Genomic DNA, 72,089 nt, shown 5'->3' with positions numbered 1-72,089 from the left:
TTTGTTATTTAATATCATTCTAAGTTAAAATTTTTAAGTACAATTTTTAAATTATTAGCATAAAAATTTCCATTTATCTTTATATTAGGCAATGACACTTTTAAATGCAAATATAAAAGCCTTTATTCAATATAGAATCATTGAAATTATACAATTTGTATTTCATAGCTCATACACACATATGTATTTCACTCTTACCAGGAGTGAAAATGTTGCAAGAAACTAACTCAAAAATTATTGCACTTCTTGATTTAAACACATTTTCCCAACACTTTTTACTTTCAGCTTTTATTGATGGGTAGAGAGGAAAGACTAAGTAGAAAGGAACTGTGGGCTGTCCTATCTTTCCCTTCTTATCTATCTCATTCGTTTCAGTGTAAGTGATCAGTTAATACAGGAAAGTATGAGTAAGGAAGGATATAAAAGGGTTCCACGGTCCTTTGTGTTTCTTAGAATGCTATTGCCTTCTTTCTGGTTCAAACAAACAAACAAAAAGGATGGCCTGTCAGATTCCCTTCCCTTATTTAGTTGTAGACACAACACACTTAGCTCATGTTCACTCTGAGCCTTACTAAACTTCCACATAATTGTGAGTTCAGTGGAATTTTGTGCTTATATGGTATAGCAAACTGGGGTATCAAGAAATGGTGGGCTGAGCAGTACACATATGATGTATTATTGAATTGTATACTTGAAACCTATATAATTTTATTAACCAATGTCGCTCCAATAAATTTGATTAAAAGAGAAAGAAAAAAATGGTGGGCCCCTACATCGAATGTATTTTTTCTGCTCATGAGCATGCTCCATTGTTTCAAAGGACTTCATTTACAAAATGCAAATTCAAAGATAAAATCGAAAAATTCTAAAAGGCAACAACACAGCATTAAACTAAGTATGAGGTCCTGTGTGTCATAGAGGTGTGAAGCCAGCCTTACGTGGGAGGAGATGGAGTTGGAGAGATAAGCAAGAACAAGACCATGCAATTCATGTTGTGCAGTCTAGATTTTATTTGGTGTCTAGAATTTTTTCATAGCTTTCCACACCCTCAACTCCTTTTTCTCCTGTATGGAAACCTACAGATACCTTAAATTTAATATTCTTTGTTTTAAATCTATGCCATTATGCCAATATAAGTCATTCCTTTCAACTAAAGAACACTTGAACTTAAGTAAAAAACCATCGAACTCCACATTTTCCTTTATCTCAATATTTATTTCTAGAATTATTACCAAAAAAATAATAAAATAACAACAATAACATATTACAAATTGAAGAATCAATAATGAATGCCAAATATTTTATGTGATAGTTTATAGTGAAAAACATTTAGGAGCAGACATGAACCTTCAAGAACTCTTAAAAAAAAAGAACTCTTTCGCAGTTGAATTTTGCTATTTTGCAGGACTGTTGGCTGTGGGGTAAAACCTTCTTAATCTGTTTTCTGACACCCATTAATTCATTTCCTCACTTCTATGATTGAAGTACATCACGCACTGATCATTGATTTGTAAGGTTGGGTTTAAATGTCCATGAACTTTAAAAAGAAACCCTTAACACTTCATTTTGTTCTAGACTTATCTCACTTATCAGTGTAGTCCCCAGTGTCACTTGCTGCCTGTGTCCAGTTGCATCAGAACTAAGTAAAAGAGAGAAGGAGGGGGCAGAAGAAAGAAAACAAAGTAAATTTGTAGATAGAGGGCACTTATACTGGCAGTATTCTCTTGTAGATTATAATTAAGTGAAGTACCTAAAAATCTCCTTAATAGTATCTTTGCTTGTTTTGTATTTTATTCTTATATATACTGCATGCATCACTGAGCCACATTGTAATTCTGCTCTGCTCTTCTCTCTTTCTGCACTTCAGGAAGGTGGTTGTCATTAAGGGCTTGTGAGATACCTGTGCAGTGTTGACTGGGTAGCATGGAACCCTTCATTCTGACAGCTTTTGACAATGATATGAATGCCTAGGCTTGGATACTGGAATCAGCTGAGAATAGTAACAAAAGGTTGGACATTGACTTTTTCTTCAGGTGTTCCTGTCTTTAAAAAGAAAAGGATCCTCCCTTTTCCCAAAAAGTAATGTTCAATATTTCCGATAGAATATTTATTTTTAAAACTTGCATTGTCATCACATTTATTCTTTGGTGCAGACCTATAAATACTATTTAAACTATATTTTTTTGTTGTTCCAAGAACAAATATTACTAAGTCAACATAACAAAAAGATACATTTTTTTCTTAATAACCTAAGAAAAGTACCAGTAATATATTAGGAGAGTTGTATTAAAATGTGAGATTATCCAATTATTCTTTAATTCATCAAACATTTTCCTGAGTGTCTAATGTATATAGGGACTGTACTAGGTACTAAAGTCTATATATACATATCTGTACAATCTATAGTACTATTGATATAAACAAAAAAATTATGGTGATATTGTCTTTGCATAAGGTTAAATAAACAGAATTCTTCGAAGTCATCTTCCCAGCACACTTCTGCCATTGACTTTATCCTGCCTTATTTGGCATATTTTTCTCCTCTGGGCCAGAGCCCCAGATTTATACTAGGCCCTTTCTTCTCTCCCTTCTCCTTCCCATTTCCTCCAAGGTAGACAAGTTCTTTAAATTGTCCTAAACCATAGCCTTCTTTTACTCAGCAGCAGTAAGCCTTCTCGCTTTGCTCTCTGCAGCCTAAAGAAAACATTTCTGTACCAAAAATTTCAGAAGCTCAGTGCTGAGCTTTCATATGCTAAATAGGAGAAAAAAGGAATTTGGAAAGTCTTCTTTCAAGGCAGTACCCTGGTTTATAAAGCTATTGTTTTAGTGCATAATCTCATTTTGCTTTTGTTCTTTCTATTCCAATACCTTTTGTAACATATCTAATATCTACACATATGTGCTCCCAGGCAAATGGATGCATAACTGACTGCAATAAAGCTTCTATTTAGAAAAAGCAGAAGACAAATAATCGTTTCTAATTTTCAAATGCTCTACCTTCTTTTAATGATACTCAGTTTCATAGGAATTCATCTAATGTCTCCTCAACTTATTTTTGCTATTTATTTCTTCATCTTCTTCCAACTCTACCTTCTGCCAAAACTGCCAACAAAAAAAAACCCAAAGCTAAATATTATACTTCCTTTAAAATTATGCACACACCTGATACTTCCATAAAATGGTAGTATTAAAGCAATATAAAGAGAGATGATGGAATAACTAAAATTAAAATATGGGTTCCCAAATTACTACCATTTATTTTATTAGTAGTCCTAGTGTTGATATTTATAACAAATGAAGTGTATTAAATAACCAACACTATCCAGGCTCTGTTCAATTAAGCCAAATTGATCACAAACATTATCATAAGTGCCTAAATGTACCACCTCAGGACTAATCTGAAAACGTCAATCTCCTTTTTGTAAGCTAGTCCATTAGTATACTAAAGAACACTACAGTTGCTAATTTTTTTTTTACTTTTGCTTTGGCTTCTCTGTCTTAATTACATTATTGGTTTTTATTGTCTGTGATTATTTTTGGTATTTCCTTTCTGTAACAGAGCAACAGTCTATTAACATGTATACCATCATATGCTTATTTAATAAAATAGAATATTTCAGTAATTGGCATTTGAAGTAAGAAGGGTTTAAGTCTGGCGTGACTTATCAATGTTGTTAAAGAATAAAGAATAGAGAGCAAGACATTTCAAAGGAAAAATTCAAGCCTACTTGATGACTAACTTGTTATGTTTATATACGTACAAATAAAATGTACATCAGAAATTTTGCTTATATTTTGAACCATGATGAATAGAGAAGTTGCAAGAAATGGGAATAAGTATTAGTTATTTTGTTTCAAGCCTCTAAGCAAATTTAGGGTTAGGTGCATGGGTCGTAATTTAAAGACTGATAAATGAGCATACCTGCTGTTACTGCCCAAAATCCAAGGTGACCTTTAAGTAATAAAATGTACCAGCATTGCTAGTGAGATTGCTCTCTTTACTTTGTTTTACTCCCAAACTAATCTGTTCCTTGTATCTCAAGAAAAAATGATAACCACCTCTTCATTTATCTTCTAGAAAGAAAAAGTTTGTGGACTCTATGAAATGAAATGTCCTATGTTGATTTCAATGCTATTAAGACCTAAGGTATTTTTAACCTCAGAAATGAACAGAATTTGAGGTAAATCTTAAAGTGAAAATGTAAAGAGACTATTATAGGACAAGAAATGAGCTTAAAACACATAAATAAATTTTAAAATTCTAGATTTTTAAAATATTACTCAGTAGACATATGCACCTTTGTTGACTGCCTTTAGAAGGGAGGAAGGAGATTATCAATTCAGAAGATTTAAAACTCTTCTCTAACTAACACTGGCCTCTACTAACCTTGTGACCTTGTTACTTAAGGGCAATTTAACATATCATTAGAAATGTAACCAACATGTCACTTAAATAGGTTCTGTTTAGCCGGAGGATAACAGATTATTTCTCCTCCTGTGTATGCTTTCCAATAGCCACGAGCTTTCTATAATTTCTCTTAGGACGTCATCATTATTTTTAAGTGTCTATATTTCTAATAAGAGGATGTCATTTCCAGATGTGATAGCTATGTGTTTTTGGAAATGTTGAGTATAACGAAAGCAAGATATATAAATAGAACCATCTCGTGGACAACTTAAGAAAAGGACTGACGCTATGATGGCCAGGAGAGAGCTGGAGATCAGCTAACGAAGGGGATTAACTATTCATAGGACTGGAAAGCAAGTTCTTGGAATAAAAGGACAGCTTCTACCTTCTGTTCTTTCTCTTTTTACAGGCCTAACCAAGAATGATACAAGTAGTCCCTAAAATACAAAAGTGCCAATATCTTATTACTTTGCTTGGTCAAGGGTTCATTATTACAAAGGGGGATCCTGTTGAAGCTCTTCTTTAGGCTTCCAAAATCCTAATTGTCTCATCTCTACAGTTGATTCCTCAGTAATACTAGAGTGAGGAGACAGACAGGCATGTGTATTATGGGCTAACACTTTTATTGTTTCGATTGTTTAGTTAGGATTTAGAAAGTATGTATTTGCACTGATTAATTTCTCATATCTTTAAAAATAAAGTCATCTCATGCTAGGATTCTACTTTATGTATATTTGCAACCAAGCTGCACTTTCCTGCCACCATTAATTATTGCTACATATATATTTAATATATATATATAGCAGAAAAATGTAAACAGAGAAAAGCAAAAAGTTGATGCACAATTATACTTCCAAAATATTTTTATGCCCATTATCTAATGTTATCCCCATATTATGCTTATGAATAAGACAAGATAAGGATTATTGTCCACTTAGCTGTTGTAGAAAATAAAAGGGTAAAGTGAGTTGCCTTTAGTTCATTGCAGATCCAAGGCTACCCCTGGGTCCTGTCTAATTCCCAGGCCAGACTGCTTTCTATGTCATACTGTGGGTAATGGGGAGTGGGAAGGGAGCAGGTATTCCCCAGAATTGAAGCCAAGCACAGAAAAGCAAACATACTTGCATGGCCAGTCCGAAGCTCCTCAAAGACAGCCAGGCCTCTGTACAGATTCTCTCCAGCTACATCTTCAGTGACACATTTCTCAGTAGTATCGAAAGCTGCTTGGGAGCACTTCAGTAGGTGACCATGGGGGCTGACAGCTCTGGCTTAGTGAGTCTTGGCCCTAATTAGACATAAACCTCTGAGTTTAGGAAAGGTGTACAGAAAGAGTATTTAGTCCTTCCTCCTCCCTTCTTTACATTTTAAGAGGGTTTATTATGTTGTAGGCCTGCTAATGAGTCAGGAGTGTATTGAGATTAGCATGATTCATTCATTTATCAGATGAAAGATATGCTACTTTCGTCTCCCCTTTGTATTATAATCAAGGGCTGATGTCTCCATGTTTGTGTATAAATATATCCACCCTCCATTTGTCTTCTGTCCAGAGACATTCTAGGTAAATCTGCTTTAGTAAATGGATTTGTAAAATATTTCTTAATTCTTACATGGTTGATTATCCATGTAAAAGATTTTCCAAATAACAGACAGCTAATTGCAAATGATAATGCATGATGCTATTCAATGTTTATATGAATAACAGACGTTAAATAGACTGTTTCCCTGCCAGTTAAATACCTGTCTTTAAAACCTATATTTAAAGTTAAGATATTAATACCATATGGTTTAGGAAGGAATAGCCTTCTGTGGTCTTGAAATTTATTAAAAGCATTATTATTTATATGTAAAGTAAATTTATGAATGAAAAACATTTACATTAAATATTCTCAGTGGCAAATAATGTGAAAGCAAAAGGCTGTATTTAGAACAGTAGGAAATAAAGACAAATAGAATAGATAAAGGAAACTATTTCATGAAAATGGGCCAAGGGCATGTGGAATACATTAACAAAAATAAGATAGGTAACATATACCACATGTTCATGAACCGATATGTTCAACAGGTTCTTAACAGAGCTTTTGGACAAAGAAGAACTAGAGAACAGCATGGACTTTGCAGAGTTGTACAGAGGACAGATATGACAAATACGGAATCTGAAAATCACATTTCCAAAGAATGGAAAAATATCATAGATAACTTTTTTGCTTATTATTTTTTAAATAGTGTAGATAAAGTAACAACACATTATCTTTTAAGAAAAACATTTCACATTGAATCTTTTATTTACAAAATAATTTATTCACTTTTATTCACTATTCTGTCAACCCCACTCTTGACAAAAACACGAACATACTTATACATATACATGCATGTGGTTTGGCCCTAATGCCTCTGAGACTTTCGCTGTCTTTGTGGATAATCACTAATGGTAACATCAGCTGATTGTAGTCTTACACCCAGTTGTACTTGTGAGCAAGTTTTAAATTGACAGCCCATAGAACACTCTCTACAAAAGTAAAATCAATAAAAAGTCAGAGGCCTCTGATGACTACATTGTCCAAGAAAAGGGCATTTAAAAAAGGGAATGCCTAAAACCAATTAGCTTCGAAGCCAAAATGTGACCATAGATTAGGAATTGTTTTAATGACTAGAGAATCACCATATTAATATTATCATATTGAATTTTTATTGTCACATAAAGAAATAAAAAATCTTGCTTAACTATCCCATTATAATTCAAGGAAATACAATGTAAAAGTATATATTTAGAAAGACTATTGCTCCTCTTGTAACTCATTATAGAAAATGCTGATACATTTTCCAAGAAATATTGAGTTTTGATGAGTATTCTTCCTGATACTAAGCTTATATCTATCAAATTGCCAAGAGTACTGTTAAATGATAATATCCACTCTAAGAGAGAGAATGGAGAAATAAGGACTCATATTGTTGGTAGAATATTTGTGAAGTTCTTTTTTTAAAAAAAAAAAGTTATTAAAAACTATTGCCTTATTAAATACATGTTTCATTCAGCAATTATATTTCTAGAATTTATCTTAAGCAGTAATGATAGCGGTGCTTACAATGAAAGTAAAAGAAAGAAAGAAAGAAAGAAAGAAAGAAAGAAAGAAAGAAAGAAAGAAAGAAAGAAAGAAAGAAAGAAAGAAAGAAAGAAAGAAAGAAAGAATATAAAGAGAGGGAGGGAGGGAGGGAGGAAGGAAGGAAGGAAGGAAGGAAGGAAGGAAGGAAGGAAGGAAGAAAAGAGAATGAGAGAGGGAAGGAAGAGAGGAAGGAAGGAAGGAAGGAAGAAAAGAAAGAAAAGGAAGGAAGAAAAAGGGAAAAAGTGAGGGACTGAGGGAGGAAGGAAGGAAAAGATTGAAAGAAGGTGGGAAAGTGGGAAGACAGAAAGGAAGGGAAAGAAGAAAGAGAAAAAAAAATTAAAAGCCTACACATCACAAATTAGGAAATTAATTACTTTTGAATTAAGAAAAAACAATGAAAGGTATTTGATGTAAGAATTAATCTTTTACTGATCTAGTAAGTCCCATTGTTACACCAGGCATTTGGATATCTGCCAACTGGTCACTGTTCTGATTTCTGGAGGCTTTGAACAGTGCTTCCCAGCCAACATTACTACACACTTTCTCTATCAAATCTCATTACTCAGTGCCGTTATCTATTCCAGCAGAGTTCTATTTTAGCCCAATTCTCACTGTCAAAATCACAGTGACCAACTCCATTTTCACTCCATTGACAGTCAGGCCTGGAGCGCACACCTACTAGCTCTTCAACATTCGTCTGTTTTCTTCTCACTGTCCCATTGTACACATCTCTTATGAAGTTTCTAGATCTGGTTTAGGAAAAAGAACATCCCAGAGGTATTTATTTATCTTAAAACACAAGAATAATGACAAGGACAATAGTCTTGAAGATTTCGAGAGGAGTGAACTGGGGAGACAAAGAGACAAGATGAATGGTTTAGAGCATAAGGATAGATATTACATATGAAAACCTCAGTCCCAAGCCAACTGTGGGATTCTGTTTAACAGTCCAACCAAACCTCCAGAGTGATATCAAGTATTCTAGACTGCCTTCTGGCTTGTTGTGACACTTTCCACACCAGTAACTAATCTGCCAAGACCTTGGTAAAAGACACATGTAATCTATCAAACTCTTTATAGCAACCAAGATTTAATTTAGGAATAAAGCCCCTCAATATGGAAGAATATATCAGTGTATACTTATTATATCATAGCAAAAGTAGTTTGCCATCAAAAAATTCTACCCTCATGCCCGTTTATTATTTTTGAAGACTGGGTTGGTTGGGTTGCCATCATTTGGTTATCATTTAAGAGATCGAATTTCTGCATCTCAGAAACCAGTCTTTAGGCATTGTACATTATTACAGTTACTACAGGGCAGAACAAGAATGCACACACTTACTACACCTAAGAATTTACACCATAGAATGTGTTTTAGCAATACATATTTAATTGTACAAAGTATTTTATAAATTATTTTGTGTAGAACAAAACTTTTTTAAACATGGGCATATTTTATTATCTAACTTTAACTACCAAATAAAGTCAAGTTTACAAAAAGTCAGATTAGGCAGCTACTTGTATGGAATAACTTAAGGATATCTTAAAGAGCATTGATGAAAATATGGTACCTTCACTATCAGCCTGCTACCATGCCTGAATTTACTATGATAGCAGCATACAAGGGTGCTAGGAAGAAGTAGGCATTTTACAATCCGGAAATGTTAATCTGTGGGCTGCCTAGCACTTTAGGATGAATTACTTAAACTCAATATGACCCACTGTGATTTAGCAGAAAATGTACCAAGAGTAGCATAAGACAGAAAAGTATTGACTGAGAGATAGATAGATAACAACAGGAGATAAGAAATGTCCAGCAGACAGAGTGGCATTCAACACTATTACTACAAAAGGGACTCTAGAAACCAGTATTTGACCGCAGGGCACTAGGACCCTAAATGGTACTGTGAAAGTTATGTTATCAGGCTGATGATATCAGGAGAGAATGAGCACCCGCTCTCTCTAAGAGAAACTATTTTACCCAAATCTAGTAATGGTTTGAAGTGGCACTTAGGTAGGATTTTACACTGGCAGTCTCATCAAATTACGTTCTCTAGTATTCCAATGTTGAAGGAAAGTCAAAATTAAAATAAGATATTACTCTGTGTGTGTGTGTGTGTGTGTGTGTGTGTGTGTGTGTGTACGCACATGCATGTGTGCCTTATATACCAAAATTTGGAGTGATGAGAGGTGAACCATTTATCATAAATCTGCTTAAGGTTAGATATTACAAGGGGATTTATTTTCCCACCATTTATTTATTTATTTATTTATTTAGCATTTTCTTCATTTTATTTTCACAAATTTATCACAGGGTCAGTAGAGAAAGCTTCTCAGCAATTAATATGAGAATTCAGCAGTTAGTCCTTTGTCTTTGAACAGAAAAATGCAGACATGCTCCTCCCAAATAATTCCTAATTGTTCCATGCAAAGTCTTAACAGATGGACATCCTGGATTTACTGATTCCCCCCACCCAAGTTATTTGTCTGTTAAATGTGCAATTCCTCAGAATTGTTTGTATGACATTTAGTTCAAAGACTAAATGGTCAAGCTCCAAAAAGGTGTGTGATTATTAAAGCAAAGGGGAGTCAAACCTTCCCAAAATGACTGTGCACTGTCAAAACAAGACATTTTAATTTAAATAATAAATAAGCTCCACGGTTACCTTTTGCTCTATTCCGTGCTGAACATCAGCACCTGATCTGGTTGCCGGCAACATTTACTTGTACAGTATAAGATTGTACTTGATTTATTAAAGTAATGAATTAGTTTTATTATAGGTGATTAAATGTATTTTACTTTTTAAAGCACGAGAACTAGAAAAGAAGAGCATCGTTACAATCTGAAAATAACTAGAAAGATAAGTTCATTAACTTGCCTACACTTGCGCATCATAAAAACCTTGTTAAAAATTACTCCCTAGCCTGCTGTATTAGCTTCTTTATGAGGTAATTTCTTCATACAGTAATAAGATTTTTCTTTTACTCTCCAGTGCATATTAAACCCACTAATCTTCTTTTATAAACTATAGTTTCAGCCACTTTCTCAATTTACTCACTTTAAAGATACACTCCTATTAATATTAAAGGTAGCAAATGCAGATATGAACTTTGCAAAACATGCTTTTGGATTTATGGCACAATCTTTTAACAATGTACTGAAATAGCACAAAAGGGAAAAAGTCATAAATGTTGGGTATGTCTCATGACAAACCAAACAATCTTAGTCTCCATAGAATTAATTTCCCACCCCATTCATTATGTGAATGAACTGAAGACAGAGTTTCTGCTGATAGCATATAAAAAGCAGAATGGAAAGTCTCCATTCATTGAAAGAAATAAACTACAATTTTGTACAGGAACAATACAGATATCAATGATCTCACAAATACAGATTATTGATGTCCTGGGGAAAGGACAGCTGGTAGTAGCCATTTCTACTTTGGGGTCAGTCCTTGATCTAGAAGGATCAAAGTTTTGATTCTGTATCCAAAATCAAGTAAGTCATAACAGGAGACTGAAAATTAAGTTTTTCAAATGTCATATTCCAGTTCTTTTGGTTATAATCCTTGTTTCTATAATTCTTCTAGAACATCCAAGATTTTACGTTTATTATTTAACAATAACATAAGAAATTAAGTTATTACTGGACTTCAACAATCCTCAACTGGGAATGCAACTTGGAAATAATAAATTAACTCAAATTGTTACAGAAATCTATTTTAGAAGAGAATATAGAAACAGCTGCTCAACATTTTCCTTCTAAGTGAATTTAAAGTGAAAAATAAGGATATCCTTATTGTCCTGCGGTTGAATCTATTGCATTCACTGAAGAACAAAGATTTTAAACTTTTTCTGTTTGTATACTAAACTGGGGAAAGACATTGGAACTATATGAGAGAGACGAAAGTGCTAATATATAAAGGTTCTGACAGATCAACAAAAAAACAGAAAAACATTTCAATAAAGAGGAGAAGTTAGAATTAAAAGATCTACATAGTAAACAAGAAATATAATTGGCCAATATACAAAAAAAAAAAATTAAGTCTTTCCACTAGTTAAAAATAAAAATTAGAAAATTTAATGGAAAAATGACATTTTTTTCCTCAAAATTAGATCGACAAATATTAAAAATAATGGAAATAACTGCTATCATCCAGAAGTAAGTAAAATGAAACTCTCCTACATTGCTTGTGAGTGCATAAGTTAATACTATCTTTTGAGAAACTTTAGCAACATATAAAAGAACTTTAAACATTCATGATATAGACCTAAAATGTGTAAGGATGTGTACAGATATATACAGAAGATGGAGTTTAGAGAGAAGAAAATTGACAGCATAATGCTCATCGATACTTTAGTAATTATGATACATTTAAAAATATGAAACACAACCAGCCATTGTTTTATTTGCTGTTGAAAGATGTCCATAATTTACTGAGTAGAAAAATAGCACACATTGTATGTTTTTTTAATAGACATGTGTATTCATTGAAAATAAGAATATGAAAGAAATAATATACATGAAAACATTAGCAATAGCTATCTCCATAAAATAGAGTAATAAGTAGAAAATAGCTCATGCTAATTTTTTAAGTCTATCATTTTTTTATTCACCTATCAAACACATTGAACAAATAAATGCTTAGAATCTAACTTGAATCTTATGTAGAATATGTGATTACTACCACAAGTAATTAAAGCCTAAGTATATCTTTAACTTTTGTAAGTGATACAAATTATTCTAGTACATGTAAATGTATATAAGATAGAATAATGACATCATAGATTGTTTCTAGAATCATGAGTGAAATCTCTGACATTTAATTAATAATAATGTGTCATAATATTAAAATAAATTAATTTAAATTAATATATTTATGCCTTTTATTAAATTACCAGAGTTTTTTTCAAAATTTTAAATGTTATTACAGATTAGAATTTATAACATGTTTTAAGATGTTTCTAAAATTTTTAAATACTTATTAAATCTAACATTCAGAAGTTAATAAAATATCATTTATTAATTTAAAATTAAAACATGGAATAATTTCTTTAAATAAGCTGTCTCCAAATTTATTTCTTCTGCGTGTGTGTGCACATGTGTGTGCACCTGAGTGTTCTAAAAGAAAATATAAAGCCTTTTTTAGATAGGCCAGATAATTGACTTATTGTTATGTTCTATAGAGATGTACTTTAATTTCAAAGTTTTAACCTCTTTTTTTCAATGAGAATTTTTATTTTTACCTTTATATTTGCCTAACAGAGCTTTATCTTTTTATATTTCTCACTCTTACTCTATATCTTCATTTCTTTTTCACCCTAGTTTGTTGTTCATTCCTGCAATCACATAAACTTTCTTCTCTGTTGTACATTTATCTTTCCAGAGAGAGAGAGAGAGAGAGAGAGAGAGAGAGAGAGAGAGAGGTGTGTAACTTTTCTTGAAGTTGCTGTCATATTAGTTCAGGTACTAAATTTCTCTTTAGCATGCCTATAAAATTATATTCTGCTTTAGAATTTTTTTTTTCTATTTATCTCCTATAATCTGAATGTTTAACTTGTTCTATGGCCCCATTTTCCCTCTGATTTTCTTTTTCAGATCCTTAAGTCATGTAAAACACTTCTGATTTTTATTGTCCTCTTAATATCACATTAACTTTCTTCCTGACAAGACTTTCTTTATCCTAACATGAATGTTTCAACATAATTTTTTTTGGACTCTTCTGTTCCACTAGCAGTTACTATTATCGTTAGGATTCTGCCTGACCCTTTTTGCAAAGCCATCAGGAAAGTAGTTTCCTCTGAGATGGTACTAGCAAAGGTCTGTATTGTGTAGGCCCCTTTCAACAAAAATATGAAACAAAAATAAGCTAAAACAGAAACCAGTTCTAGGAGAAGTTAAAAGTGGAAAAATGGAAACAAAGAAAATTCAGCAGTTACGCATGGAAAGAATTACAGAAACTGTGACCTGTAACAATGAGGATATAAAACATAAATCAATTAGTGCAGAGAGTTTTAGACCTGCATTCTATTTCTGGCAATTTGTGGCTCTCACATAGTAGGTCATCAGTAAGTATTTTCTGAGTGAATAAATAAGTGATGGTAAGTGGACTGGCTAATCGGATTTCAGAGATTTAAACACTGGAAGAAGGAACGGATCCTCCTTCCATTTTTTTTTTTTTTTTGTAAGAGAAATGTAACATTATTTCATCACAGTCACTGTTCTTGTGTCTAGTCTTAAAAAAAAATACATTTTAATTGTCTCAAAACCCATTATATTTGGCAATCATAAATTGTTTTCACCTGCAGCTTTTCACGGGCTTTAAATAAGCTTTTTTTCTGATTAAAGAAGAACAGAGCAGGTTGGCATCGTTAATATGAATTGTACCTCCCTTCCAAGTACATATGTTTTTCCTAATGACAGATGGGAGCATTGGCTGGTCACACAGACTGCAAAGACTGAGGACGATAGGGCAAAAGGAATGCTAAAATAATAAAAGACCAGCTCTGGTATTGTAAGCAAGTGTGAAAGAAGTTTTTTCACTCAAGGGAATTGGGGGGCAGTTGGTGAAGGGCTCTGTGGCAGATATGTTGACCAGTACACATTATAAGCAGCCTGTAATGGTGGGTTTAGCCTTATTTGTCTAAAACATTAAATTTACCCCTTTTAGTTAAGTGTTTTAATCTGGCATTTTGGAAAGATACATGATGCCAAACAGAATATTTATAACAAAACTTTTAAGGTTTATTCTCATCTATTTTTGCCCTCAAAGGTCATTTCATAAAAGAGATCAAAAGGCAACTTCTTCCAGGCCAGCTCAGTGGGTGGCCAGAAACAAATGAAGTACTAACAGAGCCTGGAAGAAGTACAAATCTGGGACTTGTTTTACACAGTTCCACAACACATTGTCTTGATTACTATGCCACATAATTACATATATGAAGCAGTTTAATTATAACTGGTATAAAAGAAAAGCATGAAAAATAACCTGAAATAAGCTTACCAAATGAGCTTCCTGAGAATATTTAAATCCTTCACTGGTGGCACCTTGTTCATGCAGGAATTTAAAAACCCTGACATCATAAACTCTATCCACAAAATAGAGTCTATCTTTTCAATTGCTAAAGTTTTTCTGTTAGGAAAATATGAACTTTTGGGTTGTTTAATTTTCCAGACCAGCACTGATCTAAGTAGCTGAAAGTTTGGATTTGAAGTGTGTATTCCCAAAATTTGTTTTTTATATCTTGTTATTTGTGTAGGTCCATTCAGTTAGCACTATTGTGTTCCATCTCTATTCAAGGCACTATGCTAGACCCTTAGTATACAAAGATGAAAGGACATGCTAACTAATTTAAGGAGGTAAAATCCAAAAGGAGAATCACACATGTTAAAAAAAAAAAAAGTAAACTATCTCTCGTATATGAAAAATGCTAAAAAGAGATAGCTACAAAGTATAATGATAGCTCAGAAGACATGAACAACTCTGCCAAGGGGTGCAGAGAGGCTTTAAATTAAGTCTTAACAAGTGAACAGCTGTTTACCAAAAGGATGGTGGAGTTTTAAAAAGAGGAAGAAGAAAATAATCATCTGAAGAGAAAAGGAACAGTATGTGCACAGGTAAAATAATGAACTGCAAGAAGTGGGTATAATTAGGTTAAGGGTATGAGAAAGAGAACAAGAAAGATACGATAAACAGTAGATAGGGATCAAGTCATAGACAACTCTCACTGTTTATAAAGAGCCATCAAACTATGTAAGAAAAGAGTTGATAAGAGTTGTATTAAAGAAAAATAGCTGAGAATGTACTGGAGAATAGGAAAGAAACATGAGGCTAAGAGAATGATTATGAATGTTTTGATATTTCAGGGAAGAGGTGGGTGATGAGGTTATCGACTGAGAGAGCATAAAGAGGAAGAAACAGATTTGAAAGCATAGTGGATAAATAAGCAAAAAGACTTAGCAAGTTTCATATTAGTAAACAGTGGTGAGGGTAATCTTCAAGTTGGTTGAGTAGGTATGCTTTAGTGCCTATAAAGACTGCTGGAAATACAGAAGGGGCAGATAAGGTAAAAAGAATCTCAATACTGCTAGAATCAGGTTTGTTGAGTGAAATGATGCATTATGTCAGCAAGATTGGGTATAATGGGAATCTTGTATATCTGTGACTGAAACAGAAAAATTCACATTTTGACCTAAGGGTATGGGAAGGTAGAAATCTAATGACAAGTCTGGCAGAATTAATGGCCCCTCAAAGACATCCATAACTGAATCCCCAGAAACTGTGAATATGCTACCTTACATGACAAAAGATATTTTGCTGATATGATTGAGCTTAGGGACTTTGAGATGGTGAGATCTCAGGTGGACTCAATCTAATCACACAAGTCTTTAAAAATGAAAGAGGGAGGCAAGAGAGCAGGTCAGAGAGATGTTTTGTAAGAGGAACTCCACATGCTATCGCTGACTTTAAAGATGGAAGGAAAGGGGCCAAAGAATGCAGATGGTTTAGGAAATGGGAACGCTCCTAAGTTGACAGCCTGCCAGAAAACTGGAATCTCAGGTCTATATCTACAATTAATTGAATTTTGCCAATAACCTGAATGAACAGGTAACAGATTCTCTCCTACAGACTCCAGAAAGAAACACGGCCTGCCAACACTTTGATTTTAATTTGGCGAAATCGACAACAAACTTCTGACTCGCAGAACTTTAAAATAATAAATTGTGTTGTTTTAATGCACTAAGTTTACAGTAATTTTATTATGGTAGCAATAGATAACCAGTACACTAAGTCAAAACATAAGAGTGGGGGGAGTTATGGAAGGAACGATTGAGATGGAAGTAGTAAAATTTTGAGTCACAAAGCAAAATTGCAAAAGCACTTTTTTCTTCATTGTAAATAGCAAAATAGAATTTTTCCATAAACTTTATTGGGAACAACTTAGGTTTGTCTTCCTAAGCCACTTCTCTTACTATGACTTGGAAAAGTTTAATATAAAATATTAGAATAATACAGCACTGATTATAAATATTTATTTATTTATGTCTACCACATTACCAGTAGACAGAATTTTCTAACAAACAATATATATAATGGAATAAAACTTAGCATGTTCTCAGAAATCTTTTGCTTGAAAGTAAAAGAAAGCAATTAGAAGTAACAACCTAAAGGAAAATTTATCATAAGCATTTGAGATGGCTCAGAGAATTTAAGGACAAGAATGCAGCTCTGCCTCAGAATCAAATGGACATGACACCAAATGTGGTCAGCATACTCCCTAAATGTTTATTAACTGTGGTCTTGCCCAACATCTGTTTTACCCTGCTCTCTCACTATTGACTGCCTCCCTTTGTTCTTGGCCTCAAGGTAGCACAAGGTCATCAAGTGCACCAAGTTTTAATTTTATTAGAGTTCCCTGAAGAGAGGTTTACTTGCTTCCCTCCTCCCCAAGTCCAAACCAAAGAAAAGAGACTCATTTGGCCCAGGTTAGGTCAGGGTTCAATCACCTGTGGCCAAGAGTGAGGTTATGTCAGGTTAAGTAGATCCATGAGGCTGTGGGGAAGGGGAAATTCCCACCTAAGGGATATAATTCAGACAGTTTTATATATGTCCACTCATAAATAAATCGTATGGAATGGAAAATAAAGATAAAATAGGAAAATGAAGCCTGTGTTAAAGTTGATACATAAAAATATAGATTAGATGGTCCTGGACAGTTGTTAAAGGGAGTAGCATATTTATCTTTAAGCTTCATAATTGTCAAACTAAAGGTGAAGACATAATCAGCTACAGAATTCAGCAGTTCTATGAAATGAAACTCTCCAATGGCTAAGGAAAGGCAAACCCTATTGAGCATTTAAGTTTAAGAGAAAGTCTCCAGAATGAATTTTTTATATGATGTAATGGACAATATCCTAAAAAGAATTGTACAATACAAATGGAAATTTACAACTATTTCTAATGGACTTGCCACTGCAGTCATACCATAGAACTCAGTATTTTTTGCTGATTGGCCACCTGCTAATTGATTGACCATAAGCATTAAGTTTATCTATTAATTCTAATTATCATTTCTGATTTTAAAAATTAAAAAGAAACTTTTATCATAGTGTTCAACTAACCTATTAATGTTTATTATGAAAATTAAAAATATTGATTTCAAACTCAGATAAAATATTATTACAAGAATTCAATTTTTTAAAAGCCAGTTGTGTGCTAGTCAGTGTTTAACAACCAGTTCTAGATGGTGGTGGGGTGGGAGGATTGGAGATTGCCTTAATCTGCAGAGTTCATTAATTTCTATGGTACAAATACTCGCATTAGGCAATTTCAAGTGTGCAATGTGATATCACTGAACATGGAGTTGAAAAGAGATGTGCAAAGCACGCAATTATATAGTATTTCCACCATGCAGATGTAATACACAAACAAACTCAAGACATAGGTAATAGTAAAATATAGTAATTAATTAGACAGTGGTGAATTTTTAGTACTTGTTACCCAATTTACTTGTAAGTTTATATCATTTAAATTTTAATAATGACTAGTTTTAAAATATCATTCTCAAATTTCCAGAAAACATAGTAATCAACTCTTGCAAATTAATACAGGCCAGCTCTGTTATACTATGAAAAACTAACACCGATCAATTTTTCTCTAAAATGTTAAATCAATTAACTAAGAAATGCAATATGGACCACAATTGGTTATAACGTAATAGCAAATAGCAAATCGTACTGAGAGCATTTTTTTAATGAGCTTTTTTGCTTCAGTATATGAATAAACATCTGTTTTATTGTAATAGCTATCTTTTTGGTCTGCTCTTGATAGTTATAAGATGTACAGCAGCTTGTTTTTGTTTTGATGGTCTATAAACCCATTGAATTTGGTCTGGTCCAAATGTACTTTGAGATTCACTTAGAGTTTCTAGATTTGATTCTCTGATTCATTGCTATAGCTTCCAATAATAAAAGCTATTTTATTATTTTAAATCATGCAGGAAACATAGCCACCTTATTATAGGTCTAAAATTCCCAATTTTCTAAATCCTGTTTCTCAACTGAATGAATTTTTTTTGACAGACTTTTTGGAAAATATGAAATTTCTTAGGAATATGGCTGTTTTCTAATAGCTTAACATATTTTATTTAAAACATTTACAATGTTTTCTTAGATGCTAGAGTCTTAAATTTCTTAAACATATAAACTAAAACAATGGGACAGATGTAAAGACAATATATTTTTTACGAGAGGAACATACAAAATTGGCTGATAAGACAGCTCTATAAAATATTTAAAGACCAACAAATTAAAGCTTGTTATATGTATGTACTAAACTATTAAGCAGTATCTGAAGTAATGGAAATTTGGCATCTGGTTCAGAGAACTAAAATCAGGAGGAAAAAATGTTATACCAGAACCAACAATAAAATGATAGAACTCAAACATATAAGAAAATTTCTAAGAATTGGGTATATAGCTGATCACAAATTTGAGATAATCGGTGCTCTGAAAGAAATAATATTTTTGCACAGGTATAAACAGCTAATTTCCAAAGAGTTTTGTTAACTTGCAATTTTGTTATAGTTTGATGAGGTAGAAATAGAGTAAACAAGAGTAAGGGGAATCCATTAAATCGTACAGAAATGAAAACATGGTTGCTGCCAGAGTCTGAGCAGCATTTCCCAGCAACCGAGGCATATTATCATGAAATTCCTGATGTGTTTCCTCTCTCCATTTTATTATTATTGAGAAACAGGAAAACAATGAAAAGTGAGTTATGTGTGAAAAGGAGAGATAATGATAGAAAAGAGTTTTGCATAAAATTTTCAGTTGCTAAAGACCTCATCATAGCAATTATTTTGTAATGATCTCATTTCTCCTGTATTTCACAAGTTATAAAATAGAAAGTTATTCATACCTGTTTGAATATATAGAGCATAGCAATTAAGAGTGGATACTCTGGAGTAAGACTGCCTATGTGCAGATTCCAGCTATCATTTACCAGGTGTATAAAGTCAGGCAAGATATTTAAAATCTTAATTCATCAGTTTACCCATCTATGGGGAATAACAATAACTAACTCATAGGACTGTGGGAAAGTTTTATTAAATTAATATACTGTTTAATAAACTAACATATATAAATATACTGGATCAGTGCTCAATAAATGTTTGAGATCATCAAGATCATAATCACTATTATCATTATTGTTATGATATGATTATAAAAAGAAGACCATAAGTTCACATTTATAGACCACCTAATATGTAGAGAGGATGTCAGCTAAAAAGGTTCTAAAACTGAAGCTTATGATGATTGTTTAGATAGTCCTCAGAGGGAAGTTGTTGCTGTGTTAGGAACTATCTATCAAAACAAAGTATTGGTGGAGTGACCATCCCCCACAAGACAGACGTAGAAGATAAATTCTTACAGCTGGACCTAATAGCCCAAGCTCCTGGCATTGCTTCCACATCTTAACCTTGTCTGACCTGGTGGAAAACAGATCTGGGCAAGTTGCCCATAGCTTTGGGGAAACTACCCCTAGATGCAGCAGTTTAATTGAAAATTTCAAAACTTCCTAAAATTCCATGGTAGGATCATGACATCCTCACCCAAAGAAACTAGAGCTGTTCTCTGACACACAAGAAATATTTATTCTGTTACTGTGCTCCTAGTACCCAAGGTTTAAACTGCTTCTTCTACCTCTTTCTCAAAAGAAAAACAATTAAGCTTTTTAAAGAATTATAACTTTATAAAATCCTCTCTAAATGGAAGGAGGAAGTAGATATGGATAAAAGGGGTCAAATATTTGGTGATGGAAGGAAATCTAATTCTGGGTGGTTAACACAGAATGCAATATATGTATATGGCTTACTGTTGAATATACTTGAAACATTTAATTTAGTTAATCAATGTCACCCCAATAATTTTTAATAAAACAAAAACTATAACTTTTTTCTACTATAAGTTCTGTATGAGACAAGACTAAACTAAGGAGAAAAAAGTTTAATAGCCTTGATTAAAGAAGTGAAATTCTATTCACATCCAAAGCAGAGGTTTTATGGGTTTTGAATGTTCGTATTGTGTATGTATGGGATGTGTTTGTATGCATGCCTGTGAATGGTGTGTGTGTACTCACATATGTGAGTGAGAAAATGGCTGTGGTTAGATATCTGGATCGATGTCTACAAAGAATAACATGGCAGCATGCATGGCATCTTTCAATGTGTGCTAGTCAATTCACAGATGTTTGAAGAAAACGGGGGAAAAATACGACTTAACAAGGCTCCCAGACAAATTTTGCTCAAGGAATGAATCCTAACCATAATAAAGATCTAAAGGTTATGATCAGCCTCAAACTTAAAAATAAACCCGGACACTGATTTAAAGCATTTTGAAAAGAGAATTATTAGCTAAATTAAGTAGCATAAGAAAATTACGCTATTAAAAAAGAAAAACCCAGAGAAACATCCCTAGATATGAAAAAGCTGAACTGAGAATGATAGATATGAAAAAGCTGAACTGAGCATGATAGCAAGTTATTTATATAGCCTCAAAGAAGTAGTCAATGGAACAAACGTGTGCTCATGTTCTCTTTGCTACACTTTCACAGAGCAAAAAATTCTAGAAACCAATGCCACATAAAATTAATCAATGCCGTGTATTTCTTAGTATGGCTATATATAATTGCCCAAAAGGGACATTATTTTTCCTTGTAATTACATTGTTGCATTTTTTTTTTCAAAATACATTAAATATTCCTACTCTCAAACAGAAATTCTGCTTTTGGTTTTTTATCTAAAGAAACAGTCTGTTGGATTTAAAACTAGAGATGTGTTTGCATGCATGTGTGTGAATGGTGTGTATGTACTCACACATGTGAGTTTTACTTTTACAGTTTTGATAAACTCAGTGCTATAAACAGGTTGTCATCTGTTAGCTTTAATTATAGGAACAGATCAGACACACTTCTTCATTTACCAAAGAAATGACTATAGATACCACTCCTATCACTAGACTCAAATAACATCTAAAAAGCTCACAAAAAACCATGATCATGTGGTCTAGTGAACAGTATCATTGCTATCTGGTCAGAATTGACCTTCCACAGAGACAAACAAGTAGTAAGTGCATTGAGCTTATTTTAGTTAAAAGTGGTTCTTTGAATATTTTACCAGCATAACTGCCACATTCTTTGAAACTTGAGTTTTATGCCCTCACCTGTAGATATAGTTATTTACCAATTTTTGATCTGAAGACTTGAAGGCCTGATACCTAACACCAATAAAGACAGTAATTAAAGAAAACAAATTTTGTTGCTCACTATCAGATTAGATTTTTTAAATTATATGTTTTTTTTCTATGCTCCCAAACATAGTTCCTACAATTTGTTTTATTAAGAAATAACGTGTACTCTTATGATGTATAAAACAGTTTTTACTTTAAAATAGGGAGATATATTGTAAAACTACAGTTAAAAAAACTTAAGAAGGAAAAGAAAACCACTAAGCAACAAATTAACCTAAGGCAATTTGAAACATTATCTATATTATTTATTAGTATATCACAAGTACTAATAATCTACTCTATTTTTTTAAAGCCAAATTCAGAAAAATCCCTAACAGTTTCAATTTAGGGATTACTAAATATATTTATTTGTGCCTTTATTTCATTTAAAAAAAAAAAACTAGAAAATATTATGCCACAATCAATATAGATCCTATATAAAACTTTATGATATTATGTTGTAATATCTTAGAAATATTTATAAATATAATTGCAGTTTGCAAGATCCTTGACGTCTCAATTATTTTTTACATTCATGTTTGAGTATACAGTGGATCCTCAAACAATACTTTAGAAATTTAATTTAAATTAATTAAATGTAATTAAGTTTAATTTAATAAGCAGCCCGCATTTGTGACTTTATTCATTTGTTTTCTTGTCTTCATTATGTGTTGTGTCAGGTACTATGCTTTTCTTGTCTTCATTAGGTATTGTGTCAGGTACTATGCTTAGCCCTGCACATACCATGGTAAACTAATATAATCTAAAAAAACTGTATCAAGGGAATAATTATAGCTGTTGAGCAAACAATTTACTGCTGAAATTAAAAATGTAAAATTAAACCTAAATAATTTTACAAGATATCTTGGTATCACTACCCACAAAAATGTGATCTGTCTTCCCTCTACCTCATTTTCTGCTCTATAATTTGTTTATACTTGTCCACTGTCTGGACATCTGGACTTACTTCCTCTTGGCATGGGTAGACTTAAACTACTTCCTCCACCCACCCTTGTCTAGTTTCTCTTATAACCAAAAGCATATAATTCAAGGTGTCTGTCAGAATTTAAGGTGGCAGTTTATAACCTGTAAGTAGACAGAGGTCACTGGGCTGTGCTATTTTCAAAAACTCTATTGATATAATATGGCACTAATTGGAAAATACACAGAAGATGATAGATGATAGATAGATGATAGATAGATAGATAGATAGATAGATAGATAGATAGATAGATAGATAGACAGACAGACGTGAAACTATGGTTACAGGTGCCAGCTTCCAAAAAGGAAGGTCTGCTTTTTAAGGAACCAGATCATATTGTGTTCTTCAGCTGCATAACACCGGGAGCCCAGAAAGAGAAAAAGAACAGTGGGAGTAAAGCACATTGGACATGCCAATAAATGAATGATAAATTATTAAAGCATGATTGGAAATATTGCCATTTTTCATAGCTGTCACTTTAAGTATAAAAGCATCAGCACATTAAACTAGTTACTGCCTTTTCATAATTGAGACTTTAGCTTCTAGCTGTGCCCTGCAGCTTTTCATTAATCACTGGGACTGAAGTTCAAGCTCAGTGACAGCTTAGAAGGCATTAAACTGGCAAAGTATATTCCAGGTACAGTTAGGAAAGGCCTTTTAGTCCTATAATCCATAGCTAATTGTTTTTCAAAGTCTCTAAACACAATCTACTCCTGGCGTTTCTTAGTGACAGAATTAACTGCAAACTGGTTTTCTTTTTATCTTCCTAGACTTTCTTTCACTAAAATCTATTGAGAGGCCTATTGTTAGCTGCATAAAACAGGTGTAGAATGACTGTGATATGTAAAACTGTAACTGATACTTAACCGAGGAAACATTTATTAGATTGCCTCTGAAACAATACTTCCTGAATACTTATTCTAATCATACCATTTAATTTGTCATAAAAGAAACAAGATGGCATGAAACTTTGCACACAGGCCGAATTCTCTTTTCTAATGGAAAAAAATAAGAGATCCCATTAGAATATTTTATAACTAGTGCAACTGAATCTTCGCCCGAAATGAAGTAAGAATGTAGCTTCCCACATTTACACTTAAACTCCAAGATTCCCAGCATAAGCCCCACTGTTGCTTTGGTTCACCTTTTTTTCCCTCCTTTTCTGCGAAGCGTTATACATCAGGTTTTAATAGATGTGCCAAAACATTCTTTTTTTGTATAATAAATTATCAAGAGCACTGAGGTTCATTAATTATGTCATCTAATTGGATTGAGGCAGGTGCAAAATACCTCAGATGAAGTGGTCACTGGCAGGAAGGCCTAAGTGCAAGTTTTTCTATTAGAAACCAGCATGTCTCCAGACTCTTGGAATTACTTTGTACTTATTGATTAATGGCCATAATTTATTACAGTGCAGAAGATCTTGCATTGAGTTAAATGTGTGATTAATCAATTTTCCATCAAATTATGAACAGCAGACCAGTTGCCAGAAAGAAAATACCAAGTGCATTTTCCCATGGTGTAAATATATCAGTACTTCAGCTAATAACTGTCTATCACTTGCTTAATATTCCCTGTCACACTGATAAATGTCATCTCCACAAATGGGCCACAGGTAGTAATGATGGAAAGACCACCAAACATGTTTTATAGCTGCCTTTCTTATATAATGAAATACTGTTTGAATTCATCTCAAAACAATTTATTAATGCAAAATTCATTTCTGCCTTCAGCTTGAAATACATCATGTTTAAGTCAACAATATTATATTAAACTGATAACTGATATTGAGGAAAGAAAACCTTAGGCAAAAGAAAGATGAATTTTGGACTTCCTGTGCACAGTAGCTCATTTTTATTTTCCGTCAGAAATTCAGACATGTGACTAATTGTTGTCAATTCTAAACTGCTTTTAAAGCACAGTACATTTATGGAATGGGAAGGCTAAAAAGAACTGGTGATTGAAAAGAACACATTTTGTTCCAAATGTTATTTTATCTGGTTAAATAACAGAGATTGTGAGGGCTCACTGGTCTCTCTTGAGCAAGGGTACTTTATCTTACAACTAAACTAAGTGGATGCTACCTCCTAAAAAAAGTACAAAAGACAAGTGAAAGGGGTGAGATAACATTATAGTACCTAAATCAACCAAGTTTTAGGAAAATGACCTTGCATTTATTAAAACCTGCTGTAGACCAAAAAGCTGATAAGGTATGAAAAGATTTAACTGGAATAAATAAATGTAGACACCACAGAGATAAGTCACTGAGCCATCTCAATCCAGAAATAGAACAACACATTTAAAAACTATAAAGGAAGCTGAACCAATATGGGCACTGTAAGAGGGATCTTAAAAATGTTAGCACAGAAGGATCTTAAATATCATCATCATTCTTCTTCTTGGAGCAGGAAACAGAGCCCAGGGGCTGAGGCTTACCCTGTCAGTCAGACACCAACTCTTTCTTGGTGATTCTACAGACCCAACTCCATGAAGTGGGGCTCTTAATATTAGAGCAGTCATTCTTTCTATGCTAGGTCATGAACACTTAGCCATACTCCCTGGTCGAATTGCATGCCATGGTGTGCGTCCCAGGCCTGGCTGATTCCAGGTCTGGCTGTCATCCAGGCTCATGGGTAGGAATAGGACTCCGGATTTAGAATGTTACATTAGTGTAGTAGGGCACCTGTGCCTAACATACGTAAACATAATTCAGCTTATTGTATAACACATGTGTCTGAATGCCACTATTGGACTCTAACATATGTGGAGCCCATGTGGTCCTCTGGGGAGCAGAAGAAGAACAGGAGCAGGAGCAGAAGCATGTTCCCCGCAACAGAACTGCACTCCCTGCAATAGAAGCGTGCTCCCTGCAGTAAAGTTGGTGCCTACTGTTTCTCATGTCAGCTGCTTGTGCATTCTTTCAACTGGGAGTCTCACCACCGAAACTTTCCCTTCTTGATCAGCTCGGTGCTGACATGTGGCATTCCTAGAAGTTGCATGCCAACATTTAGACCTTCTGTCTTGAAGCTGGGGAGATAGAATGTATTCTACTTTACTTTATGGAAATCAAAATTTTTGTCTTCAGCCTACCCCTAAATATAGTGCAACTTCCCTTATCTCTGAAATACTTGGTTTTATTATAGCAATAGAAGGACCTGGTATAAAGCTTTACATATCACTTTCCCCATTGTCACAGTCTCTTGAGCTGAGTAGGTCACGATGTCTCGAAACCCATTCTTCTCCAAGTATATCACATCATCTTGTTAAATTTAGATTCTCTAGTTTCTAGGCTACATATGCAAGTGGAATATGAACTAAAAGCTACAACTAAAAGCTCTGTCTAACACCATTTCCATTAATATATTTACTGTATAATTTGGCAAACATAGTCATGGAAGTAGTTCCCCAGCCCTCCTTTTAATGCCACAAAAGGGATTCATTTTAGCTGGTTCTTTATTCCCAATTTCCTCTTCCTATGTTATATGCAATTTTTAAGTATGTCTGTGTTGGATGTTTTATGCTAGATATTAAAATTCTATAATCCCTTAAACTCAAGTCTCAATCATTTTAACACCTATTAAATCTCTCTAGCTAGAAGGGATCAAAATTCTCCTTAGAAGAAGGGGGATTAGGGCTTTCCACGTGCCTAGCAAAAGTGCATATTACATGGATCTTTTTCTAGTCTTGTGGAATTTTCTATTTGAATCTTACCCTGACATCTATCTTAATATTTTGTATTGATCATGCTGTTTGTTAAGGTAGACCTCAAACTTGCCACACAAAAGGAAGTTTCTGCTATAGGGAGGGGAGATGGCATAAAAGAACACATGACTATAGTGGAGAAACTGAAAGGCCTGTGCATTGCTGGTGAGAATGTAAAATGGTGCAGCAGCTGTGAAAAGTTGTATGGAGTTTCTTCAAAATACTAAACACAGAATTACCATATGATCCAGCAATTCCACTTCTGGATATAAACACAAAAAAATTGAAAACTTAGATATTTATACACCTTTTTTTTATAGTAGCTTTATTCACAATAGCCAAAAAGTGAAAACAACCAATGTCCATTGACAGATAAATGTATAAACAAAATGTGGTACATACATACGGTGGAATATTGTTATTCAGCCTTAAAAAGGAAGGGAATTCTGACACATGCTACAATATGGTTGTACCCTGAAGACATTATGCTGAGTAAAATAAGCTAGTCACGAAAGGACAAAAATTGTATGATTCCACTCTGCTCTTAAGGAATCAAATTCATAGAGACAGAAAGTAAAATGGTGATTGTCAGGGGTTAGGAGGAGGAGAAAATGGGGAGTTATTGTTTAATGGGTACAGAGTTTCAGTTTCACAAGATGAAAAGTGTTCTGGAGGTGGATGGTGATGATGGTTGCACAACAATGTGAATGCACTTAATGCCAGTGAATTGTAGCTTAAAATGGCTAAATAGTAAATTGTATTATTATGTAAATCTTAGCTCATTTTTTTAAAGGAAAAAGGAAAAAGAACACATGAATATAAAGACAGGGCAAGTGGAAAAAAGAACAGTTCAGAGGTGGCCTTACTAGTTTGGGCTTGAACCTTCCTTCGATATGGTAAAGAACCAGGAAAGGTATGCCCAATCTCTTTTTTAACGATTCAAAATATGACTGATTTACATGTGGAGAGAGTTGTTAAATTCAGTTAAGCTACATGTCATTGTTGAGTATATTTTTGCCTCCCAACGAAGCCAAACAGGTGAAAGAGTTTGGTTGGCAGACACTATGCAGTAGTGTATAAACCTGGAACTGAAATCTTTAATTCCTGTATATCACTGCTTTCTTCAGTGGCTGCAGGTTTGAAATCCAGTTCACAGGTTTGAGTATATGTCTACTGCTGCCACAGCAATGGAAAGAGCGGATGTACCGTATAGAGGGACATTACCTGTGTTATGGACTGAATGTTTATGTCCCCACGAAATTCATATTTTGAAACCCTACCTCTAATGTGATGGTATTAGGACATCTAGGAGGTAGGTAGAATTGCATAAGATCATAAAGGTGGAACACTCATGATTGGGACGCCTTACAAAGAAGTCATGAGAGAGCTAGCTCCCCCTCTTGGCATCTTTGGCCATGTGAGAACATAGTAAGAAGACAGGCACCTATGAACCAGGAAAAAGGCTCATACCAGGCACGATCTGTTCACGTATTGATTTTGGACTCCCCAGCCCTTGGTATTGAGAAATAATTTCTGTTGTTTAGAAATTATCCAGTATGATATTTTGTTATAGCAGTCAGAGCAGACTAAGACAGCTTATCTCCAAATGATATTGGCAGTGTTTGAACAAAGGTTAAGTTTTGTCATCAGATCTTTCAATTTTTCAATGAAAGTCAAAAGCACAGACATTTTAAAGAAAACTTCCAATGCTTAAATATTGTAAAATAATACAAAAAAAAAAATTAAATATAGCCTAGTGACAAAGTCAGCCTTTGAATCATCAGTTTGTCCCTTCTGCTTCAATAGATTAAGCCAAATCCAGTTATTCCTTTTTTAGTCCATACTGGTTAGAGGTTATCTCTCCCATCTCTGAGCTCACAGATACATTGTTTGTATCTGTTCATACACTTAACAGATGTCACCTTTGTTTCTGTGTGTCTATGTATATTTTTTACTACTATAATCCAAGCTTCTTGAGAGTACAACACAATTTTTCATTGTTAAATGTATACATGATGCTTAGTATAATACCTTACACCAATTATCTGCTAAATAAACACTTGCTAAATATATGAATATATGAGTCAATGAATATAAGCTGAGGGAGGTGATGACCTCAAATAAAAGCCTGTATAATACTAGGTCCAAATTAGTTTCAATGTTTTCATTTTAAATTTGTAGGCTTATTTTATATGCAAAGTTTATGACTATTTTTATCTTTGTATTTCTCCTCTCTTCCAGGTACCAAGTGCTAAGATACATTGCCTAAGTGCCACAAATTTTGAGTATTAACTAATTTAATCCTCACACAAACTCTATGATACAAGTGCTTTATTACCCATAACTGCAAATGAAAAACTGAGAGGTAAAATAACTTGCATACAGTCACACACAGAGTAGGTGACAGGAGATGCTAGGCAGAGGCCTCCTCATCACATCATGCTGATTCCATTGAAAATGCCTGGAAGGAAACTGCTGACAGGGACTACTTCTGAGCCAGGAAATGGGGGCAGGAGAATGAGAATGAAGACTTTAAAGGCTATTACTCTTTTCTGCTAAGATGGTTTTGATTTTGGCTTTTGTTTCCATTTTTATTTTCTTCCATTCTTTCACAAATGCAATTGCATTTGTCAAATTATGGTTGATTTGAAACCATAGATTGACCACCAGTACAAGAGTTCAGCAAAAATCAAGAAAAACTTTTTATGAGAATCAATTTGTTTTTTCAGGGATTTACAACAGAGCATTGTATATTTAATTATTATTTGTAAATTGTGCTCTCCATATCCTTTATGTCAGTAAAATCTACACTAAATGTACATACATATATACTCATACATTTTTTCTTGGAGAACGAGTTGTTACACATTTACCCTACACCATGGGACTGAAGAAACCGTGGACATATTTGAGACCTATCTAAGGTTAAACTGAGTTGGAAACACATTTACTTTGGCTTGGTAAGGTATATTTATGAAGTGCGCAGCCACGTCCATGTATAGCTAAGTAATTGTTAGCCATGCACATTTAGGAAAGGCTTCTATAAATATTTCAACTACCCGCTGGCTGACTTACTCAATACAATGACATAAAAATGCAGGGCCAGAGATTACATTGTGATCTGAACATGTCCTGTGGTGCCCAGCACAGGAAGTATGTGGGATGTGGTCATGAGACGAGAGCCAGAAGTTAGTCTGTGGAAAATTTCTCCAGTCATTAGCAGAGAATTAAGATATACTTGACACGTAGTAAAATCCGAAATTCTTTCCTGTCAAGTATATACACAATATTTTAGAGTTTACAGTTACAGACTTAACATACTTTAAAAAAATAGGTACTAATTTAGAAAAGCAACTATTTAAATTGGGGGGCAGGGACCTGTAAAGGAAGACCTCTGCAGCATACATTTTATTTTCTTTCTTGATGGAGATATCTGATAAAGCTAGAATTCAACTTTTTAACTGCAATTTGGAAATATGTAAAAAATATTTTAATAAAACTACTAAAATATCATAATTACCTGATTTGGACATACATGAAGTTTATCTTCTTTAAATTTATTTTTAAAAATTGAGGAAAGTCAGATAAAAATTAAAAAATATGGAAGATAAGTAAAGTTGAGCAATGAATCAATAGAAATTGACTGCTAACTTTAATAAGACTTTTTATTAGATTATAACAAAGCAGTAATTCATTAAAATGAGACACAATTGTGATAGATAAATTTCAATGGTAAACAATTGTTCTTAACAATTGTTCCTGAAAGAAACAGCTAGACCGATAGTGATTAGGAGAATTATAATGTGGGCGATGGCATGTTAGAAAGAACACTAGCTTAAGACTTAATAAACATGGATTCTGACCCCAGCTCACCTTTAACCAACAGTGACATTGGGATATTTATGATTCTCCGCTGGTAGAAAAAAAAAAAAATGCAGTTGAGCCAAGAGTTAGTCATCTGACTGAACCTCAAGTTCTCTCCTACTCTCTCTTTCAATCAATCAATGAAGTCTGATCTTTGTTATAAAGAATTACTGTCTTATACTGAGAGGGTACACAATTTCTACTATTTAATTTTGAATAGTTCTTCAAATATAGCATGGATTAAATGCACTGACTCTTCTGAATTCATTTTATTCAGAGCAGAACTCTTGCCCTTCATGAGCATGTCCTCCGATTCCATGTCCATGCCACCTCACCACCCAAAATACTTTCTAATGTCTATGCTCTGCCTACCGAACTCCTCCTCAGTAATATGAAATGTTCAAATTGGACAAACGGCTTGGAAATTCAGTGTTCATTTCCCAGACGGTGGTGGCTGTGGTCAAGCATTAGAGAAATATTATTTCTTATTTATACATTTTGAGACACCAAATAATGAGGACTGCTTGGATGTGTTCCACACCAGAGAGTACTGAGGCCAAAGGCTTTTACACATTTTATCCATGATATGGATGATGAAACAAGGATCCTATTTATTCATTTTAAGCATAAAATCCTGGAAGAAGGTGTTGTTTAGCCTTTGGAAAATTTGATCAAAATTCAAGGAAATCTACGTAATTTGGAAAAGCAATCAGGAAAAATTTGAGTAATCCCAAGAGACATACATTAGATGGTACAATTTTAAAGTAAATCAAATTATTAAATGTCAAATAAAAATATATTATGTATGGTTGTGAATAAATTTTAAAGATCTAGGGCTCAGGTTGGAGCTGCAAATTGAACAAGAGACAGCTATATTTCAATCTAGCTTTTTTTCTTCAAAACATCATCATAAAGCTGGCTAAACTTGGACGAATACAAAAAAATAGTTTCAAATATACACAATTTTATCCTTAAAATTAATACAATTTCAAGTAAAAAACAACTGTACAATATCATCTGCAGGAATTTTTATTTCAAGCTTCCTCACGTGTTTAATATTCCTGCAGAGATATATGTAATTATTGAGTGGATAATTAAGAGAAAAAAAGAGAACTAGTAGACAATTCAGAAGAAAGCAGTGACACTGGTCAAAGAATTAGAATTATATGACTATAAAAACAAACCTTGATAGAAATTGAAATTGTTCAAAATGAAACGTAGGATGTCTGAGAAATGACGTAGTAAGGATTTGGGTGTTTATAAAATATATCTAAGATTCTTTTATTGTTGAAACAAGAAAAAATTAGTTTTAAAAATGGAGTTTGGACCTAAGGAAGCTATTTGTAACCATCTGCTTATAATCTTTGCTGTAACTGCAGGGGGCAGTGTACAAAGTAGAGGGCCTAGCTGCCCAGGTCTAAAAGTAGCATCCCTTGCTTCTCCTTCCATCACTAAAGCTACCTTCAGGTTCTTCTATCTCCTAATGTCTTCTCTTCAATGCAAATAGTTTGAGGAGGGGCTGTCCTTAATCAACTAATTTTATCTTTCAGTTAACACCTTAGAAACTAGAAACCTAAGAGAAACAGAAACTAGCTAAGGGTTTTAGTGGGTGTGCAGCCCTCCTGGAGAAGAAGATATGTGGAGGAAGGAAAGGAGTGTTTGTCAAAAAGAAAGAATGTACTCGTGATGTTGCCCTTTATATCAGTCCCCTTTCGGTGTGCATGCCAAAGGTCACTGACCCCTGACCTAGCATAGCTCTTGGGTTTGGTATGAAATGATGAAAGAAAGCTTAAAGAATTCTCTTTAAACTTGTCACAGGCACAAATTCCAAACCCCATGAGGCACTTTCATCTGTAGTGCTCCAGGGTTGGTAGGAAAGGTGGAAAGTGAATGCCTTGAAAATAGTCAGATCTCTTTAACTAAAAGTTTCTGGCAAGGGCTCTCAGCAACACTGGCCTACATTTTCCAGACCTATTGTTCTTGTGCTTTTGCCTAAGTGGGTTTGCGTAGTTTCCAAATTCAGGAGCTAGCTATAAAGAGAAATGAGAACAGCTATGACTAAATGAAGGAGAAAATAAAATTCATATTACTAAAATTCTACTGCGTAAATGTCATTAATCATTATTTCAGGAATGTAAGACTCCTCTATTAGTATACATGAAAACTCAGTTTTGTGTCCCTGACATACACTATTAAAAACTGCCTCCAAGTTAAGAAGAAAGTGTTGGTTTACACCCATATAAATGATACTTTCGTTAGCCATGAGAAGAGTAGAGCACATTGCTCTAGGTGTATGCTGCTTTTCTTGTTTGACACTCATTAAAATTCTATTTCCCTTCTCCAAAGGAGTTACGCATTATAAACTCTTCAGTATTAAGTAACTAAACTATATCCAATTGAAAAGATGGAAAATGGGCAGACATAGTTTCTTATAGTCATGCGATATACACATTCATCTAAGGGCTTTGAAAGAATCGTCAAAGAATCGTCAGTCTCGAAACTGAGATTACAAGTTCCAACTGCCCTGGGATGGCTGAATATTGCATGCTGTCCATTCAAGTGAAAAATTACTGAAGCACACACTCAAGCAGTATAAGTATTAGATCATCATCACTTGGAAGAGCTGCACACATATATTCATTCTGACCAAGGAGACAAGGATACAATAATTCGGCAGAACATATTTTTAAAAAACCTACTTTGACCAAAACACAGGTTAACAATGGATCACACTTGATTTTCTGTGCATGGCATGCCAACTAACCTTAACAAATGGTAGCCTTTTCTCACTCCTTCTACAAAGTATTAGTGGAAACTCCACTGTTAATATTTGTCATAATCTCTAAGCCAATCCAGCCAAAAACATTTTAATTTTTTCATTTGCCTTACTTTTAAGCCTATAAAATATTTTAACATGAAAAAATAGGGAGGAGGGAAGAAAGGTTTTGGGAAAAGAAAACATGATATAATATCTGTGGGAAAATAAAGTAAGTGCTTTCATTCTGTAAATAAAGCATATTTATTTTCCTCTTTCTTCTTTTCTTCCTTTCTTTCTTTCTCTCTCCCTCCCTCCTTCCCTAGAAAATTCAGTCTGCCATGTTCACTTCTGTATTCCCAATGCTCAGAACAGTGTCCAGCAAACAGTAGGCTTTCAGGGCACATGTGTTGAATGAAAAAAAACGGTATTTTTCTCTGTAAATAACATTCAATGAGTACCTTTCTAAGTATGACTTCTTGATGGTAGAAAATCCATTGTTGGATTGATTAAAAAGTCTTGTTTTCCCCACACATGAAAGAATCCTCTTAACAGAGCATATAAATTCCAGAGGAATACATATGAAGAGGTGAAAGATAAAAGAAATATCTTCTCCACGTTCACATTTCCCCACTGCCTAGATTAAATGCACATGAACCCAGAGATCACTGGAGTGACAATGTTGCAATCTTCATTGAATTTCAAATCTACAAACATTATTAAACACCTAACACATGTCTGGAACTGTACTGTGAGCCGTGTACAAAGATGAATAAGGCATGGACCTTATATTCAAATTATTTAGTGTCTGGTAAGGGAGAAGAACACATAAACAAATAATTGCAATATAGTGTACAATGTACAGTAATGGAAGTAATTAACCCTGCTTGGTAGAGCTGGCAGGCAGAGCGGATTTCTTAGAGGATATTGTGACAGACATTATAGAAGATATTTTGACTGTCTGAATGTTAAATAGGAGCTTGCTAAGTAGACAAGACAGAAAGGTCATTTCAAACATAGAGAGCAGCTTGAACAGTAGTGTGAAGGCAAGAAGCTGCCTAACATGCTGGAAAACCCTAAGTCAATTCTGTGAGGTGAAGAGCACTGTGAGTCAAGTTTGGAGAGATAAACAGATTTGAATTCAAAAGGTAATGGAAAGCTCTTGGAAGGATTTAAATAAATAAGGGCATATTATGATGAATTTGCATTTAAAAAAGATAATCCTAACTCCAGTGGAGAATGGGTTTGAATAGAGTGTGACTAAGGAGTGGAATATAAAAAAAAAAGGAACAAATTCAGGAACTTGTGAGCAGGGAGTGCATGGCTCAGGTATCTGTGAATTCCTAGCTGTACATTACCTTTCAGGAGAAATTTTCAAGTTAAAAATGCAGATTGAGGAATATTTGGTATATAAGTGGTCATTAAGTCCATATGACGTGACAAAGTTATAAGAAAAAGCTGGAGAACCAAGAGAAACAGAAAGAATAAAAAGAGAGGAAAATAACCTAGGGAAGGAAATAGATAGAGAACAAATGGGCATAGAAGTATGAAAAGAACCAGGTGATAAATTACTTATATTGTAAATATATCTACCACCCTTGTTTCTACAGTTTGAAACCTTCAGGAAGTAAGCGTATATTTCATACAGTTAAATATTTCAGTAGTTCAGAAAAACATTGTAAAATGGAAATAAAATTTTTTAAAGGGCATGAGATATCCTTACCATCATGTCTGGATGTCCACTGGCTCCTGACTTCATCTATGGGCAAAGATATTTTTATGTTTTTAAAAATATCACTTGACATTTTTATAGTGTTTTATTACATATGTTATTTTTTCCTATGCAGCAAGCTTATAATTAGTTCCTAAAATAAGCCTATAAGGTAGGAATTATTTTCAAATGGAGAAAACCAAGGTTCAAAGCCCAACTAACCAATCTAAGAGAAATTCCCAGGTTTTCCGACTGAGTCTTATGTTGCCTCTAGTAATATCAATCTCAGAGTACTAGGAGTAAAATCTTTCATTCATACCAAACAACTTGGCCTTCTCTTAAAAACCAAGCTGACTTGCATGTTGGCTACTCACGAGCTGCCTAAATTGCATTTCTGGAGTTTAGTCCTGTGTCATAGACAATGCCTTTTCAGCTGAAAAGACATTTTGAGGAAAACACAAGGAGGCTTAAGGGGAGGTGTTGAAGAATCACCATGATATTATAATGACCCTTTAAAATTTCGAAATCAACTGAAGTGTCAGCTTAACCCAGAAGTCTTAGTAAACTAGATCAAAGTGGGCATACTTGACTGGATGTGGTCATGAAAGCTCATGAGAATTTATGGACAATCAGTTTCCAAGGTACAGAGAAATAAGAACATTTTTAACTTCCACTGAAGAGGAAAAATAAGAAAATGTTCTAGTTCTTTGTTATACCCCAACTTCAAAGTACTGAACCTTTAAGATTTGCCAAAGCCATTATCTCAGTGGCTAGTCTCAAGATCTTCAAAAGAAACTCCCATTACAGAAACTACAGATTCTGAACTCACTCATTCCTTCAGACTCTCTGCCTGATGGACTCCAGAATTTCCTTCTGTGTGACTCAGCCTCTAACTGACTGTGACCAGCCTCTGGTTTCACCTTCGCTACTATCATCTTGGTGCTGATAGCTCTTCACTAGGCAACCTAAGCTTTGCTCTGCTGGTTGAAGATGCTGAGTTCAGCCCAGCATTATGGAGAGGATGATGTGTGGAGGCAGCCAAACCAGGCCACTGCTGCCAGAGCACCATCCTATCCTTCACTGATATTATTCTACTTTGGTTAAAGTTTTTTTTTAACACTTTGTGCCACCATATAATTGTTTTTAAAACATGTTTTATTTTTTATGTAATCTAGAAATTGTAGCTCACTTTAACAAATATAAGGATTCTATAGATATTAAGATAAAATGATTTATGTTTATAGTCACCCACAGGTGAAATGTATAAGATTTTTAAAAATACATATTTTTGCATCAATTATTAGCACTTTCTCCTAAATTTAAAGTCATCAACTTTGAGAATGCTTGTAAAACATTTTTTTGCATAAAATAAGAAAGAAGATTAATTTAATAAAGTCAATTCAGTCATTGTGAGTGTCTTAGCAATATCTCTAAAGACATCATTTTACAAAAAGCTGTTGGATTAGAAGAAAATCCATTGTTCAAGCAAGGAGCAATAGCCTCTTAAACCCTACTAAATATAAATTATTATTCCCAATACTGCCTAAACAGAAAGAAGTCTCTTGGGTCAATGGTATGGTTTCAGTTAAAAAGCATTATGCACTATTACACATAAAATGTTTGAGCCAAATCTTCAAATCCATTTAATGGATTTTATTGGAAGAACATTTTACTATTATTTTAAGACTTTTCTATAATTATAGACAGATAATTTGTATTCAGCCAGAAAAATTTTACTTTCTCCCTAATCCACCATGTTAATAGAACTATTTCCTCTAGCAATTATTTCTTCACATTGTTTCTATCTGTATTAAAATTTCTGAAAGCTTAAAATTACAGTAGAGAATAAAATAAAAGGCAGTGTAACTATCTAGTAATCTAAAAGTGGCCTTATATTTTTTGACTAATTTTTCTAGGCTCTGCATTAATTATTGCATACATTCATGGTTGTCGCTCTAGACAGAATGCCTGGTAGAGTCCACAGAAAGATAAGACAATTAGCAAGTCCATGAATTTTCCTCCTGTTTATACTTCAGTTTTAAAGGTTAAATATTTTTTTGATTAAGATGCTTTATGTGTTGGTTAGGGATGTTTCTACATGACAGTGCTGATTAGGTTTCTTCTTGGTATGAAATATAATTATATAAAAATCAAACTTGAATGAGGAAATTGAACATGGTTTCATTTATTATATGGCTATAAAAATTACAAAGCCTGTGGAATAAATAAATAATTCAATCCATTCTACTTAAAATACATTTGTGGACTGTCTACACTGTGCAAGGCACTATGCTACCTCTGTAGAGCTTAGAACTAGTAGGTAAACCTCCCCCTCCCCCCGCCCCACATACACACAAAGCTAATGCACAGAGTCAGACTAGAGGACGGTGTTTAAGGGCAAAAGCACTGTTCATTTTGCCTCAAATACATGCACGGCTAATTTTCAACTGGCAGGTACCAGTACAGCAGTCCTGTCTTTTTAACCGTTGAATGAGGTCCATGCTGAGGGTTTCTTCTTTATCTTGGCTGCTGAAGCTCCTCCCCCAATGTCCCCAGGGTTTAGAAACAATAGGGTTGCCATTGGCCTAGCAGGAGACCCTGTGGGTTACACTGTGGGGATCTCTGTTCTTTCTAATGGTTGGTGCCTGTGATTGGAAGCCAGTCTGTCCACTAGTCTGATCTCTTCAGTATTTACCTAAGAATAAGATGAAGGTGCTAGGGCACAAGAGAGGTGAATTAGAAGCTAATCAAAAATTAATTTGTTTGAAATGTAATCTAAAAACCATTCCTTAAGCCTGGGATCAAAACCTCAAATACCTATAGGAACTAAAATTATTTAATTGTCAAAGAAGGACTGTAGCCAACTGTAGATAACATGCCCCACAGAAGCTGGAAGTTGTTACTCTTGTGTCCAGTGTGACAAAGTCTTCAGATCTTCCAAATAATACTGAAAATCTAAATCTGTGTACTAAATCTATTGCTTTTTAAATGTTGGCAATTCATCCAAGTAAAAATCAAAAGCCAAAACACTGGGGGAGTTAAACTGTATACTGTATATCTATCTGTTAGTGAGATTCAGCTTGAAGTCCACTGGCTTGTAGCCTCTGACTTAAAATTTTTATTCTTCTCTGGTGAGACATGAACCTGTGCTTTCTCTTTTGACCTAAATAGTACAAGTAGAAAAATCGGCGTTTTTATGGGCCTTGCAATTTCATCGGTTCACGATTACACAAAATGTTGTAGAATTTTATGCCCTGAATATAATCAGATAGGTTGAAATTGTTTCACAAGTTAAAATAGTAGGTATTCTTGTATCCAAGCAAAAAACCATATTAATGTTGCAGGTCACAATGGATACGTACCCTATCCATTTTTAAATATTCAACAAGTATACATTATTCTAAAGGAACATAAATTGGTGTTCATTTTGTCTCTTGTTTAATGAAACTCCTATATAAAAACTCTGGTCTGGATTTGTACCTAAAGAAAGTAAGGCAAACTTTAAACAAAAAATTATGCTAAAAGCATGGTTAAATATTATCAAAATAAAACATAGATGCTCACTTTTTTATTCAAACAAAAAATTTAGTACAAGGGGTACCTAGCTCTTCCCTAGAGCTTTTACTCCTGCCTTGTAAGGAAACAGTGATTCCTAGGCACTACTTAGGATGATCACAGTCTATCTAGTACTTTAAAAAATCTCCCTTTCTGAATATAAGTTAAAATTATTGGGGAGAAAGAATGTAGAGTTATCATGTTTCAGAACTTCTCACTGACAAGCGTGAGAGTATGAAGATGACATAGCAAAGAGGTCAGACTTTGGGCATCAGATAGACCCCTGTGTGGGAAGAAAAAAAATGACGTAGATGGTAGAGAATCTGTTCATTCCTCTTGCGACAAAAACAAGCTGTGACAGAAACAAGAAGCAAATAGTGAGGAAAATCACTTGAGATCTAGATGAACAAGCTCTACAACTAGGGAAAGGAATAAGAAATCAGCATCCAACGACAGAAGGGAGGACGGGGAGAGGACACGAGGATGCCCTGAGCAGTCCTGAGTGGATGAGTGGGACAGAAGACATAGCAGTGGCAGCAGCAGATGCCTCTTAAATAGGCCATGTCCACTGAGCAGATTTTTGCAGTGACAGACCTGCTCACTCAGAGCACCAGCACCAGGTTAGCTGTGCAGACAGCACCAGGAATTTACAGGGGTACACTGAGTTGTCTGAGTGAGAGCCAGAGGCTCACTCTATACAAAAGTGCCAGCAGTATCCATTGTTCCTCTGTTGAGCCCTCTCCACACCCAATGTGCGGACTCAGCACACCCATAGTTGAGACATCATCGAACTGGATAACAGAGGTCACTCTACCCAGAGGATTCCCTGAAACTCTGCCTCCCACAACTCGTGGCCCCACCCAAGCCACATCCAGGTGTGTCCTTAGCGAGTCATGTGTTCCTTGCTGAGCAGCGCTTAGACTCACATTGGTGGCAGTTGGCCTCAGTTTCTACATGGACTCTTGAGGCAACTATAAGCATCTGTGGATTGCTTGCTGAATCTTAACAGGTGGCCTGGGAGGGACACAGACTGGGGCTAAACTTGGCCTACAGCTGAACCCTTCTCAGGACTGTGCTGCTGGACATCTACTACACAAAGCTACACTAATAAGACCGGGAGATGTAAGAACTTTGCTTAATACACAGAAACAGACACAGAAAGGCAGCCAAAATGGAAAGACAAAAAAGCAGAAAGCATGTGAAAAAACAGAATAGAGATCTAGATATAATGGAGTCAAGCAATCTACCAGATGCAGAGTTCAAAACACTGGTTATAAGGATGTTCAATGAATTTAAGAGAAGTGTAGATGAACTCAGTGAGAACTTTAACAAAGAAAAAAATATAAAAATGGAAATGAAAATTATATAATGAAATCAGTCAGAAATGAAGAACATATTATCTGAGGTGAGAAGTATATTCAATGGAATAAACAGAGTGAATAAAGAAGAGGATCTAATGACCTATATAGTGGATGGGGAAGCCAAGAACACTCCATCCGAATGGCAAAAAATAAGAAGCCAAGACTATAATAATAATAATTTAAGGAGCCTATGGGACACTATTAAACGTAAAAATATCTGTATCATAGGAATACTGGAAGGGAAACAAGATGTATAATTTAAGCTATTTGAAAAAATAATGATGGAAAACTTCCCTAACCTGGTGAAGGAAATAGATATACAACCCAAGGAACCGCAGAGAGTCCCAAACAAGATGAACCCAAAGAGGCCCACACCAAGACACATCATAATTAAAATGCCAAAGGCTAAATACAAAGAGAGAATCTTAAAAGCAGCAAGAGAAAAGCAGTTGGTTACCTACAAGGGAGCACCCATAAGACTGGCAGCTGAGTTCTCAAAAGAAACTATGCAGGACAGAAGGGTTTGGCATAAAATATTCAACGTGATGAAAACCCAGTATCTACAACTGGCAATACTTTATCCTGCAAAGCTCTCATTTAGAGTAGAAAAACAGATAAAGAGCTTCTCAGACAAAAATAAACTAAAAGAATTTATCAACACCAAGCAAGTATTACAAGAAATGTTGGAGGCACTTCTTTAAGAAGAAAAACATGTATCAAATGGATAGTTACAAAGTAGACATGGATATATAAAGTGTAGCATAAGGAAAATAGTTAATAATGTTGTAATAAATATGTAAGGGGAAGAGGAATACTAGATTTAGTGGAGTGATCACTTATTATATGCCAACTATAATTTAAAAAATCATTAAATTGTACAATGTAAATATAAGCAACAAATTGTCCAATTGACTAGCTGAGTGTCTTAAATCCAGCAGTTTATTTTCTCTGAGGGTCAATGTGCTCTTCTGTAACATAGGGATAAAAGCATCTATCAGAAATGTTCTAAGTAAGTCAACAGAAATGATTCTCTTACCCATATATTTGATGCGGTAGCTGTTCATGTAGGGTATTCTTTTGTTCACTGAAACAAAATTGGATTTAGATTTAAAGTACGTTTTCAAAAGCCTATACCTCACATGGAAATGACAATATGTAAGTTATTTTCAATCAATTCTGAAAATTATTTTACGAAGTGGGTTCTAGAAATCACTTGGCTCACCTGTTCTTTCTTTAAATATTGTGATGTGTGTGTGTGTGTGAATTTTTACGTTATATGATAACTTGAGGATCAACATTAAGTAAATATTTTTAAGATCCCTATGAAAGTTCCTGTTCCTAACATGTTTTCCACATTTCTCAAATATGGCATCAGTGGTCATGCTAACAAGAGGTGATGATCACCTTTAGGCACCTGACAAAACAGCACAGTGCCCAGGAGCAAGGGCTTTGGCATCAGAACCCAAGCTCTGCTGCATACTAACTGTATAAATGTGGACAATTTCTCAAGCCTTTATTTCAATATCTGTAAGATACTATGACAACGGTAATTTACTTCATGGGTCATCATGACATTTAAATTAAATGATACATATAGTAGGCACACTGTAGGCTTTTACTAGGCACCTTTTAACACAGTTTAGCTTTTCAAAATTATTACTATTATCACAAATAATAGGAAAAATGAAAGCCTTGCTGGAAGAATTAGCATACCAATTCAAATTTAAATCAATATTTAATGACCATCAAATATCTAGGAACTTCAGGAGAGCAAGAGATGGTGAGGATATTGGCCCCCTGAAAACAGCCATTGAGAAAAAAAATGTTGGAGGAATTGAAGACCTACCCTCATTAGTGCTATTAACTATCATTTATTAGATTTTTCCTTTAATAACCAAAGATCAGTGTTGTTGTTATTGTTGTTTTTTCCTGCCAGGCTTTATGTCTACAATTCCAAGACATATCAGTGAAGCCTGTCAAATTATCTGCTTTTATTAAGAAGCTGATTGAAGATAAAGAACAGGATCTTTAAAGACATATAAATCTACATTTGACTCTCAAATTATATAAACCATTACCATAAAAATTTAGACAAATGACATCTCTGAAGCTCGGTTTCTTCATCTATAAAAAGGAATTGAGTAATCAGGTGACTAGCACCATTCCTGGCACGTACTAGGTACTCAAAAAATTGTTAATTGTCTTCCCTGCCCCTTCTGGCATGAATAAGTGAGGTTATAAGACTAAGTCTACCCCCAAGCTAGCTAATGTTTCCCCCATTAATCTTTTCACTCAGTAGCATGATAAAAGTATATAAATGTTATCATTTCATGCCAATTGTAAAAAAACTTATTTTTTACAGTAGCTAATAATCACACTACTGGTATGGAGCAGAATTAGAATTTCTATGTATATCATTCAGTTATAATTTTACATGCTTTTTGTTATATCACACATACTACAAATGTTTAAGGCAAACCATAGTGTCAAGCTAAATAAAATGCAAATGCTTGCATGCATATAGAGTGTCACTTCACTAAACTGTTAATAAATCACTTTCAAACTAAATGTTGGACTTCTTTCCATTCCTAATATATCTGCTTTCAATACAGAGTTCTCAGGAGTTGAAATACCTTGTTGCTTTTTTTTTTTTTTTTTGTCCATGACTTTAGGCAAGCCACCTGCAGTTTGAGCTACAAAAGTCCTTAGAGTACTTTCTCCTACATTATGCTTTAAAGTAGAATTACTAATAGCTGAACTTCTTCAATCCTGGCAGTGAGGCTCTTAAAAAAGTGCTGCCTTACTAATCTTGAGGAAGGCCTTCAGCTCACTTTTTTACCACCTTCTCAGTTTCTACATCTTTTCTCTTTTCTTCATCAGAAACAGAAATCATGGAGAAACAGTCAAACTATTTGCACCTAATTAATGTAAATTTTTACTTAAACCCTTTGATGTCACTTTCAATCAGGAAAGTTAAATAACTCATTCATTTAATTGACTTTCCCCTTCCTCCTTTATATGTATTCAATTACTTGAATCACTCTTGAACCAAGTCATACGTTTTTATTAACTCCATTCTTCTGACACCATTTTTTCTTCCTAAAGTGGTCAGCTCCTTTAAGAACTACTTTAAAGAAAATAAACCCTATATATATATATATAGGAAAAGGTACAAATTTCTCTCATTTCATTGACTACTACTGATCAACAAGATAGTCTAATATATAGAACCAATACAAACAAATTTAAGAAAAAAACGTAACAATGGATTTAGAAGAAAGGTGGCAGAGTAACATGGTAGCAGAACGTGCTTTGTGGTATATTAAAGGTAGAATTTTTTTTTAAATTTCTTAACTATGTACACCAGTGTTGGAATTACTTAGATGACTTTGACATCCTGGAAGAGAGGAAAAGGACTTAGTTGGCAGTTATTGTTTCTACTGATCTAAATCTCTTTTACTTTTGGTTATTATTAAATAGACTAGTACATAAAGCCCACTTGGCCATTTCTAGTGAGGAGATGCCTCATGCAACCTTACCTATGTGTAGTAAGCAGTTATATGACAAAGCAGAGCTAACCCTTTAAACACATTTTGTGGATTGGCCAGAACCCAATTGAATTATAATACCGTGCAGTTGTGTTAGCTTTCCTCTCTCTCTTAGTCAGAATATGAAGGTACAATTTGCATGGTAGCATCATTTTTAAAGTCTAGTAAATCACCAGATAAAAAGAAAATAAAATGGATAAAAGAATTTTTCTTCTCTTATGATACTAAAAATACATCTTTAAAAATCCACAAGAAATATTATTGAGAAATGCACACCTACCAGAGTGACTTATAATGACCACTTCAATTACTAAAAAAACTAGGCTAAATTATTACTTTTTCAAGATATCTGTATATATAAACTAAATATAGACTTCATATAAAAAAATTTTTCTTCTACTTTCTTCTCTTATTTTGTCCAGCGGCCTTCAGCCTCTATACTCCGATGAGAGCTGACAAATTTGTCGACTGTAACTTTGAGTTAAAAGTACATTGGCCTATTTTCTGAACACAAAATTGGGACACAAAGTCTGATAAAAATTCTATGCCTCTCTTAGTAAAAGAGATAGTCTAGAATAAATGTCACCTAAAAAAAATAAGAAATTGTAAGATGTTTTAATAATTTTTGGTGATAGAGATAGAACGTTTAGAATCAGGGCTGCCCTAGAAAATGTATCATAGAAGAATATGACCTGTACCCTGCTTTTGAATATCTTTTTCTTCAATGTTTTGAACTCAACTTACTTCTAGACTAATGTAGTCCTACAGGGCCTCATGGAGTGTTAGAAAACCTATGTGTTGTGTAAACTAGGACTGGTGGTTAAACAATCAGAATATTCTCTGATAGGTCTGCTTCACCAATACTTGCCAAGAGAAATCATAAAGACTGGAGCAATAGCAGAGATGCACTTCTCTCAGTGCTTATTGCACTCTCGAGTAATGTAGGAGAGTGAAGATATTTGCCATATCGAGATTCCTAACTAGAGAAGCAAAGCTACACTCCTAGCATAATGACAGGTATCAGTGGTCAGGGGCTGAAATTCAAGCTTTACAGTTGACCAGGTGTTTCAGTTGTCTATTACTGCATAACAAACAATTTTAAAATTTAGTGTCTTAACAATTATTGTATTATATTTTATGATTTCATGGGTTAGAAATTCAGGCAATTCTCAGCTATTTGATTCTTCTGTTTAATGTGGCATTGACAGTTTGAGTTATACTCAGCTGGCAGATGGGCTGATATGGAGGCTCTAACATGGCTAAACTCACATATGTGGTCCCTTGGCAAGGATAGTTAGAAGCCAGGGCGAGGCTCATTATGTCGACCAGGGCACCCAAACGTGAACTCTCCATGAGGAGCATATGGCAGCCTCAGGGAAGACAGATATTTTACGCAGTATCTTAGAACTCCAAGAATGAGTGTTCCAGGAAATAAGAACAGAACTTCATGGCCTTTAATAAGCCAGCCTTGGAAGTCACATAGTGTTATGTTTGCTCTAATCTATCAATAGAAACAGTCATGGGTTGACCCAAGTTGGGACCTAACCCCAAGCCCCAATTAGAAAATATCAAAGATTCGGGCCACATTTGTAAATGACAAGACTAGAATTAAGTGACTTAACCACAGGGACATAGCCAAATTTTATGGAGCTCTGCAGGAGGACAACTTTTTCTCTGGGAGGCTAACCTATAGAGAGTCACTCTTGAACAAGTTAACCTTTATATCATACCATGCTTCTCAATCAGAACCTATTGCTATTGCTATTTGTACATTTTCTTAAGGAAAATTTAAAAGAATTACTCCTAAAATAAAGGTCTAATATAAAATTCAAATATGTAAAACAAAAAACACCCTGCTCCAGTCATTGGAGTTTGATATATCTTATATATTAAAAACTGTTTGTCTGTGTTCATTCTGTTCTTTCTTTCTATGTCAGATGCTTCTCTGAATCAGTAACTTATCTACACACAGAATGAATCTCATGAAGGATGAAGCTTTTCTGAGCACTCATTGTCCATTATAACGTATTTTCTGTCACTGCAAATTTTTTTACTGTTTGTACCAATCATTTGACTTTTTTTTTTATTGTTAAGTGCTTATGTATGTATTTTCTGACTCCTCAGCTAGGCTTTAAGCTCCTTGAGTGCAGAGAATATTGCTGTACCCTTCACAGTGTCTAGTATATTGATTGCTATCAGTAATTGATAATTGAGGGACTATTCTCCATAGACTATAGGAATTCTGTTGTTTATCAATAGCTGTTAAAATGAGTTTAAAAGAGTAATCGATGATCCTGGTTTGAGGACATGTCACATTTTGCATTTGGAGACACTTCTAGATAGAGATAATGATTTTCTATAAAATGAATGACTAAACTGAATGAGTAAAAGAGAGTTGTTCTAGGCAATACCACATTTTTGATTTCTTGGAGTATGACTTTGAACCTCGGTTTTCTGATTTGTAAAACAGAGGTAGTTGTACTCATCTTACAAGAAAAAATTATTTTAAGGACTAAGTGAGATGACACCTTAAAGTATTTACACAATGCCTGGGTCTATATAAGTCCCAAGAAATAAGAATAGACTTAAAAGTTTCAGGAGAAAGTGTAATTACTGATTTTAGTCATTATTATGTACTCCAAAATTTTGACGTAAGAAATACCAAGACATTTATTTTGTCATTTTATTCTTTAAAGGAAATAATTCTCCACAGATTTGAGATCACCTAGGCTTCTTAAGATTTTTTTTTTTTTTTTCCTAAATGGGCAGTAGAATGTATGCATTAAGAGCTTAGCCTCAGGAAATCAGATCCATTTAGTTTTAAATCTTACTTCCAAGACTCACTAGTTTTCTAACTGGTCAAGTTGCTGAACTTCACTTTATCTCAGTTTATTCATCTATTAAATTGAAGTAATACTACTATAGATCTCTCATTATTATTGTAATTACTATTATTAAAGCACAATTAGCAGAAGGTAAATGTTCTACATGCCTGGGGTGAATTTTGACAGATAATTTCTTCCACTCCTTATTTTTAAATATAGAGAAATTTGAAATATTAACTTTATAGTTTTACCTTTTCTGATTGATCTATTCAATTTTATTATTGCAATTGGAAGGGAGTATTTTATGCTTTGATGTATGCTGAAAATTAGACTGATGTTTAATTTCATTGTGGTATAGGTTGATTGTATTCACTAGTTATCACATCTTAGAACATCCCTGAGTGGAGAAGACATGATATAACTAGGTGTTGTAAACATTATTTGTGTTTAAATAGCCAATCTGTGTTTCACTAAAAAGGAACCCAAATGACATAGTACCACATTATCTACCAACCTTCAGAACAAAATAATGTAGCCCAATTTAAACAACCAAACACAGTTTTGAATATCATAACTTTTTCATATTGCATCTCATTTTATTTATTATTAACAAGATTTCCTCATTAAGATTACTTACCAAAATAAATTTAGAATGCCCACATCTTCTAATTTCCTTCTTGGCAGTTAGAATGCATAGCTGTGGCATTCAAAACTTTTATGTTATTTCCTCATTCATTTAGGCAATCTGAGTGTGTTAAAAGATAAAAAGAGTATCTATCTCATAAAGAATTAGACACAGTAGTGTAGTTTCTTTCACTCATAAAGAATGTTTTAGGAAGTAGGTACTTTCTCATCTGTGTCGTTTTCTTGAGGCCTGAGATTTAACACTTTTTAATAACTTTCCACTGGAAAAGGCACAAATGGAGGCAAAAAGCAGGTCTGTTAAGGCTTTTTATCCAGATTGACACAGGATTTTGATTTCAGAATCAAGAGAAGCTTCTGTTAAGATTTTGCTTTGTAATTTAGTAGATTGATCAGAGGGCTTGACAATCTAATCTAATCATGACACTAAAATCCAAAACGATGTGCTTTATGTTACTAATTTTTAAGTAACTTTTGATTTTTAAAATTTAGTTTGTATATTAAGATTTTTCAAATCCTTACTAAATTTAGTTAAGATTGATTTCTGAGCTATGTTTTTTCTTAAAAAAAAAAAAAAAAAAAGCCATGATTGACATTTTTTGGTTTTACCTTGTAATTCTGTATATTTGGCTTTACATATTTTAAGGTTATATCATTAGGTGAAACACAGTTATATCATATATCTTTTCCCATTCCTTTGCTATAAGTCTTTCTGTGTGTTTTGATTTAGGCATGTCACTTATATATATCTCGAATTTTTATGTTACACACACACACACGCGCGCGCGCACACAGACACACACACATATCGCCAGCCTAAAAGTTTTGACATTTAATAAAGAGTTTAACCTATTTATACTTATTGTGCTTACTAATTTGTTTGGATAATATTTGCAGGGAAAAAATTCTGGTCTACTGAGGACTCTTAGTAAATATTTGCTGAGTAAATAAATATATTTGTCTTATTTTTTCTCTGATTTTTTCCCCTTCAGTGTCAACCTTCTATTGAACTGAATCTTTTCTTTATTCTCTTTTTTCTTTCTTTCTGACAGTTTGGAAGTTATGCATTCTATTCCTATTTTTTCAGTAACTTATTTAAAAACCTTAGACAATTATGTTAATGAACAAGTTTTACTGATGTTTATTTAAACTGCTTAAGACATTGTTTTTATATATTTATATAATTTCTAACTATTCCTCAGCCTAATTTATCAAAACGGTATTGAATTATAACAACGATGAACCTGAATTATACACAAAAATGGGTTTATAAATATAGATATTTAAATATGATATTTATTCATTTAGGGTTCAATCAAATGAATACAGAATAACAAAACTTAAAAACTAAAAATGTAAAAATACTTAAAACTTCAGTATGAGTACATTATATTTTATAAAAGACTTTTCAATACAAACAGAAATGTTTCCCTTTAAATTTACTTTTTTACAGACTAGCAAAATCACCAAGCAAGATGAAGTACCCAATAAATATTCATATCGTTATGACCTGGTTTTGATTGTCATTCTCATGAGGCTGCACATAACTATTGAGTCATTATGTGACTCAGTTTTTTCATTGATAAAGATGTATGCTCCTTCTACTGTCAGTGATGTACAATCAATTATTGCAGCTTTATTTGTACTGTCTACTATACAAAAGTAAATTGAGATTAACATAAATAATTGTGATAGCTAACCTTTTGGTTAACATAAAGTCACACACAGGTAATAAAAGCAAGATGTTGTGAGAAAGGATCATCACTTCCATAGTGTAGTTATTGATGGACAAAACCTATGGAAGTCTAATGAAATAAGAACAAGAGTTCCTATTAATTAGTGTTCAAGCACAAATATAACCCTTATATGTTGGCATTTTCAGAGAAATTACTCATTATACAAATGGACTCAAAAATAAAACAGATATTTTCTTCATCTACATAAAGAATTTTTATAAAAGTAGTATTCTTTCCTGGTGGTAATAGGTGAAGAGATGAAATTCTATTGAGAGAATTCTTTCTGGCCTCATGATGGGCAAGATAATGCACCCCTCTCCCCCCTCCCAAAATGTCCACATTCAAATCCCTATATTCTGTAGATATGCTACTTTATGTGGCAAAAAAGACTTTACAGATGAGATTAAATTAAGAACATTGGGAGATAATCCTGCATTATTTGGGTGGGCCTAAATGTAATCACAAGGGTTCTTATTAGTAAACAAAGGACACCTTCATATTAACCCAGTGAAACTCATTTCAGACTTAACCTCTAGAATTGTAAGATAATAATTTTATGTTGTTTGTGGTGATTTGCTACAGCAGCAATAAAGTCTAATACAGACCTCTAGTATTCTGAATTTCTGAATGCAAAGGAAAAGTTGTTACAAAGTAAGAAAAACAGCAACTGAGATCCAGAAAAATTAAGTAATTTTTCTGTATTCACCCAGCTAGTTAGTGATAAAACCAGAATTCAAATGGGAATCTTTCTTAATGATTACTCCCTTCTATATCATTAAGAACTTGGAATTACTTCAGTGCAGATTGAGTACAATTATCTAAAGGTAAGTGCAAGATTAGTCTTCCCATGGTCAAAGCAGTAGAAAAAAAATTAAACTAAACTATTTTTAGTTCTACAGAAAATAAAATGTTCTTTTTAAAAAGACTATAAAGGAATCTCAAATTTGTGCATAATCTTCAACATAATCCAAACACCAAAAATGTTAAACTACTGTTTTATACTAGAGTGGTCCTTGGATGGGACAATATTCGACTGAAAGGAGTCACACACAATGATATTTCTCTCTTATCTCCATTCCCTTAGACTTAGACCAAACCACCGCATAACATAATGGTATAACTGCTCTCATTGCCTGGCTAGATACCAGACATGTGGTTCCTACAACTATTTTCTTGCCTCCCTAAACAAGACTTGTTTGGGTTGTTTCTAGACAACAGCATAGAGTGTGACAGATGAATACTGTCATATACACACACTTAGACCTTTCTTCTAAAATATGTACATCTCTAGTAGCATAAAAGTGCCATGAAAACCAACCATTGTCAAACCTATAAAAGTGTTCCCTTTCTTCAATATTCCCCATATTCAGGATAAGTTCATTAAACAATACCAGTAATCTGCTTTCTAACTTTACTAGTCATTTTAGCAAAACTTCATTTTGTTACCCCATTTCTGATCTTTGCACCATGAGTTAGTGCATAAGAATGACTTAAATGTGTTTGAACAAGTAGCGAATACACAATGAGTAGGATCAAGTCATCTTCAATAGTTCAGTGACTCCAAGCCAGCACAACTGCTATTTTTTTCTATTCAATATAACCGTTAAGTAGGTATTAATTTTGATATGACTCAGGGGCTTAGGAGGATAGAAAGAACACTGACCTGAGAAGTAAGTAACTCATATTCTAGTCATGGGATTGCTAAGTGGCTGTGGGACTTTGGGAAAAGTACTGAACTGCTCCTGCCTTCAACTTTCTCATCTTTAAAATGAAGCCCTTGAATTAATTCATTTAAAAAGTTCTTCTGACTCTGAGGTTTAAAGTCTATAAAGAAAAAGTTATGTGCAAGTTTACCTTAACTCTATATTTCATTTTGCCCATTTGTAAACTGACCTTTAATGTCCCTTCCAACACTGTTGTCACTTTTTACATTTGAATAACTGACAGATGAGATAAAGCAAATAAGAATTTCCCTAAATATTGATATTAAGCCAGCTTTCTCAAACACTAGAATAAATTCACTTTAAATGAAATATTTACAGGCCTAGAAATGCATCGTATTTTAGTCACTTAAAAGATAATTCTTAATATTATTATATCAAAGTGAAAATTTTGCCTTCTCTATAGATTATATTAGGGAGCTACATTATTAGATTTCTTATCATAATCATGACCTAAGACTTAAGACATCTGAGCAATTGTAATATTATTTACTATACCATAAACAAAGCTGATAACAATAAGTATCTAAAAGATCATCATCCTTTCACTGAAACACTAGCCTTTGAAGTAATAAATGCACTACCTTCTATAGAAATTAGAGTACAAACTATGAGCATGCACTTCAACAATTATAAAAAACAAAAAATGCATTATGCACTGAACCACATGCAAAGGTACTCAAATTCCCCGCCCCCTCCAAAAAAGATGTGAACTTCTTTTTGTGAAGCCAGCTCTGTTTTCTAATGGTTAAAATAAATTCAAATGATTAAAACAAATTCGACAACAGAGTCACAACAAATGCAAAAATGCTTAGTCAAAATATTTTTAAAGAACTAAATAATAGTTTATCTTACTGTATTTCATAATACAGTAAGATAATACAGTTTGTCCATCTGAGAAATATAAACAGTTTGTCCATCTGAGAAATATAAACTTTGAGTGATTCTCAGGACCAGATATAAAAACTAATTACCAAAATTAACTATACACATTGATACCATTTAGCCAAAACATTGTTAAACAATTGTATCTCTTTGAAGTTGTAGTAGTTAGTTTTGTCAAGAAAATCATAGTGCCAATAAAAAACTTCAAAAGTAATATAGAAGCTTGGTATCGTCATTAGTTAATATTAATCTTTTCAATATATGGCTTGATCATATCATAATCGCAGATACATGACGATGAAAGTTAATGGTAGTTTCCAAGGAAGAATTTGTTAAATTAAACCCAAGTTTTTCTTAAAAAATTCAATCTTCAACTACTTGCCACTCATATTAACAAAAATCACCCTAAAACATTCATGGGCATATTGAAGTTTCTCTATAGTACCAAACAACTGGAAGGATCAATCAAATTAGGTGTTGAAGATTTCAATATTTTAAAAAAATAAATAAATAATTTATTATTCTCTCTCTACTAAAGCTACATCTAGCACAACATATAGGAAAGTCAGGGTCCTTATTTTAAAACAAACGTGTCTAGCTTAGATGTGTGAATTTCTAAATCATAACATCCCGCTTCAAAGAGCAAGAATTCAGAGATTCTCTGATTGATTAATCAATTGCACAGCTTTCAATGCAAACACATGGGGGGAAAAATTCTTTGTTTCCTAGATCTTCAAAAACATAAAATGGTTTGTAAACATAAAAAAATTATATTTTTCATGTTGATTGATTAAAGCCTATTAACATATAACTGTAGCCCTCTGTTTTTTCTTTGTGTTACAGAATTTAAAAATGTATGAGAAACTTGGTCAAATAACCAGTAAAATTACATCCATGCATTAGTATTTTTAAGAGACAAAAAAATGATATTCTATTACTATGATGAGACTAGCATTAATTTAAATAACTTTGGGTTTGATTCACGAAAAACAAAAATACTTACACAGTAGGGGGGGCATTATTTCTGCATTTTTTTATATGCACAAGTCATGGTCTGTATTCATCTTCCAATTCAAAAAGAAAAGTTGCAGATTTATGGAGGCAGGTTTTTGTGTGAGTGCATAGTTCCAGACTGAAAAATAAATAAGCCTGTAGAGAACTTACGCCTTTTAGCAGAGTGTTAAAAGGATTGTAGGCTGAACTCCAGGCAAAAAAAAAAAAACCCCTCCCCAAAAAATTTTTCCCAAAAGTTTGCAAACACCCCGTTTTCACACTCAGGGAGCAGGGGCATAAAGGTGACACAGAAGAAAACTGCCACATAAATCAAAAAAAAAAAAAATCCCATCCCAATAAATTATTACCAAAATGTTAGCAAGCACCGCGTTGTCACACTCAGGCAGCAGGGACATAATGGTGACACAGAAGAAAACTGCCACATAAATCACTTTAAAATAGCCCTTTGCTGGATATTGAGGAGAAACTTCCATCCTCAGTTGAATTTTCATCTCCCGCCTTTTCATCTCTATGATAAAATGGCAACTGCCCAAATCACTAAAAATAATTTAAAATAAATCCCTGGAGATCCAGCTGCCAAACTTAGTAAAGCCCTTCATGATTAAGAAAGAAACAAACAGAGACTGTGTAAGAAAAACTCTTTTCAGAAATGTTCTCCTTTTTAAATCTCAATTGATAAAGTAAATCACAGGTTTTAAACTAACTCAAAAGGTATATAAAATTATTTTTTCTTAATTCCTCTTAGGAAATATACATTTTATAAATGACAGAAATATTTAAAAAAATGAATTTTATAAGTAAAATAATTTGTCCTTTTCATGACCATTTTCATAGAGGTGAATACAGTTAAGTCATAAAAAATATTTTCAGGATTTCTATATATATTTGTAGAAGCCTATTTTAAACATTCAGATCACATATGAAATTAGTTTTTAAATAACCATTTAGTAAAAAAATTATATTTATGTTCAAATTGTCTATCTATGAATAAAATTGGACTTTGTAATTAATGATCATGAAGTCATTCTAATAGTAAATAAAGTAAATCAACATTATATTTTTTAATAAAATAGGTCATATTGTTTTAAAAGACAAACATATATTTAGAGAGAGTATGTGTCAAATTAGAATTAATTTTATTTTAACATAAAGTATTTAGAAACATTGTCATAATTCTATTGCCATAATTCTATCTCACATTATTAAAGAAATTATTTTTGTTGCTTCCTCTTTATTCCTTAAACTTCGAGGAAATCTTAGCTATTTCACAGGTGCATCCTGTAAAAATGTTTTATCTCCAACTTTATATGGTTCCTTTTTAATCATATCTTGAACCTAACTGGAGAATAAACCTTGACATTCAAGATAATTTTAGTAATTCTGTGAAAACTATTGCATAATAACAGACAGCACTCAAGTTCTCATGTCAATTTTGAAACAGAAGTATTACTGCTACTGCCTTAAATTTAGCATCCTTCTTTAAGCTGAAGGGGGAAAAAACCAACTTTCAATTTAGACAGTTACCAAATTACCAAAACTAGTACAGCAACATTTAATGAGCAAAACCATTAACAATTTTCCAACTGGAGCCCCTGTTCAAATACCTTGGACACCTTGTTAGCACAGAATGAGGTGTTCAATCAAGAGACTGAAAATTGGAAGTACCGGGGCACAGTTTTGAGTGGTGATTACAAGGGCGAGAGGGTGAGTGCCAAAGTAACAGTCTTCTACCCTGCAGGAAGCTGAGAAACCTTCAAGTCTACATTTGTAAATCAGGCCCGATGATTACAGCAGTCACAAGCAAAGAACATATGAAACAATTATTTGCACCATTCTTTCACTGTTTTAATTTGCTCTTAAAATGAACAAGATGATCCCCAGAGTCACTGGCATTTTGTCTTTATAAATTTAGAGCATGCTCTAGGATTTTTCATGGCACTGTAAGCAAAGGAAAAACTAAAGGACTCATTTCAAAGAGCATTCTTTTTTTCTCACAAGCTATGTTATTATTCTGCTTTGCTGTATTTTAAATTGTACAAAGCAATCTGCAGGAGTTTGTTTTAGAGATTTTAGTAGTTGACTCTTTTTAAAACTTCAAATATGTGTTTGTTAATTATTCATTTCCAATGTTTCTGTTATTGTTTTCCATTTAAATGAAGTAACTTAGACATTGAAAGTCTTGCATTAAATTGATAAAAAATAATACAACGTTTCCGGTTTTTAACTATCTAAATCCACTCTTTGCCAACTACAGCTCACAAAAAAATTTAAGATTTTTACTTTAAGCCTTATCAAACTTGTGTGTAAAAGAATATATTTAAGCAAATATTATATGTAAAATAAGCATTATTTTTAAGTGACAAAGTTGCACTGAAAAAAATACTAAACACAAAACTAAACCTTTCAAATGCCAATACATCGGATTGATTTTATTGCTATTAAGCACATTTTAAAACCAAGTTGACTATTGAGAGAAATTAAAATTTAGATACCATAAAACAAAGTGTTTATAGTTAGAAAAAAGACTTACAAATATGTATTTTAAATGTTTATTCTACGCTATAAAAATGTTATATTTTTAAATGTATAACAGATGTGTATAATTTTTCTCTTCTTAATTATTTAGGGGATGCTATTCTAATTTGGAGAGATAACTTTGCTAATTAATTACAGATATGAGGGTCTACATATAAGATGACCTATTGTATTTTATATGTCTTTATAAGTTCAAAAACAACTCTATTATGGCTTAATCCAAAAAAGAATTTTCTAAAGAACTTAAACAAAAATTAATTTTATTTTATTTCATGCGAGTATAATTAGTATGTTAGATCCTAAGTTTGCAGTTTTCTTCAATAGTTGGATACCGAAAACTATAAAGCTTTTTTACAAAGCCTTCAATCAACTTCTAATTTTGAAAATATCTCAACGTTCTGTTTGTATAAGCAAGGAAGAAAAATAATACAATTTTAACTTACAACTGATTTCTGAAAATCTAGTAAATAATATAATCAAGTTTATTTTAAAAATAGGTTTATATATTTTCCTACAGAGCCTTCTACTTCCTCTTCACTATTATTTCTGTCAGTTTGTTTGCTGAATGGTCTAATATTGAGTTTCTAGATTTTGATTTCTCATACTAAATCAATGGTTTAAAATACTGTAAACTCATACAAGAGATTACTGTGTAATTTTGTAATGTATTACAATCACATCATTTGTCCCCAAACCCACTGCGACTATTGTTAAAATGCTTTTCTCAACTAAGTAAAATCTTTTTCATCATATGCTATCCGAATGTAGAGGGCGCTGTTGTTCATGTATTTTGAAATGTGTCATAAAGCAAAACACATTCAGCTAATATTTTATTGTTTTTCAAAACCTGCGTATAAATTATAATAGTAGTATTAATGTGTAAGCTTGAATTTAAATTTAAAATAACTGAAAAAATGTTTATGTAATATATCACGAAAGTTGTATTTGCCGTTAAGGATATGCGTATTTTTAATTGTCCCCAGGTCCTAAAATATCTTTATTCATTATAAACATTCTGATTACCAGATTTTTATAGAAATATTTCAATTTTCTGTTAATGTAGTCATGTAAGAAGAACAGTGTTATGCATAGGAAATACATACTAAAAAATTTAGAGGTGTTATTTCAAATGGTTCAAAGAAGAAAATGAAGTAAACGCAGCAAAAATGTTAATAATTCTTGATTTTGGGTGGGGGACTTGTACGTGTTTTGTGTATTGCATTTTCAACTTTTTCTTTATGGTTGGCTTTTAATGCAGTTCTAAAATATAAAAGTTTATCTTGACTATATGATAAATATACCATTTCTTTCATTAATTGATTGAGATTGAACAGGGAACGGTAATTTTAAAATAAAAATTTATATTCACTCCTATCTTTACAAAATGTTTTAAAATGCATATATAATTGTGATTTTTATCATTTTTAAACATTTTTCCAATATTATGAAGGTATATGAGTTCACCTCTATTCTTTTGTTCTAGGACATTATAGGTGATGTAAAAAAGTCTAAAATGGAGTCAAAAACCTGAATACATTATAGCCAATCTTGTCCTAAATGAAAAATTTAGATGTCATTATTATAACTTATAAAATAAATTTTTAAAATCTAAAAATTTAGGTGCATCTTTATATTGAAATAAATGTTGCACAAAACTAACCAGCACCTTGCCAGAAATGGTAAATGCTGTACAAGTATTACAAGTCTAGATTTAAAATGCATTAACGTAGAAAACTCAACCCAGACACTAAAAACAGAATATATTCTAATGCAATTTTCATTCTTAATTTTTTACATTTAATTTAATACTTAGAATAAACCACTTCAAAAACTTTCTATATGTGTATATTTAATAAATCTAAATGTGTTTTTATATTATGATATATGCTGAATAGATTTAAGATGATATTCTCTGGTTAAATAAAATTTCATTTGAAATTATTCAAATTTTGACTGAATATTTCTTTTCTGTTTATATTGTCAGGCACCATTGAATCAGCAATACTATCTCTTTTTCTTCTAAATCTAACTTGCAGAAAGGAAAAGAAGGATTGAGTGGCTAGTATATCTAAATATATATTCTATGCATAGCCACAAAACTAAATCACTAGAAAAACACAAACATAGCTTAAAGAAAAGTTTTCAGTGTAGCTCAAGCATAACTTTTCACCTCTTCAAGTTATTTTAAAACCAAAATAAGCATGGCAGAAAGCACAAGAATAAAAGGCAGTTCACTGAAATGGTTCATAACTTGCTCTTTTGAATAGCGTATCTGAAACTTTGTCTGGTTAAACTGTATCTAATCTAGCACAAATAGGCATTGTCTCATTTTTATGGTATCCATAAACATTCAAGAAGTTTTCCACCTTAAAAACAAGGAGGTAGGGGTAGAGGACAGTGTAGGGGGAGGGCTGATCTCTAACTGAGTAACAGTTGCCTTTTATGATTGGCAAGTTCTTTGGAACCAAGATACCCCCCAGCCTGACTGCCAAGGACTCTGAGATGCAGTTTGGCCCTGTCTTTATGTCAAATCACTGCCATCAAAACAATGGCTCATATTACATGAAAATCTTGTGCAAATGAAACATAACAGGAGTGAATGAGAATCTCGGAAGACCATGCAGCAGGGTACTCCTTTGATCCGAAATACTGTTAATCTTTCTCAAACATAGCATACTAAATATATTTGGCAAACTCTATATGAGAAAGTCCCTATAGTACAGATCCAGAGATAAACAGGCTGCAAGTGAAATACATACCAAGAATAAGTTCCATATTGGTCATGGATTTTCATTTTACTTGAGTCATATTTTTAATTTTGTTTTGCTGTTGTTTTGGTAGTTGTGATTTTTGTTTAGCCTTTTACAGAACATTTACACTTCATACTTTCTTATTTTAAAATCTCAGTTACAATTATTTTACATATATTGGACTGAATTTTAAATACCTGATGTTAAAAATTATTTTGAAAAGACTTCAGAGTTATAAAAATTTGAGAATGTGTGAAATGCTTTATTTACATAGGCTTTTGTCATTAATCATAGTGAACTCAGACTGATAGTTTATATAATGTTGCACCAAGACAGGAGAGAGAGAGAGAGAGAGAGAGAGAGAGAGAGAGAGAGAGAGACAGAGAGAGAGACAGAGAGAGAGAGAGAGAGACAGAGAGAGACAGAGACAGAGACAGAGACAGACAAAGAGCATAAGAAAACTTTCAAGTGTAATGTTTCTAGTGTAAGAAAAGGATGATTTAGGTGTCTCTATTTCTAAGGTGGTTTAAACGACCATTGAAATAGTTCACAAGGAGTTATAGATCACCCTTTAGAAAATAAAAGGTATTTTCTTTTGCTCTCTAATATCAAAATCAAATTGTTTGGTGGGGTAGCCAAATATGTAAGGCACATGTCGACTAACACAAGCTGAGTCAATCATGGTAATTTAGTGCTGTTCGGAAATATTCCTCTTCAGTTGTGCTCTGCTTTTGAAGTGTTGCCTAAAAATCAGCCTTGGGCTTCAAAGAAAGAAGGATTATAGCCTTTATCCAGCAATTAATATGGCTGAAATTCAGCATGTCAGCATCTAACCACAATCCTAGCTGGACAGTAGCATAGCAGGCATTCATTCTCCTTCAAGACTTGGAGTAAATCATGAAAATGAATAAATAAGCAGTGAAATATTATAAATGTGCGGCAGGAAAGGAGAGGGGAAAAAGGTAAACCCTGCCTGTTTTTTGACATGCAAGAAGCCCTCCCCAAAAAAGTGATGTCACCAGACCTTTCACCAGTCTTCTCCATCTAGATAATTTTAATCTCCCACCAACTGTTAAGCAGAAAGAAGTGCTATCAGAGAAAAAGCTATTTCTTTTGCCTTCTAACACAGATCAGATGACAACCTCTCCAAGTCCCTCCTCTCTGTCAGAGTTCAAGGGTACAGAAATGGTCAGAATATCAAACAACAGAAAAGCAGCAGGATTTTGCAGGAAGATTTTAAATACATTAGATTATACAGAGTGGTTAGAAGAAACACCGGTGTTACGTTTTATTTTCATTCTCAATCTTATTTTAAGTGCCCTCTGCCATAGTCCTCTGCCAGAGTAGGGGAGTGATCCCCTTCTGCTACTGGGTTATTATAGAATGCAAGTCCTTAAAATACCAATCATTTCTACTTAATACCCTGGTATGTTTGAGGTTGAATATTAAATGACAAAATGACCTCACTTACATAGCAATAGGTTATTTGGAATTGCTATTTCAACACAATATGTTTATTTTGGTCTAAAGGTGGAGGGGTGTTGTGTCATCTCTTCTAGGACTTATGAACAAAAATAAAGAGAATCCTTCATTGAACTTGGGGAAAATTCTCTCTTGAAATAGGTAGACCACCCAGAACAACCAATCTATCCTTCAAGTTTTTACACAGTTGTTGCTGCATGTTTCCTTACCCACTTTTCTACTGACTCTGAGGAAAACCAGGCATAAAGTATTTACAGAAGAGTATCACTGTGTCATGACAGGCTAAGCAGTGTGTTTTATTAATAAACAATGTTTATTGCTCAGTACAGAGGTTTTGTGTGGAAGATACTTAAAAAATAATCTAATATTAATAAAAATGTTTAATGTGTAATAGCCTCTTTGATGTCATATATATATATTTACCCCAGATCTCACACATATAGAATTGAGATCACAAAGGCATTTGATTTTCTATATTCTTCTTGCATTAAGATATTTCCTTTTTTATACAAGCTTTGATTTGGCATTCATAGTAAAGGGCCTGAGAGTTCATTTAGTCTCACAGAAAAGCTAACAGAAAAAAGAAAAGGTGGATGATCCATTAAGTGTCTAAAAAAAGGCAAAGTGATGCCCGTGGCCCTCATTCTGTTGAAAATACAGTCAAAATGTTTACAAACTTAAGTAGAATCCATTTTTTTCTTTTCATTTTGCCATCTTGCTATTGAAACAATGTGATTCTCAGGGCCTAGTTCAAGTATCACAGAGCCCATCATGGCTTTTTTGCCATAGAATAATAGAATCCTTACTGACAGAAGACATGAGTGAAGGAAAAATGGTTCAGGAAAGAGGAAAATAAAATACTTCAGCCAGGGAAAAGAAACAGAAACATAAAAGAAAACATGCTTCTAAGATTGCATGTGAATGATTTTTTAATGACATAAAATTCTCTGATTGTACACTATCATTATCCAAAAATTGGGGGTTTTGGCAATGTCTGCTTATACAAAGCGTACTGTGGAATAGTCCTATGAGTTATCAGTAGGGCCCAGTTGTTAAGTTCAAACTATTTAAAACTATTCTCTAAAGAACTATAACCTATTTACAGTTCAATGTTACTAGACCTTCCCACAATCAATATTCTGTCTCCCCCTATCAATATCCCTCAATGATTCCACAGCTATAAATCTATAGATTTTTAAAATTATATAAATATAAAAATAGATTTATAATAAATCTATTAACTTATTAAATAAAATCTATTTAACTGCATCACTTTATCAAAATACCTTGTCAGACAAAGAAATGGAAAAATATCCCATGTTCATGGATTGGAAGAATCAACATAGTTAACATGGCCATACTACTTAAAGCAAATACAGATTTAATGCAATCTCCATCGAAATTCCATTGGCATCTTTCAAAGATAAAACAAAATCATCAAATTTTTATAGAACCAAAAACCACCCTGAATAGCCAAAGTGATCCTGAGAAAAAAGAACAAAGCCAGAGGTATCACACTCCCTGACTTCAAATTGTACTACAAAGCTAAAATAATCAAAACAACATGGTATTGGTAGAAAAACAGACATAAAAACTAATAGAACAGATCTGAGAGCTAGAAAAAAACCCACTTGTATATGAGCCACTAATTTTCAACAAAAGAGCCAAAAATATACAATAGAGAAAATAAATCCTGTTCTTTAAACAATGTTTGAAAAATTGAAAAGCCACATGCAAAAAAAAAAAAAAAAAAATGAAACGACTACTCTTTGACACCATACACAAAAATTAACTCAAAATGGATTAAAGACTTAAATGTAAGACCTGGAACAATAAAATACATAGAAATAAATATAGGTACTAAACTTATGGGCCTTAGTTTCAAAGAGGAATTTATGAACTTGACCTCAAAGGAAAATGGAAGTAAAAGCAAAAGTACATAAATGGGACATCAAATTAAAAAGCTTCTGTACAGCAAAAGAAACCATCAATAAAACAAAAAGACAATCAACAAACTGAGAGAAGATATTTGCAAACAATACCTCCAATAAGGAGCTAATATTCAAAACAGATAAAGAACTCAAACAACTCAACAACAAAAAGAATCCTGTTAAAAAATGGGCAGAGGACCTGAACAGACACTTTCCAAGAAGACATACAAATGGCCAATATATATATGAAAAGATGCTCAATTTCACTAGCTATAAGGGAAATTCAAATCAAAAACACAATGAAATACCACCTCACACCTGTTAGAGTTGCTATTATCATCAAGACAAGAGATAACAAATGTTGGGGAAAATGTGAAAAAAAGAAACCCTCATACATTGCTGATGAGAATGTAAATTGGTACAGCCACTATGGAAAACAGTATAAAGTTTCACAAAAAATTAAGAATAAAGCTACCATATGATCCAAAATCCCTCTTTTGGGTATCTACTCAAAAAAAAAATTGAAAACATTTATTTATAAAGATATATGTATCCTTATTCATTGCACCCAAAGTTTCCTTCAGTGGATGATGGGATAAAGCAGGTGTGGTACACATATACAATGGAATACTACTCAGCCATAAGAAAGGGTAAAATACTGCCATTTGTGACAACATGCTCAGTGAAATAAATCAGATGGAAAAGGACAAGAACCATATGATTTCACTGACATGTAGGATATAAAACAGAAAGCAACAAACAAACAAAACAAACTCGTAGACACAGAGAATGAAATGGTGATTATTAGAGAGGAAGAGGATTAATGAGAGGATGAAGAAGATAAAGGGGGTCAAATATATAGTGATAGAGGAGACTAGACTTTGGATAGTGAGCATGCCATATATCATAGATGATGTATCATAGAATTGTACACTTGAACCTTATATAATGTTATTAACCAATGCCATCCCAAAAAATTTAATAATATTTAAAAAAAATCTTGTCAGGTAAAAAAAACTTCCGTTGTGTTCATATGAAATCAGTATTTTCTGTAAAAATATGCACTTGAAATTAGAAAAAAAGAAACGAAAACAAAATATGGGTTTATTTGTCTTATAAAGCTGAAATTTACAGCATCATCAACACTTCCCAGCATCTTATTTATTATTATTGGTAAATTCATTTCCAAGTCTCCTTAAATAGTTTTTAAAATAGTTTTATTTAATTTTAAATAAGTGATGCATTTACATGAACTCAAAAAGCAAAATTTAAAAAAAAATGTAAACAAGTGAAAATTCTTTTTCCATCTATCTACTTTTTCTTGCTCTCCAGTCAAGTAATCTGTATCATTTTTGTGTCCTTTCAGAGTCTCTCTATACAAATATAAGAAATCCAAGAAGCCACAATAGCCCTTTCTGAAATATCTATCTTCTCCTCTGTCCCTAACTCCTACTTTGCTTCATACTTCATTGTCATGACAGTGCTCTCATTTTCCACTCATCCACTAACCTACTCTTTGTGCATCCATCTTTTCCTCCTCGTACAATAGAAAAGGTATTTTTTGTCCTAGCTAAATCCAATTCTTTCATATACAGTAAGGCACTATTTCTGAAGTAAGGCACTGTAACTTCACTCTTTTAGTTCTCCCTTTCCTCTTCCTGTATCTCCACTATTTTCTCTAGGTTCTGAAGCTAGGTATTGAAATATAAATTAATTGAAATAAATTAAAATTAGTTAAAATGAAAAGTTCTCTTCCTCAATGGCACTAGCCACATTGCGAATGCTCAGTAGTTACACGTGGTTAGTGGCTATTGAAAAAAATTGCTCAAATGCAAAATATTTTTACCATTGCAGAAAGTTTTTTTGGACAATGTTGTTCTAGAGCAGGTTTGAAAAGTAATAGAATGTCTCAATTTCATTACTCACTAAGTGTGATCTTGGTTAAATTATTTTCTCTACAAAACTTCAATTTTTCTGTCTAGTAAAGTGAGAAAAACAGTAATATCAACTTTGTAGATTATTGTATACAAAAAACAGGTAACATGTAAATTGGCAAAAAAATTGAACATAAATATAGATAAAAACATAGATATAGGTATGAATACAGAAATAGATATATAGGAATAAAATTATTTAAAAACAATTCTTAATTTTTCTTTTTCATAATGAATAATTTCAGTCTCATTGAATTTATGTTTTTTAACATTAGTGAATTTTAATATATTATATTTACATTCTCAAGAATTCTTAAGTATAGATCCACATTTAAGCTTCCATTTCACTTTATATATAATTTTTTTTAAAAGCTATTACTGTATCATATTAGTAAGTGCAAAGACCATAACTTTGTGTTCAGTCAACATAATAAACTCTCAATAAATACTGTTAAACTAAAGTGAACCTAGTTGTACACACTTGATTGTTTTTTTGTTTGTGAAATGCCATACACTTTATTCAAACTATACTGAAATTTATATGCTCAAGTATTATGTTTTTTTATCTTCTGCTGTAAAATCATGTACATTTTATTGCCTCCTAAATCTTTAAATCTGCATTAACCATCTAAATTGCTTTTGACTTTTTTCCAACTTAAATATTGTTAAAGAATCTACTTATAGTCAAAAAGTTATACACGACTATCATAGTAACCTAAGAATTATGTTCCATAAAAATATTTGATTGTATTGGCAGACTCTATAATCTGAAATAAAATAATTAAAAGAAAAAAATAATAGAGTAGAATAAATTTCTGGTCAAAATGGCAGAGTAGATAAACACAGTGCTTGCCCTCTCTCAAGACCATATCAAAATTAAACTAAACTACAGAACAACCATCATTTAGAATCACCTGAAGTCTAGCTAAACAGAAGTCCTATAACAAAGGACATACAGAAGAAGACATTTGGAGGTTGGTAGGAGAGGCAAAGACACAAAACAGGCTGGTCCCACACCTGTGTGTTGAGGTTGAGAATCAGGAGGGATATCTCCACTGTGGAGGTCCCACTACCAAGGAACAAGCAATCCAGCCCTATACCGGGATCCCCAGGCCAGGGCTCTAGTGCTGGGAAGAGAAGTCCTCACAACTTCTGGCTGAGAGAAAGAGTGGGGATTGTAGCTGAGTAAGACAGTGGGCTATAGGAGTACCAAGCATTCCTCTTAAAGGTTCTCACACAAACTCACTCTCTCTAAGCTCCAGTGCTGAGGCAGCAGCTTGAAAGGCACCAAGGACATACAGGGAGGAACTGAATTGTCTGGTTTCAAGGGTGAGGGCTGGAGGGTCAACTTTTTCCCAGACAAAAGTATTGGCAGAGTCCACTGTTTTTTGTTTGGCCCTCCCGCTACCCAGCATGCAGACTCAGGTGGCTGAGTCTTCATTAACCTGGCTAACACAGGTCACCCTGCCTAAGTGATTACCTGAGACCCTGCACCCCTCCCCCAATGCAGGCCTACCTAAGATGCTTCAAGTAGATTTTCCATACAAATGGTCTGTCTTGACTAATGCTGAGGACTTTTCTAAAATCTCTCACAGTTTAGCAAAACCCAAACAAGCAGCATCTGGCCTCCACATGCCCTGTATCTCTTGCTGAGCAGCCCCAAGCCTAGCACTAGTGGCAGCCAGCCTCAGTTCAAGGCTTGGCCTCTCAAGGCACCTTTAAGCCCAGCATGGGTGAAAGACATCTGTTGATTGATTGGTGGCTATGCCAGGTGGCCCCAGGCAGGGCACAAGCTGAGGCTGAACTTGGCTTGCAGTAGGGCCCAGCCAGCACTCCCATCCAGCACTCCCAGTGACGGGCTTCAGACTGAGCCAGAGCACCACCTGGGGTCACATCCAAGAATGACACAATCAAAGGGCATATTAAACATGCACCAGAGCACTGCTAAAGTGAATCCTGGTTCATAGAGTCAGTCCCTGAACAACAACTCCTTGACTGTAGTCACCAGCCATTCTTCACAATCAGCCTGAGAGTCAATCCCTCCCATTGACATACAAACAACAAGCAACTTTCAACTACAACAGGAGGGCACACACAATTTATACGAGAGATACACCCAGAGCACCCAGCTCAGCTGACCACAGGGACTACCACTGGGTCCCACCAGATACCTACTGTGTAAATCTACTCTACTAAGACTGGGAGACTTAGGAGCCCTACCTAATACATAGAAAGAAACATAAGGAGGCAACCAAATGAGGAGACAAATAAACATGTTCCAAATAAAAAAATAAAACAAAGCTCCAGAAAAAGAATTAAACAAAATGAAGACAAGCCGTCTACCAGATGTAGAGCTCAAAACACTGTTTATAAAGATACTCAATAAATTTAGGAGAAGAATAGATAAACTCAGTGAGAACTTTATCAAAGAGATAGGAAAAATAAAAATTGAAATAGAAAATATAAAAAAGAATCAGTCAGAAATGAAGACTATGATAAGTGAAATAAAGAATGCATTAGAGGGAATCAACAATACATTAGAGGAAGCAGAGGATCAAATTAGTGATTTAGATGATATGCAGAAAACACCCAATCAAAACAACAACAAGAAAATGAGAATAGTTTAAGGGGCCTCTGGGACAACATCAAGTTGTACCAACATTTGCATCATAAAGGTGAAAGAAGAAGAGAAAGGTCAAAGAATTAAAAACCTATTGGAAAAAATAATGACAAAAAACTTCCTAACCTGGTGAAGAAAATAGATATATAAGTCCAGGAAACACAGAGAGTCCAAAACAAGATGAACCCAAAGAGGCCCATACCATAATTACACATTATAATTAAAATGTCAAAGGTTAAAGACAAAGAGAGAATCTTAAGAGCAGCAAGAGAAAAGCAGTTAGTTACCAACAAGGAAGCTCCCATAAGACTGTCAGGTGATTTCTCAACAGAAACCTGGCAGACCAGAAGAAATTGGCACAAAATATTTAAAGTGATGAAAAGTAAGGACCTACAACTAAGATTACTATACCCGGTAAAGCTATCGTTTAAAATCGAAAGACAAATAAAGATCTCCTTAGACAAGAAAAAGCTAAAGGAGTTCATCAACACCAAACCAATATTCCAAAAAATGTTAGAGAGACTGCTTTAAGAAGAAGAAACTAAAAAGATTATAAATATGAATAATAAAATAGCAATAACTACATATCTATCAACAATTACTTTAAATATAAATGGAATAAATTCTCCAATTGAAAGAGAAGATGACTAAATGGATAAAAAAAAAAATGGGTCCTACATATTCTGCCTACGAGAGACTCACTTCAGATCAAAAGACATACACAGACTGAAAGTAAAGGCATGTAAAAAGATATTTCATGAAAATGGAAAAAAACAAACATAAAAACTGGGGTAGCAATTCTTATACCAGACAAAATAGACTTTAAAACAAAGGCTATAACAAGAGACAAAGAAGAACCCAGTAATATTGCTTATGGGGATTTATTCAAAGAAACCCAAAACACTACTTTGAAGAGACAAGTGAATCCATATATTCATTGCAGCATTATTTACAATAGTCAAGATATGGAGGTGACCTGGGTGTCCATCAATGGATGAATGAATAAAGAAGATATGATACATATATAAAATGGAATATTACTCACCCATAAAAAAAGAATAAAATCTTGCCATCTGTAACAACATGGATAGACTTAGAGGGTATTATGCAGAGTAGAGTAAGTCAAACAGAGAAAGACAGATGCCATATGATTTCACATACATATGGAATCTAAAGAACAAAATAAACAAACAAACAAAGAGAAAACAAACTTTCATAGATATGGAGAACATTTTGATGGTTGCCAGATGGGAGTGGGTAGAGAGTAAACAAGGGGAAGGGATTTAGAAATACAAATTGGTAGTTGCAAAATAGTCATGGAGATGTAGAGTATAGTCAACAGTATTGTAATAGCTATATATGGTGTCATATGGGTACTGGATTTATTGCAGTGGTTGTTTCATAAATTATATAAATATCTAATCACTATTGTGTACACCCAAAACTAAAATAATATTGTATGTGAACTGTAATTGAAAAATAAAACAAATTATTTTTAAAAAGGATATTAAAACTATTACCCCTTGCTTTCTATATAAAAAGTCATTCCCCAACTCCCCTCCCAAAACATTTTTTACTAACTGCCTACACTGATATACTATATACATGATTTTAAAAATTGTTAATTTTATATTTAAATATATTTTCAGTAAACATATGTCAAAATTAAAAATTAGTAAAATTTTCAAGAGGTGCCCCTTCATCACTTTAAATATTCTCAGAAGTAGTAAATCATGTTACCCTCATGTCACCCTCAGAGCTCTGTATATTTGTTAAACACACTACAGATACGTATTGAACAGTTGGTCAAATATTTCCTTATAAGCAAACTCATTTTTCAGAAACAAAGTTTACAGAAAAGATAAAATAAGATGTAAATATTCACTTAATGGTTTATTATTTCTTTTATCTGTAAAGATCTCTAAACCCCAGTGTTCATTGCAGCATTATTTAGGGTGACCTAAGACATGGAAGCAACTGAAGTACTCTTCGACTGATGATTGGATAAAGAAGATGTGGTACATGAAGTGGAATATTATTCAGCCATAAGAAAAGATGAAATATTGCCATTTGCTACAACTTGGTTGGATCTTGAGATTATCATGCTAAGTGAAATAAGTCAGACAAAAAAAGTTGGGAACCATATGATATCACTCGTATGTGAGATATAAAACTAAAAGCAACAAACAAACTAGAGAAACAAACAGAGACTCATGGACATGGACAACAGTTTAGTGGTTACCAAGGGCAGGAGGAGGTAGATAAGGGTAAGGGTGGTCAAACGTATGGTAATGGAAGGAAATTTAACTTTGGGTGATGAACATACAATACAATATAAATAAAATGTATTGTTGGATTGTACACAATTTTATTAACTACTGTCACCCCAATAAATTTAATTAAAAAATTGAAGTAAAAATTTATTTTTTAATCTGCATTTACAATTTAATTTAATATGGTAAGTATTTTTATATATACGACCTCATTTCATCTTCAAAAATATTTATAATTTTGGGGGTACTGAAATTTCATGTCATACAAAATTAATTTGTGCACAATTTTTTATGTATATACTGACCATATATATTTTTCAATATACAGTTTAAAAAGAGAGCTTCCAATGTCAAAAAATCAGGTTACAAAATAGTAGGCAGCCATTAAAAAGAAATAAAGTAGATAGCTACAGATAGATAATAGACAGATGATAGATAATAATATTTAAAATATACTGTAAATGTTTTAAGTTGCAGAAGAGGGTGAATTATTTACTAATATTCATATAAAAAATATCCATACATATTTATATATTTAAGATTATTTAGTCTATTAGTAGAAGAGAAATTTTTGTTCTGTTTGAATTTCTATCAATTTTTAAAATGTTTTAATTTTTATCAAATCAATGAATTTATTCTTGAAAGTCTTAAAACAATAAAAACAAAAACAATCTTCTACCTTATATCTCTTAATCTACCAGACTCTTCCCCAAGAACATTTTCTTTATATATCTGTTCACCTCTGTATTTCTAAATAAATGTATTACACTTATATTTCATGATTTATTTAATATGTTATGCATTGACTTCCTTTTATGGTGTCATCTTACACAAACATTTCCTATATTTCTTTCTTCATGATTTCATACCTTGTAAGATTTATATGTTTGGGGATATAAAAATATTGTTCTCTGCTGAGTCAAATAATAGTCAAATGTTCTATTATTATTTCTCTTTTATGTATTACTTATGTTTCATAGAGTCAAGATTTGCCTTTTATTAGTTAGTATATTATTTTGCTTTTTGTACTATTTGCCTATAACTAACTCCTAAAATTTTCAATAGAAATGTAATACTTATCTCAATACTACCTTTCACATGGTCAAAATGAATCAAATCAAAGTAATTTCCCCCCATCAATCCTCCTCTTTGGATTCTCTGTTTTCTAGTGAAACCTGATCTGATTGCTCTCTAGGACTTTTGCAGATCGTTATATTAGAGCGTTTCTTTGTCTCTCTTTTGTGACAGAGCCCATGCATTTCTCTGTCTTGGCTAACTTGTTCTATTTTAGTAGAACAGCAATACCTTATTGGAAATAAATATATGGAAAATAAATTGCTGAACCCTTATATGTCTGAAAATGTCTCTCTCTCTTTTTTTTTTTTTTTTTTACATGAAGATAGAATTTGGCTGCACATTGATTTTTAAGTTAAAATTATTTTCATCAAATTTCATGTGCTAAGTACTTGGTAAATCTTTCCAATCTGGTGACTCATTTTCTTCAGTTATTTCAGTTGTGGGGATTTTCTTGTATTATATCTCCATTTTCTCTTTCTTGTTTTTCTAGAACTCTTATTAATCTTGATGCCAGGCTTGCTGGAAAACCTAATTTTCTTTTACTTTTTAATGCTTACTTTTTTGGTCTTTTTATACTATTTTCTCAAAGATTTACTTTATTTTCTCTTTCAACCTTCTATTTAGATTTTTTAATTTGTTTTTAATTCCCAAGAGCTCCTTTTTATTTCCTGATCATTTTTTTCTTTTTAGTAACATCCTTTTCTTGTTTCATGAAAGCAATAGCTTCTTTTGTCTCACTGATGTCATGTTAGTTTTTGTTTTCTTCTGTTCCCTAAATTGTCTGTATCTCTTTATAGTTCACTTTTAATTTGTTTGTTTTGATCTCGGTGTTACATTAATTTAAGCTTTTCTCAAATGTCTTTAGATTTTTAGCTCTTTATTTAAAATTACTATTGAGTCACTACAAAGTTGATTAGAAGTTCTGCTTGAGCAGGAACAGCTTAATAATTAATGAAAGCACATTGTTTTTTGTTGTTGTTATTATAGAAAGCTCTAATAACTTTAAGGCATCCTTTCCCTTCTTTGTGCTATCTGGAGTCTCCAAATGCTGATCTTTTCCAAAGTTTCTGCATGACAGGCAGGTTACTATACTTACTGTCATTTCCCTTCACAGGCATTTAGGCTTCTACTCCTTGCAGTCAGTGAGTAAATTATTATATGTCCACCTGCTTTTCCACCTTCTAAAAATTTATCAATATCCTCTCTATTACTTTTCTCCATCACTCTTTTCCTTATAAGTGTGTGAGTTTTATATGTTGTTTGTCATTGCAGTTGAGAACAATACTTAGTATGTGTGTTTAGTTTGCTATATTTAATGGAATGTACATGTATTCATTTTTATTAAATATGCAGGAGGAACCCAGAAGTTATTGTGGAGATATTGAAGTATTTATCATTGGGAAAATTCAGTGCAGAATACCATAAACAGTAGTAGCAACAACTATCTGCTTACTTTCTCAGAAGTCTGTTTTCAGTATAAGAAAATGATTGCTTTCCTATACCCTCACGTAGGAACATAAATCAGCTCAACAATTTCATAGGACAATTTAGAAATATATATGAAGAGTCTTTTTTAAAAACTTAGCTAGGAAAATCTCAGTATATCTATCTAGTCAGGGAATATTTTTGCTTGCAAGTCAAATTGAAAGTTGACCACAGTAAATCTAAAACACAGTTGCGGGGAAGATATTCAAGTTTCACTGAGCCACATTTTATACATCTTTGTCTTTCTCTGTGTTTCTGCTTTCTCATAGTCAAATTGATGTCCTCTCAAAATGGCAGTATCAGCCTTAGATCTACAGGATGATCTAATTTGATTCCCCACAACTAAATCTCTCAGTCATCATGTCCGCATCCCATTTCCTGAGAGAATGAATCTGATTAGTCTGGTCAAATCAGCTCATGGATTAAATGTCCACAAAGGAGTTAGTTGGTACATTAGAACTCCTTCTCAGACTACTAGGATTGGAGAAGTTCTTTTAGAAAGAAGCATGGAAACTTGGAGAAAATTATCAGCATCTTTAACACAGCAACAGATAGTATCTAGAGTACTAGCCAACTAGGTAAATTGGACCAGTTTACAAGGCTGGTGGTCTAAGTTGAAAGACTGGCATGAACCATGATTCAAATGACATTAAAGTTGTTTTAATTTCAGTTTACCACTGATCTAGCAAACAAAAAGTGCAAAGGATAATCATCCCATCAAGAATGTAAATTCAGTAGACACAGCTCCCATTGCTTTCCCGGATCCTCTCATCCAAATTTCAGCATGCTTGGCAACACTTACAGAATGAGGAACAGACAGGTCAGAGAATTCTAGAACCTCATGCTCATCTTATTTTAAGGGAGTGGGTGGGCTAGTGGATGGAAGAGAAGTGTGTCAGCACTCAGAGGCTTACCTTATTACCAGGGGTGTAACATTTAATGTACTTAACTTATACTTTTACATAATATATTCTGTATTATCACCAGGTGTACTGGAGTTTTCAATGCACACAACCTGAACATGGTCACCTAGTATATAACATAAGTGAGTGAAAAGCAGATGTAGAACAAAGTGTGTAATGGAGCAAGAACACGGTTAAACGATAACTGACACCCAGCCTCAGTAGAGATAAAACTAGGATTTGAGAAACTGTATTACATGGGAGAAAGAAACTGCTATTTGGTTCTAGATAACTACATTCTTACAGAATGATGAATTTCCTTATTTTCTATTTTTTAGAATGTCAGAAACCAGATTTCTATGTGACATTTCTAGATTTTGAAATGTTGGCAAATATCAAGATTTTTAAAACACTTCTGTTGGTCGAACAAAACATATCTACTGATAGAATCAGGTCTGCATACAGCTAATTTGTGAACCTATCTACACAAATCTTAACATACATACACAAATACAGATACTCTTTGCAAATGAGTATGAATTTTAATTATTCTTCCTGGCCAAAACTCATTATAATCAAGAATGAGGAATTTAACATCATATACGAATTCACAGAATGTTAGAATAAGAAAAAATATTGGAGTTCATTTATCACAACTCCATTAGTTTATAGACGAGATAGCTTATATTTAGAGGTTTAACAACTTCTTCAGTCTTAAAGACAGTAAAATATACATATGTAATTATTTTAGAATATTCATTGAAGGGTGGTAAGATTCTGTAAATTCTAAGATATAATTCATGTCTAGGTATCATATCTTCACAGGCTTCTAGCTAATTCTTATTTTAGTCCAAATTATATTTATCAAAAAACTTTATTTAAATTCCTTTCATAAAACCAACCAAAATTATTTTAATGTGCCATCCAGAAAATTTTATATAACTAAAATATATAACAATAATGTGATTATTCTGCATTAAATAATATCAACATTAGTCTT

Source organism: Pteropus alecto, unplaced genomic scaffold (assembly GCF_000325575.1).
Source record: "Pteropus alecto unplaced genomic scaffold, ASM32557v1 scaffold75, whole genome shotgun sequence".
Taxonomy (NCBI): Eukaryota; Metazoa; Chordata; class Mammalia; order Chiroptera; family Pteropodidae; genus Pteropus; species Pteropus alecto.
Note: the sequence above shows the minus strand (reverse complement) of the source record.